General features: G+C 39.2%; 2 protein-coding genes and 1 long non-coding RNA gene across 7 annotated transcripts; 1 reads left to right on the forward strand and 2 right to left on the reverse strand.

The window, feature by feature from the left end:
- Positions 1-13,069: 13,069 nt before the first annotated feature.
- LOC115266369 (caspase-1-like) lies at positions 13,070-19,494 on the reverse strand. Its single transcript, XM_062851582.1, has 5 exons — positions 19,352-19,494; positions 19,284-19,305; positions 18,715-19,019; positions 15,187-15,321; positions 13,070-13,910 (listed from the first exon to the last, which is right to left on the reverse strand). The coding sequence occupies exons 1-5, from the start codon at positions 19,440-19,442 to the stop codon at positions 13,519-13,521; spliced, it is 945 nt and encodes a 314-aa protein (XP_062707566.1). The 5' UTR covers positions 19,443-19,494; the 3' UTR covers positions 13,070-13,518.
- Positions 13,917-14,512, forward strand: LOC134288017 (uncharacterized). Its single transcript, XR_009997696.1, has 2 exons — positions 13,917-14,199; positions 14,260-14,512. It is a non-coding gene; the product is annotated as an uncharacterized LOC134288017 (long non-coding RNA).
- A 7,732-nt stretch (positions 19,495-27,226) lies between the features above and the next one.
- On the reverse strand, positions 27,227-32,425 carry LOC109428244 (caspase). 5 transcript variants are annotated; one of them, XM_062851586.1, is made up of 4 exons: positions 32,283-32,425; positions 31,716-32,020; positions 29,669-29,737; positions 27,227-28,055 (listed from the first exon to the last, which is right to left on the reverse strand). In XM_062851586.1, the coding sequence occupies exons 2-4, from the start codon at positions 32,008-32,010 to the stop codon at positions 27,529-27,531; spliced, it is 891 nt and encodes a 296-aa protein (XP_062707570.1). In that variant the 5' UTR covers positions 32,011-32,020; positions 32,283-32,425; the 3' UTR covers positions 27,227-27,528. The 5 variants fall into 5 exon arrangements, with proteins under 5 accessions (XP_062707570.1, XP_062707571.1, XP_062707569.1 ...); XM_062851587.1 differs by having other exon boundaries at positions 31,716-32,013; positions 32,283-32,423; XM_062851585.1 differs by lacking the exon at positions 32,283-32,425 and adding an exon at positions 32,076-32,098.
- Positions 32,426-72,089: the final 39,664 nt, after the last annotated feature.

Consider the following 72,089-nt stretch of genomic DNA (forward strand, 5'->3'; position numbering starts at 1 on the left):
TACTTTTGAAAGGAAATTTTATAAGATATATTATGTAAAATTATCAAGATGTGGTTTTTCTACGTTCCAGACTTATGACCATGACCAATTTGTGGAAACTGTCCAAATGTGCTTCTTCTTCTTCTTTATGGCTCGACGTTCGCATTGGAACGTAGCCTGCTTCTCTTCAACTTAGTGTTCTAAGAGCACTTCCACAGTTATTAATTGAATGACTTTCTTTGCCTGCCATTGTATGAATTTGTACATTTTGTGGTAAGTACAATGATACACTATGCCAAGGAAGTCGAGAAATTTTTCCCCACCGGAACGAAAATCGAACCCGCCGTCTCACTGTTGAGGAAAATTGGTTGGAAAAGTCAGAAAACTATTTAAGAAGTCCGGAAAAATTCTTATAAAAAAATTTTTGGAGGGGAAATACAGTCATTGCACAATTATGGGTCACACACAATTATTAGTAACTTTTCACTTTAATAGATAAATACTTATTATTTGCAAGCTTTTGTTAGCTATTATTATTTTTCGCACATAAGTTGATTTGTTTTGTGTCACTATACGTATCGCACACGGGATAATACATAAAAAATACATATTTTCAATATTTTTTTGTTCGGCACAAAACTAGCTGTCAAAGTAACGCTTCGATTATGAATAACGGACAGTGCGTGCGCTGCTTTCGTAAGCTCTGTAAAAGCGAGATTTTGTGATTTTCATGTGCGAAATGGTATCGTCACCAGAACAAAGGTATAATTTACGTTCTAAATGTAGAAATTCATGTGACTGCAGCTAATTAAAGCTTATTTCAGGCAAAATTTAAGTGACTCATTATTGTGCCAAGGAACACCGAAAATCACACAATTATGGGTCACTTTTTGTGCAGCATAATATTGACAGTTCTGCGTACATGGGCATTGCATACTTTTAGGCGTTTATCGGTGGTTGTGTCGGAGAATTTGTCCCAATTTTGAAAAATTGATTTCAAATCGTGAAAACACGCTTCGTTAAGAGGTTTGAGACCAGTTTTGGATTCTACTATAGTTGATCTATCGAGAATAAGTGACCATTCATTGAAAAAATAGACAAAACATTATTGTTGAGCCGATTTTTCTTGAGTGACCCATAATAGGCAGCAAATTGACCCATAATTGTTACACAGCCAATTTTGACCCATTATTGTGGTTTTCATTATTCAAAACATTTTAGTAATTTTCACCGCCTAAAGTGAATTTTACAAGCATATTTTTATTTAAAACCATAAAAAGAGGTTTCAAAGAAGAGAATATAAAATGAAAATAATGAAAGTGTTGTTTTTGTATGAACAACGATTCATATTATGAAATGGTTGTTCCTTGAGTGACCCATAATTGTGCAATGAGTGGAATTATCTCCGTTCCTGAGTTTTGACCGATTTTGTGCCAATTAATAATAGAGACGGTCGAAAATAAACCAACATCTGAACAATTTCCACAAAATTGATCATACTTCAGGAACGGAGGAAAAACACATGAAAATTTTACAGAATTTAGCTTATGTAATTGCGTTCCAAAAATATTTTTATAAGAATTTTTCCGGGCTTTCTTAATAGTTTTTCCGACTTTTCCAACCGATTTCCCTCAACAGTGCAAAATTTTCGTGAAAACAATTTTCATTTTGTATTGCTGACAAATTTTGTTTACGATTTCGCAAAAAAAAAATCATTGTGTTTACGATGCTTTGTTCATAAGTTATGATTTTTAAAAGTAAGTGTTGTCTGTGGAAAATGTTTGTTTTCCACTGGAGTTTTCCGAAAAATTAGGCAACCTTTATTTTTTTAAATTTAGTTTTTGTTCATATACAGGTCGGACTCGATTATCCGGGTGACTCCAAAACTAGTTCACCCCGGATAATCGAATCATCCGGATAATCGAGCCATGCATCTTTTCTTTAATTTTTGATGCTCTTCAATCCAAAACTGTTCGTTAAACATAGAAGCTTACATACATGACGTTGTAGTGCCTAAACTTAACGTCAGGTATTATTATAAAGGTCCCATTAGACATGACAAATATTTGGCCAAACAAGCCCAACAAATGACCAACACAACGTAAATCATGGCAACCTCGGATGAATGTCGGACTACCATGGTAAATATTTGTCATTATGACAAACAGTCTAATGGCCCCTTAACCATGTTTTTTAAAAATGAAATTTTAGCTGAAAAATGTGAAGAAATAAAAACTATTTTCAAATAGATCAAATTCAATTTTCAGGTGTTGTATATGATGTTTATCACATTTTTTGACATATTATAACCTTAAATATTGTAAACAAACTTTTCCCCGGATAATCGAGCCATTTTTGCCGGATAATCGAGCCCCGGATAATTGGGCCCCCGGTTAATTGAACCCCCGGATAATCGGGTCCGACCTGTATATATGAACCCTACCTGTGAAAAAAAATCATTAAAATCTGAGAACCTTCGTACCAATTTGTACGATAATAAAAAATCCCCATATATTTTATCAATTTTTCTGAAACCCTATTTAGCTTCAAACTTATATAAACGCTAAGGAACACATCTACATATAATTCTGAAACACCCCTTCAGATCCAGAGATCTCTTAAACTTCTGTTAAATTTTCTGAAACGCCTTGCAATGTTTTGAAACTCCTATAAATCGCCCGCTAAAGCTCTCCTGATGGCATCGAAGATCCCTAAAAATCTGAAATCAATTTGCATCCATTTTAAACGAATTTTTTGCCGTTACAAACTGAAATCTAAATGTAATTTTTTTACTCGGTGTTTGTTGTAAAACCACCGACGAACCGACGTGACAGCTAGAACAAATAAATTCAAATTTGTTGTCCGCGACGCCATTATGAAAAATACCGCCACCTCCATAACGGTTCGCGTTGATTTGAAAGCTTAACACCAAACCCTGTGTGTAGAGGTGTGCGCCGATTTTTCGGCGGCGGTGGCGGCGGTGGCGGCGGCGTGAAACGGCGTGGTCATAATTTTTAATTTTTTGTTAATTCCGTTCATCAATATCAGTGTTTTACTTTTTAGTAACTCGCCATTTTGAAGATCCAATGACATGTTTATAGCTACGGTTTAGTTATTTTTTATTTTCACATGTTTTTTGAAAATTTATTGAAATAATTGTTATGGTGAATCAGCTGCCCAAAATATTATCCAGAATGACCTTCTAAAGGAATTCCCGGAAGAAATTCTAGCTTGAGGAATTCCTGAATAAACTCTTTAAGGAATTCCCGGAGGAACTTCTAGAGTCATTCCTCTAGGAATTCATGGATGACCTTCTAAACGAATTTCCGAAAGAACATCTAAAAGAATTCCCTGACGGAACGTTTGGGGAAACTCCTGGAAGAATTCCGGAAACAAATCTTAGAAGAACTCTTAGAGAAATTTTCGGAGGAACTCTTAAAGGAATTTCCGGAGGAATTCTTAGGGGAATTACCGGTGGAACTCATAGAAGAATTCTCGGAGGAAATTCCGGGCATTCCTTGTGCAACTCCCAGAAATATTTTTAGAGCAACTAGTAAAGTAATTGCCAACTGAACTTTTGGAGGAATTTGCGGAGGAACTCGTAGAGAAATCGCTGAAGAAATTCGAAAGGGAATTCAAGAAGGAACTCGTAGAGAAATTATCAGAGGTATTCATAGATGAGTCCTCGGACGAACTCTTAATGGATTTTCCGGAAGAATTTCTTGATGATTTCCCAGCCGGATTTATGGTTTCTCGATGTTTAGGTGTCCACAAAACTGAATGCAGTAATGTGAGGAAACTCGTTCCACGTTGGGTAGATAGCAGTAGTTTTGGACTATGTATCTTTCAAAGTCGTTCTAGATAGTAAATTGAAGAATTTAGCACTAACATCGCCCACGTGGCCTAGAAATATCAAATACCGTGAGTTCGTTCGTAAACATTGAAATGAAGGCATATTGCTACCGCTTTGGATTGAAAAGCGCCGGTCAAAGAAGAGCAAATTTTGATTCGTCTGAGGTAAAATGCTTCAATTTTCAAGCGCTGGGCTTGATACTACGCATGATTGAAAAAAAAATCGAATCAAACGACCCATCACAATTTGCCAAAAACACAAACACTTCAATTAATTTATTGGGTGATTTTTTTCTGTTTGGTGACAAGCACAGTCCCAAGCACCGTGCATAACGATTCGGACCTCGTTCGGGTTGAGCGCCAGGTGGTCCGGGGTCGGATAGTACGAACTCTCGACTTCCGGCAGAAGCGACTTCAAGAGGAGCTGCTACGGGTGCGGATCGTTTCGCATTTACAATGTACATAGATCTACTTCTGCTCTCATGATATCTTTATGAAAAATAGCAAAGCAAAGCAACAGGATACTCAAAATAACTGGGATAGGTAAAATTTTCACTTTTCAAAAAATGTTCAACTCGCTGTAACTTTTCGAAAAGGGCATCAAATATTCTCAAATTTTTACTGTAAGTTCATCAACTAGTTGTATATCGGTGGTCAAAATTCGGAAAAGATCGAGTCATTCTACACGAAGTTATAAAGGTTCTAAAAAAAGGTATAATTATCCGATAGCCAACTTTGAGCTGTTATATCTCCGGATTCAATGAACCGAATGCAATGAAATTTTGATCATTTATGACTAATATAATGAACTTTGAAAAACAGTTTTCTTAATCTGAAATTATTAATAAGAAAAAAGTTATGACGGTTTCATTTATTCTATGTTTTTTTAGTAAATTTATCTATTTTTCATATGCATCCCATTACGAGAATCGCGCTACAATATTCGTTGGTCAGTCGGTTTCCACGGTAGGGCGATGGAAGTGCGAGTGAAAAATCCGGGTTCAGAATCGCGCTACAATATTCGTTGGTCAGTCGGTTTTCTCGATAGGCAATGGAAGTGCGAGTGAAAAATCCGGGATCAGAATCGCGCTACAATATTCGTTGATCAGTCGATTTTCTCGGTAGAGCCATGCAAGCGCGAGTGTGGAATGCGGAATCAGATTAGCTTGAGAATTTTCGAATGGCAGACAATTTTCAGGTAAGAGTGATGGGGGTGCGAGTGAAAAATCCGGGATCAGAATCGCGCTACAATAATCGTAGATCAGTCGGTTTCCACGGTAGGGCGAAGGAAACGCGAGCACGGAATCCGGGATCAGTGGTCATCGTGATCAAATAAATCATAATCGTGATGAAGACCGCGACGTGTATTTCCATATAACTAGTGGATCATATCACCTAACAGAGGTGGCTCCTAGATCCACACCTTACCCTACCCTACTAACCACCATTCCTTCCCGTGACAACTGTGGGGATGCTGTGGATTCCACGGTTTCTAGTAGCAACGGTTGTCGAACTAACATTCCTTCCCTTTCCTGATGACCGTAAGGACGTGGCCAGCGCCGTTATTGACTTTAAATAGCTGAACTCTCGAATTGTGCACATTGAGAATGGTTAGCTAGTCCCAAGCTTTCACATTCATTGGCTCTCTGTGCAACTTCGATTGTTCTGGTCAATCACGGAGTAGCAACTACGATGTGTACGGTTATCTTTGCTTTGCTTTGCTATTTTTCATATGCATCCCATTACTTTTTCAACTTAATGCCAGCTATATTGTTACTTCCTTTCAAAACATATTCATATTGAAGTCAATTAGAGGGAATATATATGTACTATAATTACTATCTCGAATTTTGAAACGATGATGGAGTTTTGGATAAATTGGTGGTATATTAGAAAAATAATCCAATCGTAAGAATTTTCTTTCGTGTAAAGAATTTTAAGTTTAGTCAAAAGTTTTTGATAGCTCATTATATAAGTCATAAATGATCAAAATTTCATTGCATTCGGTTCATTGAATCCGGAGATATAACAGCTCAAAGTTGGCTATCGGATAATTATACCTTTTTCTAGAACCTTTATAACTTTGTGTAGAATGGCTAAATCTTTACCAAATTTTGACCACTGATACACAACTAGTTGATGAACTTACAGTAAAAAATTGAGAATATTTGATGCCCTTTTCGAAAAGTTACAGTGAGTTGGACATTTCTTGAAAAGTGAAAATTTACCTGTTACGACGCCGTAATAAGTTTGATAAGGGACAGTGAACAGGTCTAACTTTAAACAGCTCTAGTTTCATAGCATAGACCAACATGACAACCTACACGCTGTAGTAGTGGTAGGTTTGGAGTAGAGAAAGAGGAGAAAAAAAAACAGAAATGAGGGTATCGTTGAAATCGAGGGAAGAATACCCGAGCAGAGGAGAATATCAAACTAATAACTATCAAATCACATGATCTGTTTTTATATCTTGTTTTGTTATTATTAACTTATCAAGGCATTAGTTTTCCATAACATGTTTTGTTCGCCAATCTTATTTTGTTATGATCAAGCCATTGATGTACACCCATAAAATAATATTTTAATCATTGGTTTTGTTATGGAACACATTTATTTATTATTATACAGGGGGTGGCCAAAATGTTTGGGATAGGCAACTGTTTTTTCTTCAAAAAAAGTTCAACAAGTTATAACTTTTCATAGAGTGCATCGAAAATTCTCAAATTTTGACTGTTTGTCAACCTATTATATGTGCATCATTGGTACAAATTTTAACTTGATTAGTTAATCTTTTTCGCGAAGCTAGAACCATTCCCGTAAAACACATTTTTAGAGAACTTATTTTTGAACTTTCATGTCTTGGAAACCAGTGAATCGAATTTAATTAAAATTTAGACGTGATTAATTTTTAGTTTCGGTATCCAAAGATTTTCCACTTCTGTTCTCAAAATATCTATAATAAGACATACATATAAGGCGATTTACTCTATTTGTAATTGCCATTTTATTACAACGGTAGCGTGTTAGCACAGACAAACAGACGTAATACTAATCATTCCAATCGTACACCAATTTAATGGTCTATTTAGAAATTTGTTAGTTGGCCAACTGCCCCACCCGAGGCGCTCGTATCGTTTTTGTGGGTGGGGCACAGTAAGCAAACCATGCTTTATATATCTTGTATTATTAGAAATTTTTTCATCTTGTATTTTTCGTTGTGTAATTTTCAATTGATTTTTATAATAACTAGCAATGACTATTGATGTGCTTTAAATGCTTGTTTTGTTATTCATATAGGATCTTATACCATTTGGGCAGGTGTCCCTTTTTTGAGCACTTGATGCTACAACTAAGTCAATTTCAAACCAATTGAGTTTTTGTATAGGGTTAGATACTGTACGTAGCTCATCGTGTGCCTAGGTATAAAATTGATTTAGTTACAGTGCCAAGTGCCAAAAATAGGTACACCTGCCCTAATGGTTCAAGACCCTAGCATTATTACTTACTTTGTTATTAGTTTGATATCATCACTAATTTTGTTTTCGGATTGTTATCAATAACTTCAAAATAACAGCATTTGTTATTAAACTATTTCCCAAATTCATTGTTATTATGTTTTTATCGAACTTACAAAACATGTTATTAAATTGGTCTTCCAAGAACATTTTTTTGTTATGATTTTTGTTATTTTGCTGCTTATGACAGCCAAGTTTATAACATAATTTGTTATGTTAATAACATGAAAATGACTTATTTCATTACTCAGTTATTTTGCCAAAATAACACATTTTGTTATGCTGTTGTAATTCCCTTCTGCTCGGGTAGCGCCATCGCGATAAAAACAGTTAAATTCAGAAGAAAGCTCGTTCAGAAGTGCATTTTAATAGTTTTGTAATTTGTGTATTACGGTGAGCTAGAAGGCCCAAAGATCTGTTGAGCACTTTAACAAATGTTCGTAGGTAAGCAATTGATACTAAGTGATTAATGTGGGAGCAATGATGTTTACCAAAACACTTTCTTAGTCGCGGTCAATTTACTGCAGATACGCACCAGAGCAAAATAGGGGAGAAAGGTCAATTTGGACACAGTAAGTAGATGCAGAAAGAGAAATCCAAAAAGTGACTTACCTGAACATTTATGTGAACATCTTTATCCAATCCTCATCCCTTTGTACAGGTAGGGTAAATGCGCCAAATATCGACTTGGCATAATTTGGAGAAGAAGTAGTGGGGAAGGAAACCACTTCTTGTAAGTATTTAGATTAAGTTAAATTAGAAATGTTGGAATAATTAGTGAAATAAATTTCAGTTTTAAGCGTTGCTGAAAACCAATCGGCTGCTTTGAAAATTGCGGTTTCCCTTCGGGAACATTACCTGTCCCAGTTATTTTGAGTATCCCCTGTAGGATGTTAAGTTTTTCGCACCACGATGGCATAGCGAACGTTCATCTTCTTCGTTGGCCCTATGAACCCCTAGGGATGCTCAGGGTACAAGAGAGAATCAGTGTCAAAAATATATTAATTTCGAAAAAGTCCTGATCCGAAGGGAAATCGAACCGTCACCCTTATCAAGTTTGAGCCTGTAGCTCGAAGCGATCGGACGTACATCTGAGGCTGAGTGTCAGAGCTATTTTTTGTGGGTTTAGTTTCTTCGGAAACAATAGTGCACATCGTGGAAAGGGAAATCATGGCCGCCAAAATGGAATACGCGCGGAAGAATACGGTCAAAGTTCGATTCGGAGATCAAGCCAGATCTCCATCCGACAGCGATATGGTCACCTTTGTCGTAAGGGGCCTGGGGATAAAACCAGAACAAGTGTCACATCTTGACCATGATCCGTATAAAAAGTGCATAGTTATCAAGTTCATCAACGAAACGCTGATGAAAATATGTCTGGAACAGCACATCGGTGAAAAAGTGTTGGATATTCCAGTGGACAGGGTACTAAGGTCATGGTTACGGACGGAAATGAGGAGGTTAAGTACGTACGTTTGTTTTACATCCCTCCGGAGGTTCCGGATAGGGAAGTCGCGGAGTTTATGAAAAAGTTTGGGGTAGTGAAGAAGATCGTCCACGAGAAACGTTCGATGGGATCGGGATTTAATTGCTTCTCCGGGGTGAGGGGCATCTATATGGATGTGAACAAGGAAGTACCCCCTCAAGTCTACATCTGCAACTACAGATGCCGTGTGTACTACTCTGGTATGAAATCTGGTACAAATCTGAACAGTCTAGTTGGTGCAAAGGAGGGCAAGGAAGGAAGGTTAGTTAACAATGCCGCCGGCGCTCAGCGTGGTGGTGATGCCAGCACAATGGGAGCTGCTGACAAGGTCATGGAGAGAGATACATCGAGATCGGAAGCTGTAGATGTGGATGCTGAGTCCGGTGATGCTAGTGGTTGGGTGAACGTGCATACCAAGGTCAACCGAAATGGGTCCTCGATTGTGAACAAAGGTTCATCCGAAGGTGCCTCTCAATCAGGTAAAAGCGAGAAGAGCGAGAATCTAGTGGCAGATGTATTGATAGGTAACACTTTTGCTGACCTATCCGAAGTTGATGATGAGAACGAGATATCTGATGTAGATCAGAAAAAAAGGAAGCTGAGTTCCCTTCTGAGTTTTGAAAAATGAATAGATTTTCAATCAGAATTGCAACAATCAACTTGAACGGGATCGTGTGTAAAGCTAAGCAATCATTAGTGAGGGATTTCGTCAATTTAAATGATATAGATATCGTCTTTTTCAAGAGATGAGTATGACTTCAACATCTTTTTTGCCAGGTCATGATGTTATTTTGAGCTACACAGATAGCTGTAGATCTACAGCCGTAGCTATCAGAAAAAAATTGTATACTCGGACATGTTGGTAGATCCAAGTGGTCGAATAATATCGTTCATTGTGAATGGAGTTAATTTCGTTAATGTTTATGCGCAGTCAGGTTCACAGTATAAAAAGGAACGAAATGATTTTTTCACGGAGAGCATAGCAATTCATCTAAATAAGCATTTCGACAGTTTAGTCATCGGTGGAGATTTTTATTGTGTTTTGAGCGAAAATGATTGTAGAGGAGCGAACAACTTTTGCCAAGGATTGCAACAACTGATTGATAAAATGAAGCTTAAAGATGTAGCAAAACATATAATTAAGAAGCCTGTATTCACCTTTTTTCGTGGAAACAGCGCTTCTAGGTTAGATCGGTTTTATTTCTCTGCGAATTTAGTTGACAAAGTTTGTGATGTCCAAACAGTTCCACTTGCGTTCTCAGACCATCATTCGGTCATAGTTAAAATTGAAGTAGATAAATTACCCCCCGCTGCATTTTTAAAGCCAGCCTATTGGAAGCTAAACTCCGCGATTTTGAAAAACGAGGCTCTGATTTCGAATTATGTTTACAAGATCAATCAATGCAAAACTAGAGAAAAATATCAAAGGAATTTTAGCTTGTGGTGGAATACAGATTTTAAAACTACAACTAGGAACATTTTCAGAAGTTTCACTATAAATCGTAATATGAAAGTGATGAATGAGAAGAGCATGTACTACAGAGCAATGCAAGAATTTTCTGTTAGGTTGAACGCAGGTGAAAACGTTCACGAAGAAATGGATTTTATGAAGAAAAGATTGTTCGAGATTGAAAAAGCGAAGTTGTCAGAATTTTCACATATATTTCAACCGAATACATTGATTGAAAATGAGAAAGTAGGAATTTTTCAAATCGCCCAAAACAATGATCGAAAACAAGTTACGTCACGAATAAAGATAGGAAACGATAAAGTATCAGATAGCCACAAAATCAAGAGCGAGTTCATAACACATTATACAGCCATTTTTCAAGACAAAGAGCAATGTTCGACCTCAGATGAATTTCCATCGCTTAATCACATAGGAAAACGATTGAATCATGAACAGAAACGGTACTTAGTTCAGCCCATAACTGAAGAGGAATTATTGGAAGCTTTAGGCACTGCAGCGAAGAAAAAATCACCTGGAGTCGATGGACTATCATATGAGATCTATTTGAAAAACTATGAAGTTCTTAACCGCGATCTTTTGAAATTATTCAACGATTATCTTATTAATGGGGTGGTGCCACCTTCTAGTTTCAAAGATGGGGTAGTAATTTTTATTCCAAAATGCAACAACCCGTCGGTCAATGATTTCAGACCAATATCGTTATTAAATACGGATTATAAACTTTTTGCAAAGATTCTGGCCAACAGAATTCAGTACATTTTACCAGAGTTGACTGGACCATTTCAAGCAGCATGACACAAAGAGAAATCTTGTGTAGACAACCTGAAAGTATTGAGAAATCTGGTTGCATCGTCAAACAAAAAAAGATCATTTAAAATTGCTTTCTTGAGTTTGGATCTTCAGAAAGCTTTCGATAATGTAAACAGAGATTATCTGTGGGCAGTTCTGGAAAAATATGGATTTCCTGAAATCTTTATTCAAACTTTGAAAAATCTCTATAATGAAGCTTTTTCAAGTTTGCTTGTGGCAGGAACTTTAACTAATAAAATCAAAATAAATCGCTCAGTACGACAAGGATGTCCACTAAGCATGGTCCTTTTCGTACTGTATCTTGAACCTTTGCTAGCAATGCTCTCCGTGGAAATACCCGGTATTTTATTTGATGGTAATTTTATTAAGATGGTAGTATATGCGGATGATATTTGTTTAATTATAAAGAATCAAATTGAATTTGAAAAAGTATTTGAAGTTATGAGATTATTTTCAAAAGATGCTAGAATTAGTTTAAATTTAAAAAAAATCTAATATTTTGTGTTTTAACGATCTTCAATTAGAATGTGGAGAGATTAATAAGGTTAATGAGTTGAAAGTTTTGGGTATAACCTTCAGAACATCATGGGATGAAACTATTTTGAATATGTACGAGATACAGCTTAAAAAATCAAACAATCGGTTTTCGTTGCGAAATTTAGAAATTTAAATATAATACAAAAACTATGGATTTTAAACAACTATATTTTGTCCAAACTATGGTATGTTGGGCAGATTATACCTGCCCCCACTAAGTTTATTGCGGAGATTACAAAGGTAGTAAGAAATTATGTGTGGATGGGGCATTTATTTAAAATAAATAGAAATCAATTGTATTTGGATGCAGAGAAAGGAGGGTTAGGATTGATTCATGTAGGTTATAAAATAAGAGCACTTTTTGTTCGTAATATTTTGTACACATCAACTAAAAATGGTTCATTGCCCTCACAAGATTTTCTATATAAGAATAGATAAAATCTTAAACTAGGAAGAACCTGTGGCATTTATATTAAAGATGCAGAACATCTTGTGAGGCTTACCTATATAAATTCCACCAAGCAAATGTACACTTACTTTATTGAAAATATGCACATCCAACCAGCTATTGAACTAAAAAATCTTGACAAAATATGCCAAAATGTATGGCCTAATCTAAACAAAAAGTTTCTGGATTCAAACCTTGTATCCTTGTATTACTATGTAAATAGTATAATACCAACTCGAAGCCAGTTGTTCAAGCATAAAATTCGAGGTACAGACAATAATCTTTGTAATATATGTGATCAAGTAGATGATGTGGACCATCGTTTAAAAAAAATGTAAAAAATCATATGAAGTGTGGGATTTTACTAAAATCATAATAACAAACAAAATGAGAATAGATGTTGTAGATCCTGTTGAGATTTTGGATAAAATACTTGGAAAAAAATTCTAGATTGAGTTTAAATAAGGGCGAAAGTAACATGAAAGAGTTCTCTTCATCGACTCTCTCTTCTTCAAATTAAAGTGACAAGATGCAAGTATTGTTGAACTTTTTGGTCATAAATCGCTAGGTTGCGATGCAATCTAGCGTCTTAGTGTAAAAAAGTTCGATTGAGTTTGCATCTTGTCACTTTAATTTGCAGAAGAGAGAGTCGATGAAGAGAACTCTCTCATGTTAGTTTCGCCCTTATTTAAACTCAATCTAGAAATAATGAAAAATTGGCACTTTGGATACTAGCACAAGTTATCAACTACAATTAGAAAAATTAGCCAAACAGTAATGTTAATGACTTCCGGTCAGTGATTAGGTTAGAATTGTATAAAAATAAGGAATTCTTTGATAAGGAATTTGGAAACTATGTGAGTTTTATTTGGTAAGTTTTGTAACGTTTTTGTTTGAGAAAAAAAAATCATGCTCTTGTTGAATACACACGCGTTTCGGAATATACAAGTTTGGAATATACTTCGTGTGAATTGGGCTTTAGGATATTTTAGTACATATATTTTATTGATAAAATTTTAAAAGAGTAGTTGAACACTCTTAAACTCATATTAAATAAAACAAAAGAAATTCATGTTGTTAGCACTCTGCGAACTGTGAAACTATAAATGAACTAGACTAGACGAACAATGTTCAAAGTGATTCAAATATAGGGTATGTGTGTCATCAGTAATCTCACGCTCCCATGTTCATCGTATTCGAAAACAAACGATTACGGCACCGATTGATTCCGTTCATTTTGTTTTCATCGGTGCTCATTTCTAACAAAAAATACAACAATAAGAAACAAAACATTTTCAGGATGAAAATGGGAACCACATGCTTAATAAGGGAACCAATACCCTATTTTAAAATGTACGATGGACTCTTTGGTATTGGTTATTCCAACTTAGCATTAAAACTTTTACATCCACTTAATTACCTACACATGATTGAATAGCAATAGTCTGGTTAACATGGATACCACACAGGGAGTTTGTTTCTTCATGTGCAAATGTGGTTTGACTGGATTATATGATTCATTACTGTAGGCCACTTTTTGAGTCACAAAAGTCAACAAAGTTAACATATCAAATCGTTGTCCATTTTCGTTCAACTCGTTGCACAGCTCGCGGATGAACCAGGAACCAGCTATGCGGTTGCGGAAGGATATGAAGCCGGGAAACGTAGCGAACACGAACAGGAAATCGGCATTCGTTGGAATACTGTATCTGTCTACGCCATCTTTTTCGACTTTAACGCGGGAAGCCAAATCGTTTCCTCGGCATGCTTGAATGATGAAGATTTTTGGTTTTCCAACAAGCGTCTGGCATCGGTCTCCGGCAGTCTTCAAAATATCCTTTGCATTTCGTTGCTTTGATCTAAAAACTAAGGAGTAGAAAAATGCACGCTCCTTGTTTGGCGAATCAACTTAGCTGCGATTTGTTCCTCTCATTTTGGCAAAATACTGCATCATTGATCTAAATCATTGATCAACTCTTCGCACACGGCGGGCAATGTTTCAGGCATAACAACCGTGTGCGGTAGGCCTAGCAACGCTAGTAACAAATTTAATTTGCGTCTGGTCGAAAGTCAACTAAGTCCTGGTCCTTCCTTCAGACAAGTATACATTTAATTTATAAACTTGAACTTCCAAGGTCTAATCAATTCCCTTTTCTTTCAGCATTGATCGAGAATGGGCGAAAATGAAATATGTTGACCGGTCTTATTCTAGCCTTTCCTACACATTGTGGATCTGACTGGTTGGCTGGGTCCCGGATCGCCTCAATGAAAATAATCCCACGGAAATGCATTAAACCAAATCGATCCAAAGTAATGAGAACAGCTGCCAAATGTTTCTTATTTTTCATCTGTTTTATTTTGTAAGGAGCAGCAAAACAATACCAACCAAATAAAAAGTTCTTTCTATATTTTAATTTCTTCATTTACAATATTCGATATTTGTCCCTTTAACATTCTATTTCCCAATAATAGAACTACAAAACCCAGACATCCAGCTGGACAATTTACTAAAACCAGAAAAATGATAGTAACGATTTGGTTACAACGTTTCAAGAATTGTTTCCCTAACATCTTACTATAATAACCAACAAAATGGTAGTAAAGTTGAATTTCCCAGTAGAAATTCAGTACGTTTTTAAACTGATTTTGGGCTCTTTCCTAGGTTCTACTGCTTGTCTCTCCTCAAGTACTATTCTTTTGGATATGATTATGTACAAATTACACAAATTAGTTTGTGATTCGGAAATTGTGTCATAGAGATTTAGTCAGTTAGAGAAATATCCAATTGCGAACCCTAAATGTAACCAAGGTCATTAAATTGAAATCTGTGCGCATCAAACATTTTCAGAGACGCTTACTGCAGAGCGTACTAATCCTCGATTTGGTCTGAGAATCCTGATGCTTCGCTCAAACGTCAAAAATGCTTGACACCGTTGCGTTGAAATGATTTGAATCAATGATGCAGTATTTCACATCAAATGATCACAGGAGCAATAAAATGCGAATGATCGAATTTGTAGCGAAGCATTGAGTTTTTCAACGCATACTTTTTTAAAACTCAGCTTTGCAATGATGATTTTTGAAGACTGGTCTCCGGTGAAGAATGTCCAAAGGCTCGATATCTGATAGGGTTTGTCATAGGCGTAGATTACTTCACCTTCCTCGCCATGCGAAAGAACAGCAACCAGCAGGCAGTCACTGTCGGAATGATCCATTTCGGAAACTGCAGAAACATGTAAAAGAGGATTATTTATATCTGTCCATTATAGTTGTCTAAAACATAGAGTTTTACGATAAGTGTGGAATTAGCATTAGTTAGGATACACATAAATAGAAACTAAAAAAAATGTTTTACGACAACGGCTCTAGCTTCGCGAAAGATTAACCAACCGATCACAAATTTGTACCAATGATGCACATATATATATAATATATAATAAGTTGACAAACAGTCAAATTTGAGGCACTCTATGCAAAGGTGAGAAAAAAATGCTTGTCCCGAACATTTTAGCCACCCCCAGTACAGGGTGGGACAGAAAAAAATGCGGAAATTTCAAGGCGCTATATGGCGCTGAATATGGGATATATATGACTATTTTTCATGACAGTGTATATCAGTCAATGTCTATATTCTATATACAGAGGATACTCAAAATAACTGGGACAGGTAAAATTTTCGCTTTTCAAAAAATGTTCAAATCGCTGTAACTTTTCGAAAAGTGCATCAAATATTCTCAATTTTTTACTGAAAGATCAGCAACTAGTTGTGTATCAGTAGTCCAATTTTGGAAAGGATCGGACCATTATCCACGGAGTTATAAAGATTCTAGAAAAAGGTAAAATTATCCGATAGTCAACTTTGAGCTGTTATATCTCCGGATTCAATGAACCGAATGCAATGAAATTTTGACCAATCATGACTTGTATAATGAGCTATGAAAAACCTTTGACTTAACTTAAAATTCTTAACACGGAAGAAAATTATAACGATTAGATTATTTTTCTAATAAAACACCAAATTATCCAAAACTTCAACATCGTTTCAAAATCCAAGATGCAAATTATAGTTCAATTAATTTCCCTCTTAATGACTTATATATAAATGCATGTTGAAGGAAAGTTACAACATAGCCGCTAATAAATTGAGAAAGTAATGGGATGCATATTAGAAATTGATGAATTTACTAAAAAATCGTGAAATAAATGAAATCGTAATAACTTTCGCTCTTGTTAAAAATGTCAAGTTAAGTTGAACGTTTTTAAGAGTTCATCATATAAGTCATGAATGATCAAAATTTCATTGCAATCAGTTCATTGAATCCGGAGATATAACAGCTCAAAGTTGGCTATCGAATAATTATATCCTTTTCAAGAATCTTTATATCTTCGTGAAGAATAGCCCGATCTTTTCCAAATTTGGACCACTGATACACAACTAGTTGATGAACTTACAGTAAAAATTTGAGAATATTTGATGCCCTTTTCAAAAAGTTACAGCGAGTTGAACATTTTTCGAAAAGTGAAAATTTTACCTGTCCCAGTTATTTTGAGTATCCCCTGTATATCATTTAAATGATATATATAAATGAATTTCTATCTGTCTGTCTGTCTGACCCTTATGGAATCGGAAACTACTGAATCGACCGGCGTGAAATTTTGTATGCGGAGATTTTTGGGTCCGGGAAAGGTTTTTAGCTCGGTGTGAGGCTCTTCCGGTCTCTGGAACGGGGGGCTCCCATACAGATGACTTTGCGGGCACACAGTAAGCAGGCAGTACAACGTTTGCCGGGATAGCTAGTAAAAAATAAAAATTAATATATTCGATTTTTAACATGTGATAACGTGAGCCCAAAAAGTAAAACAGTAAACAATTTAGGTTTAATTCGATAAAAAACCAAGCCAGAATGAAATAATCACATTATATATGATAATTAGCCTGGGACACGGTTTATATGGGAAAATATAAAATATGGTAAAACTCCAACTTCTGTATATTTTTTTAGTTCCATTTTGGTCCCATATCAACTGTCCAAAATTGCAGATCGATCGGAAAAACTATAATTTTGCGCCCGTCATTCTTAGTTTTTTATACGATTTACTATGGGTTTTCCAAAGTAAAATCGCTTGGGGTCACCTTTGATCCCTAAAAATAAATCGATGAATGATTTCTATAGAAAACTCCACGAGGAACCAGACCTCCGAAGACCGCAAAGCGATGCGACGTTTTTTAAAAAAAAGTTATTAAGCCTAACCCGATCGGTAAAATTACGAGATTTTATTATTTATTGTTATTCCTTACGTGTTAAACGGCGTTGCCATGCTATTTGTTTTTCAGCCAATAACTTTTTCCATATGCCTTATATCGCTTTGCGGTCTTCGGAGGGTTGATTCTTCGTAAAATTTTCAACCGAAATCATTCATCGATTTATTTTTAGGAGTTAAGGGGCAACCTGAAGCGATTTTTCTTTGAAAAAGTGATTTTCCCCATACTCAATCGTATGAAAACTTTAAATGGCTGGCACTAAAATATAGTTTCTCCGATTGAGCTGAAATTTTGTACAGTTGATATGGGGCCAAAATAAAACTCAAAAAGTGTACAAGAGTAAAATGTGTCCCACGCTAATGATGATATTGTAGACAAAATTGAATCAGATATGAAATTTAGCGACCTGTGTAATTTTCAGTGGTTTGAAAATTTTGATTGTCTTCAGCTTCAGGCGCAGTCTTGTAAACATTTTATATTATTTTTTGTGAAATTAGCCTGTTAGAGATCATGGAATGTTGAAACATAGATTGGTTAACGTCAAATGGACGAACCTGAGCTTTGAAGTTGAAAAAACTCATTTTTTCCTGCCGCATATTGTATTATGCCTGCAACATTTGATGTTTATTGGGCAAGTACATTAAACAGAACATTCGGAATAGTAAGAGGTCGTCACTCATTGCTATTTTAAAGGCTAAAATCTCAGTCCCAGCATATGTTTTATTGTTAAATTTCACCGATGTATCAATGCATATTGAGAGGTTTGTGTTTCACATTTCAGCTATTTCCTTTGGCAGTTTTTAAAGCCGCAGCATGGTTAGCAAAAACAGATGTTGTCCAAAATGCATTTGCACATTCTATTCTGTTCTATTTAACAGGTAAATTTTGACCAAGGTGTATCGAACTAACAAAAACGCTTCCCGTTCTCGAAAAATGGATAGGGACAAACAGATTGAATATAAAGCCAAAACTTGTCAAATATTTGTCGTTTAGACAAACAGTGTACTCGCAGTCTTACATTCAGGCCATTTCAGACGACTATTCAAAATATGCAAACCGTTTCCTAACACAGACATAAATGTAGACGTCTTATATACATATTATACCTATTAAAACCCGAATGGTGGTGCCCCATTTGGAATCAAAATCCTAGACAAACATATCCAGGTTTGGATAACAATAAAACTATCTTCAAAAAATAGTGAGTGGAAGAACATAAACTATTTAGACGTATAAATGATAATTTCTTAAACCATAACAGGATTAAAATTTTAGTATTTGACTTACACCACAACTCTTTATTTTCATAATCACAACAGTTGAGTAACCCAAACAGAAGTAAAATAGACATACCTCTCTTTATCTCTTTAAGGATACAATCCATGCAGTAATCCTTGCGCAGGGTCACGTCAAATCGCAACCGTTGGAGCGATTTCACCAGCATGTCGCAATCCACATCATTTCCATCTCTGTTGGTTAACTCCAGGTTCTCATCGAACGTTGTGTGTGCAAATATGATTGCTTGGCCGCGGTGCTTATGATTCATTGGGTAATACGCGGAATAGCGTTCAATAGTATACGCAGGCGCCAAGGTAGGACTCATCTGCGGCGGCGAGTTGACTTCTTTCCGACCGAACAATTTTTTCATGATCTGAAAACTGAACAGAAACAAGTTATAGATATAACTCCAGTGTCTAACGTTTAAGAAATCTCAAAACCAGCAGACAAATGACCTCTACTGACTCTGACTAAACAGTGGACAATACGCGCAACTCCGTGTCCTTTCGTGACAAAATTTAGCATCTAACAAGTACCAAGTTCATTGACGATCGTAAATACACCTATATATTATGAGTCATGTCACACCGCAAAGATCTGTGCATCTTATACGAAATTGTTCCTCCGTTACGATGTAGTTTTACCTGCAAAACTCAAATAAAATCACTAAACTAAAGGGGTAGATTCGGTTTCAGTCTTATCAGATGTTTATCCGGCGGATAGCAGTCACTGAAGTGAAGAATGCGACTTGTGCGAACATAAATGTAAATGAAACTACTTTGAATAGTGATTTCTGCTTTCATGTACGTACACGTTGCATTACACGAACGCTACTTGAGTTATACTGATGGAAAATCGCAAGCAACAATCAGCTGTTGCCGGCTAAATCAAACGGGCGTATTTTCCTCCAGTAGATTTATATAAGTATTAGTGACACCGCGCTGCGAGAACTCATCTAGCCTATCTCGTTAGGATAGGAGCCGTCAGAACAGAAAAATACAAAAGTGGGCGCACATGAAGGCGAGATCTACACGGAGAAACAAAAGTACCCAAATATAGGTATTTTTAACCCAACTCTCGAGTTTCGTTCGGGAAGCCATAGGCCAATTCGGATTACCCCCAATTGTAGAGGCGCTTGGTGAGATAAGGAGAAAATCGTTTGTTTACATAGAAAAGTCAATTTTTTGTCGTCAAATTTTACTCATTTTTTGCTGTAGAAGTTGCTACTTTCCATTTGCAATGGCTTCCATTATCATCATTCTTGATGCCCACGCCGACAGATACCGGATTGGCCAGCTAACAAAAAATCCGAAAGATCGCCCTCCGGAGGCATATCTAGAGCTCCTCAAATTAATCGCATAAATTGCTCGTAAGTACCTACCGGATCTAAGCGCATCTGAAAGAGAATTAAATTTTCTTTCCAAAAAGTGCTCGTTTGTTTCTCTACGATGCGGCATATCTCGCGCTTAGTATCATACGGGCGCATCTACAATGATCGATTTCTCTTCATCGATTTTCTCTTTCGTTAATAACTTGGCCAGGAAATCGTTTTATACCCCGGACAGACATGTGATACGAGTGTGATTCCTGTACAACGGTACGCAGTGTCAAGAAAATTTTAACAAGACTGACTTGAACTGAGAGAGTTTTCAGTATGGCACTCATTTCAAGCGCAATTGTACAGTAATTCTTGTATCACATGTGTGTCATGAGTATTAAATTGTTTCTGTTGTTCTAGATGATAGTTCTACTGCTCCTCCATCGTACTACACCAAGAGATTATCGAAACTTTCCGAAATAATCCAAAGAGAAAATCGATGAATAGAAATCGATCAGATACGCCCGTATGATACTAAGCGCGAAATATGAAAAAGTGAAAGAAGTGCACTTTGCCTATGCTGCGCCATGGCACTTTTTGACGGAGTCTCGTTTTTCGTAGGGTTCTCATTCCTGCCACAAGATGCGGAGGGATCGTTTGCTTCCGTTAGATTTGCCTATAGGTAAATCCAACGGAAGCTAACGATCCTTCCGCATCTGGTGGCAGGAATGAGAACCCTATGAAAAAAGGGGCTCCGCTAAAATTTTCCAGCATAGGAAAAGTGCACTTTTTTCACTTTTTCGTATCGAATCCCGCATCGTAGAGAAACAAACGAGCACTTTTCGGAAAGAAAATTTGATTCTCTTTCAGATGCGCTTAGATCCGGTAGGTACTTACGAACAATTTATGTGATTAATTTGAGGAGCTCTTGCTATGCCTCCGGCGGGCGATCTCCCGGATTTTTTGTTAGCTGACCAATCCGATGTCTGTTGGCGTGGGCACCGAGAATGATGATATTAGAAGCCATTGCCAATGGAAAATAGCAACTATCGGTGCAAAATATGACTAAATTTTGAAGACAAAAAAGTTGATTTTTTATGTAAACAAACGATTTTCTCCCTATCTCACTCAGCGCCTCTAGAATGGGGGACCATTCGGATTCACCTATTGTATATTGCTTTCACAACAGAACGCGCTGCAAGCTTCCAGGTGGCATCTCAGAATCATCGCGACGAATCAAACACCACCTCTGCTGGAGGGCCGATTTATTCACCTACAGTTCGCCGTAAAGTGCAGCGAGATCGTGGTTCATCCTTCTCCGCCACACACCGTTCTCCTGCACGCCACCGAAGATCGTCCTTAGCACCTCCTCGAGCATCGTCCATGTCTCGTGTCCGTAGAGAACCACCGGTCTTATTAACGTCTTGTACATGGTACATTTGGTGCTGGGGTGAATCTTTTTTAACCGCAGTTTCTACTGGAGCCCATAGTAGGCATGACTTCCACTGATGATGCGCCTTCGTACTTCACGGCTCACGTTATTGTCAGCCGTTAGCAAGGAACCGAGGTAGACGAATTATTCTACCACCTCCAAAGTATCCCCGTCTATCGTAACATTGCTGCCAAGGCTTGTCCTGTCTCGCTCAGTCCCACCTACCAGCATGTACTTTATCTTGCCGCATTCACCACTAGTCCGACCTTTGCTGCTTCACGTTTCAGGCGGGTGTACAGTTCTGTCACCGTTCCAAATGTTTTAGCAATAATATCCATGTCATCCGCAAAATAGAAAAATTGGCTGGATTTCGTGAAGATCGTACTCCGGCTGTTGAGCCTGGCTCGTCGCATCACACCTTTCAGGGCGATGTTGGATAATAGGCAGGAAAGTCCATCACCTTGTCGTATTCCTCGTCGAGATTCGAATGAACTGGATAGTTCACCCGAAATCCTTACGCTGTTCTGCACACCGTCCATCGTTGCTCTTATCAGTCTAGTCAGCTTCCCGGGAAAGCTGTTCTCGTCCATAATTTTCCATAGCTCTGTGCGGTCGATACTGTCGTATGCCGCTTTGAAGTCGATGAACAGGTGATGCGTTGGGACCTGGTATTCACGGCATTTCTGGAGGTTTTGCCGTACTGTGAAGATCTGGTCTGTTGTCGACCGGCCGTCGATGAAACCGGCTTGGTAACTTCCCAAGAAATCATTTACTTAAGGTGGAAGACGACGGAAGATGATCTGGGATAGCACTTTGTAGGCGGCATCAGGGGCGGCATTCAAAATGGTGATCGATCGAAAGTTCTCACACATTAACTTGTCGCCTTTCTTGTGGATGGGACAGATTATCCCTTCATTCCACTCCCCCGGTAGCTGTTCGGTTTCCCAGATCTTGACTATTAACTGGTGCAGACAGGTGGCCAACTTTTCCGGACCCATCATGATGAGTTCTGCTGCTATACCGTTCTTACAGGCCACTTTGTTGTGTCTGAGCTGATGGATGGCATCCTTAACTTCTCTCAGCGTGGGAGTTGGTTCGTTCCCGTCCTCTGCTGCACCAACATAGTCATTTCCTCCGTTGCCTTGGTCCTCCGTGCCTACATTCTCTTCGCCATTCAGGTGCTCGTCGAAGTGCTGCTTCCACCTTTCGATCACCTCACGTTTGTCCGTCAGGAGGCTCCCGTTCTTATCCCTGCAGATTTCGGCTTGCGGCACGTAGCCTTTGCGGGATGCGTTGAGCTTCTGGTAGAACTTACGTGTTTCTTGTGAACGACACAGCAGAACCATTTCCTCGCACTCCGCTTTTTCCAGGCGGCACTTTTTCTCTCGGAAGAGACGGGTCTGCTGCTTCCGCTTCTGTCTGTATCGCTCCACATTCTGTCGGGTTCCATGCTGCAGCATTACCGCCCGCGTTGCATCCTTCTCCTCCAGAACCGCTCTGCACTCTTCGTCGAACCAATCGTTTCGTCGACTTCGTTCTACGTACCCGATAGTGCTCTCGGCTACGTTGTTGATGGATGCTTTGACTGTACTCCAGCAGTCCTCTAGAGGGGCCACATCGAGCACACCCTCGTCCGGCAACCCTGCCTCGTGATTCTGCGCGTATGCGGCGGCGACACCCGGTTGCTTCAGTCGCTCTAGGTCAATGTAATGTACATGGTTAATAACGGAGAGTTTTGGGCGCAGTTTGACCATCACCAGGTAGTGATCGGAGTCGATATTAGCGCCACGATAGGTCCTGACGTCGATAATGTCAGAGAAGTGCCGTCCATCAATCAGAACGTGGTCAATTTGCGATACCGCACTGAACGAAATCCCCCGCCGTATAAAGAATGATTCTTCATTTGGTACGGTTCAAATCTGCAGAATCTGAATTTTGAATGATTTCAGTGCAGAATGATTTTACTGCGTGTTATCGAAAATAAATCATCCTGTTATAATATTAAAATAGACACAGATAATGAATGATTTGTTGCTTGGGGTTTGTTGTGACTGATAATCATCACAAAAACATCTGAAAGCATTTCCATCTATGTCCTATAAGGACTGTATCGGAAATTAACTATAAACATTCAAAATGCTCTATCTCGACGCACGGTTGGTCTTTTCATTCCGGTTCTTCTATGAAATCTTCACAATATAGTTAAGTTTAGAACAGCTTGAAGAAATTTGGCAAATGTTTAGTATTATTGAAAATATGGGTCTATGAGTATACCACACAAAATAACAATCTGTACAAACAGTTTTTATTTTAATTTTTTTTAACGTTTCAAACATTTGTAACGAAAAAAATTTGTACGGAGAAAAATCTGGAAAATAATGATTATAACTAGCAGTTATGTACACATAGCATATCACTCAAAACCGACTTTAAAAATTCTTATTTTGGATAGATAAACCTCCAACATTAAGAATATGGTCTATCCCAAAAAACACCTACGTTTTGGTCGAACTTTGACGCTCTGTTTTAAATATCTTTAGAGGTTATAAAATTCCGTTCTCTGATAAAACTACCTCTTCAATAGATTTAAATGCATACCCAATCGAAAAAAATGCAAATTTTCAACTTTATGTATTTTTTATTTGCGTAATCGTTCTTTGAAGACGCATAAAAAAAGTTGCTCGAAAAATGGCTTTTTTTCATTTTTAAGAATTGCCCTAAACTGCGGAGGGATTTTTTCTTGATAAAAATAATTTTCCTATATCATGAGCATTCTGGAAAAGAATATCTTTGCGCAAAAATAAGAGAAAAAATTGAATATTTTCTCATAGTTTTCGCAATTTTAAATTTTTGGGAGGTGTCCAAAATTTTAAATACATTTGTGCAATCTTTGAGATAAAAGTCCAAGTTAAATGATTATTTTTTGAAAATCAGAACTGCCATTCTTTATTTAAGAGATTTATATAGTATCTCCAAAAATAAAATTATGTTTATTTCGAACAGATTATTTTTCAGGCAATTGTTGTTTATAGTTAATTTCCGATACAGTCCTTATATCGAAAATCATTCAATTTTAGACCAACAGCTGTCTTTCTTTAACCGTTATGTGTCCGACAATTTTTTTGCTTTTTTCTACACCGTGCTTTTCAAATGGGCGCTGGGTACCCGGGTACCCTGTCGGCCACATAAGGGTTAAAAAAAAAACAATATGGCGATGTTGGAGTTTGTCAAAAGTATTTTGTTTCCGGAGAGATCCGTTGGTGGAGGAAATTCAACAAATTGTAGTAAGAATCGACAATTTTAGGCATATCAAATCATTTACCAAATATGATTGGGCGAGTAATAAATATTTATTTACAGGAGGTATGCGTCCAAAATGACATCCAGCGATATGGCCAGATCCACCGAGGGATCCACGCACGTATATTCTCGCGTTTATTAATGTATAGTAAATGAATAAAGTGAAGAAGTCTATTTGAAATTGGTGTTTTCAGTTCACTTTTCAATAGTTAAATATTTGTACTATATAAAAACAGAACCCATACCAAAATGAGCCGGAAAAGGAATGAATATCATTCACATATTGGTTTCTTAAGTAGCAATGATAATCACCCTTTTTTAGGATGGTAAACATTCAAATTGTTTTTATTTTGATAGAAGCTGAATTGAATGAAAAATCATCCAAGTCTTGTCTGATAATAGGCATGGGGCTCGGATGAGGCAAAAATCATTCAATTCATGGCGGGAGTTTTCGTTCAGTGCGTTTGTTGTGGTGATCTCCAGGTGTAACCATGAGCCATTTTAGAGACGTTTCGGATCAGCTGATCGCTCATTTCATGAATGAAAATTTGACAGGAGGTTGCGCCCAAGCCCGTGAGTGTTAATATCAATATCAACACTGTTGTCGTTTCGTAAAATAGACTATACTGAAGGCTGTGCTGGAAGCAGTGTTGGTAAAAACTCAAATTCTCAAATCTCATGGTTGAGTTGATTCACGCGCGATTCCTGACTCGCCAAACTCACCACCGAAAAAAATCATGCATGAGTTCCCAACAAACAATTTTGCTGTATAAGAGTGGAACAAACCACTCTTAAGCAAACTTTAGCTTAAGAAACTGTTATTCAGCTAGTTCTGTTACTTGGGTGACTCGTGATTTCACTCATTCCTTGGTAGTCTTATTATTTACAACGAAGTTTTTAGGATTATATGACAAAAAAGGATCAAACCTTGCATACAACAACAAAGATAGTCGTTTAAATTGATTTGGATTCGTTTTACAAACAAATGAGATTTCGGAGCTTGACTCGTGAGAGCGAGATTTTGCATGAAAATCTCGCGCGTTAGAAAATGATTCAGAATTGCACGCGAGTTTGCTCACGCAGGAGCGGTTCATGAGTGAGCTTTGAGTGTGAGTTTACCAACACTGGCTGGAAGAAGGTGCTACGAATGACCATCATTGGCCTTAAGTGACCTTTAATTTGATCTAGCTTCTTTTGCATCATCCATTATTGTAGCTAAAGTAAGATATTTAGCAAGCAAATATGATAATGCAAATATGATATTCAATAGTATTTTTGTTATTTTCCTCACTATATGATCTGAGAGCTCTACTTGAGTGTACTGGCTTTCCTTTGGTGCTAACATAATCTAAATCGGTTGACCAATGACTAAGAAATTGATAAACATACACAGTCAAGAATCTTAAAAACTTAAGTTGTAGTACTTAAGTTGCATTACTTAAGTACTTTTCGATAGACATCTCGGTAATCAAATGCCCAATCGAAAAATACGAAGCATTCTACTAGGATATTGCAGCTTTCATTTTAACTTAAGACAACTCAAATGCGTTGAGTAATGACTGAGAAATTGATAAAGTTACACTTTGTCACAAATCTATAAGAACCTGACTTGAATTATATAACAGCCCCCTATAATCACTATTGTTCCTCATTGTAATCGACGAGATCGTCATTGTAATCGACGATTGACCGTGTACAGAATCTTAAGACGTAGAAGTAATCTGTAAGCAGACGCGCCAACTTGGTCAAATTATTGGGGGAGCAAAGCCTGGTTTTTCTGATTTTTTGTATGGGAAATTCGAAAAATCATTAAAAATCGTCAAATATTGAGGGGGGGCAAAATCATGCTTGCCACCCCCCCCCCCCCTAAGTTGGCGCCTATGTCTGTAAGTAAGCCCTGGATTGACATCTGCAAGGATATCTCAGTAGATTGAGTAAGGTACGCCGGGGCAAGACGAAACACGAAGTTTTGAAATAGATTTCAATACAATTTGTAAATTTATCCTTCGCTAAAGATTGTTTGTATCATCGACTATGTGTTATGGCGATCGAACTGTTTATCAACATTAGAAAGCATCATGTTAACTCTCTGTTTCATCTTGCCCCATCCGTTTCAACTTGCCCCGGTGTACCTTAGATATTTTACGTTGCTTCTATGTACTCTATGTAGGTTCATCCGACCGGTACAAGAAGACGTGGAGCGCAGCGAGCTAGGTGGGTCGACCAAGTGGAGGACGATCTGTGGACCCTACGCAGAGTGCGGAACTGGAGACAAACAGCCATGGACCGAGTGGAATGGAGGCGGCTGCTATGTACAGCAGAGGCCACCCCGGCCTTAGCCTGATCGGTAACGGTAACGGTATGTACTCTCAGGGGTGCTCAGGATACATGATTGAGTGAGTTACAATGATATATCAAAATTATTAAAAGAAAATCCTGGTATGAACGGAAACCGAACGGTCACCCTTAACATGCTCTTGTTGAATACCCACACGTTTCGAAATACACATGTTCGGATTATACATACTTCATTCAAATTGAGCTTTGGGATGATTCCGTACAAAACATTTATTGACGAAATTTAAAAAAACAGCAGTTTAACACTATTAAACTTATAATAAATAAAACAATAATAATTAATCTTGCTAGCGTTCTGCGAGCTATAAAACTAAAAATCTTGGTGACTGATGCGTTTATCTTTGGAATGTTAACTAGAAGAACAATATTCAACGCAATTCAAAAATAATTTTAAATGTACGATGTTTTTCTTGTTATCGGTTACCCGGTTTTATATGGTCATGCGAATTCGTTTGTTTGTCGTGTTTGTGCAAGTAATAAGTTACACATTATTGAACAGCAATAGTCTTGTTAACATGGATACCACAAAGGGAGTTTCCTTCTTCATATGGTGATCTGGATTGACTGAAGTATATGATTCATAACCGTAGGCCACTTTTTGAACCACAAAAGTCAACAAAGTTAACATATCAAATCGTTGTCCATTTTCGTTCAGCTCGTTGCACAGCTCGCGGATGAACAAGGAACCGTTTATGGTGTTGCGGAAGGACATGAAGTCCGGAATCATAGCGAACAGGAAATCGGCATTCGTTGGAATACTGTATCTGTCTACGCCATCTTTTTCGACTTTAACGCCGAAATCCAAATCGTTGGCATTGCCTCGGCTTGCTTGAATGATGAAGATTTTTGGTTTTCCAGCAAGCGTCCGGCATTGGTCTCCGGTGAAGAATGTCCAAAGGCTCGATATCTGATAGGGTTTGTCATATGCGTAGATTTCTTCACCTTCCTCACCATGCGAAAGAACAGCAACCAGCAGGCAGTCACTCTTGGAATGATCCATTTCGGAAACTGCAGAAACATATAAAAGAGGATAATTTGTATCGGCTGCATTAAATAAAACAAAACTGTCTTCGGCAAAGTTGTCGCAAAATGAGTCTTTTATTTATTAGGGAAAAATGGGAATATTTGTGTTTGAGATTTTACTGACATCCTAGAACGTCCTGAACACTATGAAGTTTGGAGAAACGAAATAATTGACATACCAGTTGCTCTAAAAGCTGAATTTGGATATGGGTTACGTTCATGTGTGTTCATTTTACCTTCGTCAAGGTGCTCGATCAAAAGGTGTTTTATATTCTGGGATGTTCTGGGTGTTCCAAACTACCCTGTAGTAAAGGCGTTCAAAACTACAAAAATAGTTTTATGTGTTTTCGCCATAAATAATAGAATTGCATAATTTACTGGGATCCGTGAAGGTCTTGAATCTACAATGTCGTTTATAGACGCTATAGGGATATTCCAGGTCAGCCAAACTACCTTGGAGTTCAAAACTTCAGGTCTATACTCGTAACAGTAGCCATATCTGTTATACTGAGTAACGTCCCATAACCAACCGCTGTTACTGGACCAAACTGAAGTCTACTTGTTATTAAAAACTTTTGAAGGGTCGTCCAAACTGTCCTGAAGTTTAACTCTTGAGGGTAACAGTACACTCAGTAGCAAAAAAAAAGCCAAACTGAATTTATCTCCCGAAATCCGTCATGTTCAATCTGCTGCAACTTTGGCAATAATCAATATTTTTGGCTGAAAATTTTACCACTTCATCATCAATATACAGTGGGGACCCGATTTTGTCTGCCCCCGATTTTGTCTACCCCCGATTTTGTCAGCTTTTTCACCCGATTTTGTCAGCCTTTTTTTGAAGTAAAACATAAATTTGTATTTAATTCAGAATTTCAATTTTATTTTTATTATTAATGCAGTTGATGTTTTAGGCGTCATAGCAAAATTACGCAATGAACAAAACTCGTGTAATTTTTGAAAACGATCAAACTTGTTTTGCTACCAGGGTTACCTCTTGGTATTTCTTTACGAAAATCCCTTGGTATTGCTTCTGAAATTCCTTTACACAATTTTGTTGGAAATTCTTCTGGAATTCATGCTAGACTTTAACAATTCATTTCTGCCATGGTTTCTCCTTAAAATGCTCCTGATATTTCCCCAGTACTTTTTTCAGAAATTTCTCCATGTATTTCTCAAGGAGATTTCTTCAAAGATTACAATAGGGATTCTTTCAATGATTTTTCAGAAAATGCTAAAGAAATGCCTCTAGAGATTTCTACGGAGATTGCAGTAAGGATTCTTTCAGAAATTACTTAAGGGATTTAACCGGAGCTCCTGTAAACGTTTTTGTAGAAACTACTTACGGGATCCCTTCGGGAATGTCTTGAGGGTTGCATTCCGTATATCCTCGGGTTGTTTCTCTAAAAATTTCCCCGAACATTTCTTCAAAGATTGCTTCAGAGATTCTTTAGAGATTAGGCTCTGGAAATTAAAGTGGAAAGGCAGCGGAAACGTAGCCAATTCGGATAGTTTGAGTGTCTATACTTGACAATCAGATGTTGGTTCATTTTCATACGTTGACAGCTAAAGTTACATGTTATGATTTAAATTGCGCTAACCAGTGTCAACTGTCTTCTGTAGACCACAATTTCTATAAGCTAGGAGAAGGCTGTGTTCCAGTAGGGATCCTATGACAAGAAGAAAAAGAAATAAAAGATTTAATAGTTCTGCTGTAAAAAAGCACTGAATGTTAACTTTGCTAAATATCATTTTTTTTTCTGTGCCCTTAACACCCTGTCGATTTTTTTTTACCACAAAAGGTTCGTTCAAATATCACGTAAAGCAAAATTTTGGCAACTTTAGACCCTATCCGCTATCCCTCCACCGCGTAACTATTTTTGAAAGAGAAATTATAAAATTTTGTATGAAGCGTAACACAGCGCTGGACTCCCCCCCCCCTCATTGGCGTTACGAAATATTTGAACGAACCCAAAGCAGACCCTCCACACCTATCTCCGTCTCTGACGTGCCCAGAACAATTTTCCATGAATAAAAAAATTATTTTAAAAAATGTCCCGATTTTGTCAGGTACCCGATTTTGTCAGCCCAAAATGCTACCAGGGGCTGACAAAATCGGCTCCTTACTGTATTGATAATGTACGGTCAAAATTGATAGAAATTATATGTTTTGAGTTATAACAATTTATATGAAAAAGTCCATTTTTGGACACACTTTTTCAAAAATCCGTATTTCAGTGATAAATTTAAGTAGCTCGATGAAAATTTCACTGCAGTATCAGTAAATATAGGAAATGCTGTGGTCAAAATTTGAAATGTTTTCATCCAGCGGTTTGGGCCACAGAAATTGTCAAAGTTGAGGTACCAATGTGGGTGCTACAGTTTTCACTCCATATTGACCATGCTGAAACACAGGTGCAGAAAAAAAGCCGAGGTCAAATCGTTCCATTAATGTACAGTTTAACTAAGTTTTAACAAACAATCCATCTTGTATCACATATTTTTATAAATTTTCGTGTGGTCTGTTAATTATCTATGACATTCTACACGGAACACATAGTGCGTTACACGTTACACGTAATGCGTTACAAACGTACATATGTTAGTGAATATACAAGTAGTTTGTATAAATTACAAATTTTGGTTACTGTAAAAACATTATTATAAGCAAATAAGTTGAGGGGTATAATTTAGAACCACAAAGTATGATATAGTAAGGCATATTACGGCGCATGTTTTTGGTTTTGGTTCAAAAGTTACAAGCGTTTTTCTTGAAAAATCATAGTTTTTTTTTAAAAGGGTTTATGATGGGTTAGGGCAAACATAAAAAATATCTTTTGAACGCATTCAAAAGTTGAAATGTTGTTATAAATTATATCAAAAAATTAGAGGGGTGTTAATTTTGTAACTCAAGTAAAAATACTTGAAAAGTGCCTATTTTTTCTAGAAAATCATCAATATCTTTTGAACGGAATGACATACCCAAGTAACAAAATTAATTTTATAATGCTTTTGAAGTGATGATGATTAACCTGGGCTTGTTAGGGGAATATCTGTAAAAAAAAAGAAAAAAAAAAGTCGAATCAAATACAAGACACTGAAGACGACCTTACAGTTGAGGTCGAAATACGTATCTGTCAAAGGATGCAAATTCTTAGTGAAATTCAAAGGAACAGTGCTTTTGAAGTATTTTTCAACACCTATTTTGAAGTATTTTAAAACCATGCATAAATCAAATTGCTCTGCAAAACAACATCAACTCAACCATAAGCCCGCCATAAGACCAAAGAGGCCCATCCTAAGATGCTCTTGGAGAGTTGTTTTTAAATTTCTCTTAAAACTTGTTGTACTTCCCAAGTTGTGAAAATCATCTGAAAAAGTAAGAAAATTGATAAAAAACTGTTTTTTATGAACTGGGAAGAAAATCATCACGATCGCAATAAAACAGATCTAGAGTGCCATGCTGCAATGAACCCAAACACCACAGCTTGGCAAGCTTGGCAAGACAAAGTTTGCCGGGACATCTTATAAATGATAGTTCCCTAAACCATAAAAGGATTAAAATTTTAGTATATGGCGTATGCTACAACTCTTCGTTTTCATAATCACAGCAGTTGAGTAAACCAAACAGAAGTAAAATAGACAAACCTCTCTTCATCTCTTTAAGGATAAAATCCATGCGGGAATCCTTGTGCAGGGTCACGTCAAATCGCAACCGTTTGAGCGATTTCTCCAGCATGTCGCAATCCACATCATTTCCATCTCTGTTGATTAATTTCACGTTCTTATCGAAAGTTGTGTGTGCAAATATGATTGCTTGGCCGCGGTGCTTATGATTCATTGGGTAATAAGCGGAGTTGCGTTCAATAGTATACGCTGGCGCCACGGTGGGACTCATCTGCGGCGGTAAGTTGACTTTTTTTCGACCGAACAATTTTTTCATGATCTGAAAACTGAACAGAAACAAGTTATAGATATTACTCCAGTATCTAACATTATAGAATTCACAAAATCATCAGACAAAGATCCTCTACTGACTCTGACTAAACAGCAACCAAAACGCGCAACTCCGTGTCCTTTCGTGACAGAATTTAGCATCTAACAAGTACCAAGTTCATTGGCCGTCGTAAATGCACCTATATATTATGAGTCATGTCACACGGAAAGATCGGTGCATCTTATACGAAATAGTTCATCAGTTACGATAAGTTTTACCTGGCAAACTTAAATAAAATCACTAAACTAAAAAGGTAGATTCGGTTTCAGTCTTATCAGATGTTTATCCGGTAGATAGCAGTCACTACTGAAGAAAAGTGCGACTCGTGCGGACATAAAAGTAGGTAAATGAAACTACTTTGAATTGTGGTTTCTACTTTCGTGTACGCACACGTTGCCTTACACGAACGCTACTTGAGTTATTGCTTATCCAGAGAAATCTTCCAACCTGGCGGAGTAAAGAAGACAAAGAAGACCTATTCCGCAAACGTCAAACTGCTGCACACTTCAAAAAGTATGCACACAACCTTGAAACAAAAATAAATAGTTGAAAATCTAAATTATGTTTAATGGCGTACAGCTGCATACTAAAGTGCTAAAACTACACCTAATATAGTTTAGAAATAAGTTTCATGTTGTGGCAGCAATTGCGATTACATAAACCATAAATGAAACAATTTTCATTATTTTTGAATTTTATGGCAACCAAGCGAGTGAGAGCTTTTTAGCGTGAACCGAGCACTTTTGACGTTTGCGGAACGACTGCGGCGGTCGAAACCACCGCAACCCCGTTGGATTTTTTCTATTTTACCGCAGTATACTGATGGAAAAACGTATAAACAACAATCAGCTGTTGCCAGCTAAATCAAACGGGCGTATTTTCCACCAGTAGATTTGTATTAGTATTAGTGACACCGCGCTGCGAGAACTCATCTAGATCTAGCCTATCTCGTTAGGATAGGAGCCGTCAGAACAGAAAAATACAAAAGTGGGCGCACAGGAAGGCGAGATCTACACGGAGAAACAAAAGTACCCAAATATAGGTATTTTTCACCCAACACTCGAGTTTCGTTCGGGAAGCCATGTGGTAAAGTACAGTAGACGTTGCAAGGCTTTTTAACTGCAAGTCCGGTAAGTGCAACAAATTTGCAGTTATCGCACCGCTATCCGTCAAAACGGTGCGCCAGGTTAGCCCGAATGAACAGTCGAATAGATTTTACGTCCATTTTACGTCAATTTATGGGTTGTTGACGCCAATCTGACGTTGCAGTTATCGAATTTTGTTCGCTAAGTGAAACGTAAACATGTTGCAGTTATCGAACGTCTACTGTAATGCATTTTAGAATATATTTAATCAATATAAGAAAATGAAAACACCATTCGCACACTGCTCACATGCTAATTGTGATTTCCATGCCAATAATATGTGATAGCAGCCAACGGAAAAGAGAAAAGGTAATCTTTAAAAAGGTTTTTTTTTTCTGAATAAAGTCGTATAATAAAGTCGTCGATCGGTGGTTCAAACGGGGAGTAAGTTGGTCGGGAGTCGAACCAGAAGTGGTGATGACCGCTAGAGTAAAGTTGTTCACTCTTCTTGATTTTATTTGTTTACCATTAGAGTCAAGCTTTTATAATTATATTGTTAGAGCAACTTTTGCTAGTTTGTACCTTGCATTTACAGTCATGACTCGCTGGTTGGGGGCTTAATAGTTGGGTGGCTTTTTAGTTGGGGCTCCGTTAGTTGAGCGGTCAGCCAACTAAAAAGTACCTGGATGTCATAATTCAATGTCAAACTGAAAATGACAACCAATCTGTATTTCCGAGGGGCGAGCTAATGAGTTTTTGGTTTCGTAAAACTTTACTGATAATCGAGAATAATTTCTATTTCATATTTATTAAAAAAAAAAACAATATGTACAATTACTTCGAAACAAATGCAAAACATCGGCAATCTTTATTTTGTCGATCAGTGAAAGCGTTTTGTGGTTGCATTTTGGTCCGGGTGGTTTCATAAACATCTATATTTTCACTTCACCGACTAAAACCGGGGGAAAATAATTATTTCTCGCATTGGCCATATATGTATCTTGCAAAACGTATCAATTTTACTCTAAATGTAAAACAAATTGAAAAATTTTACTTTTTGCTTCCAACCTAAACATGATTTAACAAAAACAATGCGCACGCCCCTTGTGCTGCTGTCACTTCACCCAACTAGCGAATCGAATTCGTTGGTTGGGTGGAGGTTGTGGCTCAACGAGCGGGTTCCGACTGTATTCAGTTTTTGCAGTGTTGAATTATTGAATTATCATACATCAGCTTTTAACACACCCTAATGTAAAGAAAACTGTAATGCATCATTGATAATGCCAATCTAAAGGATAATTGCATGACAAGTGTGGAATTACTGCATTTCACACTAAATTTTAAACCTGGGCTATACGATAGGGAAAGCTAGAAATATGCAGCTTTTTAGCAAGACATTGGAAGTACAAGTCCAGATGCTACAAACTGGGTCGTGCTTTTTACGCTGTGACATTATTGTGTAGCAATATTGCATAAATGCATAATCAAATATGGCTGATAGTTTTTCGTCAATTGTTAATTTTTGAAATACCTGGATCTGTACCTCCAACGTTCGCTTAATAACAATTTATTTATATAAAAAAAAATGTCATCACATGTCTTCAAATTGAATTTATCCAAGCCGGAAGTAGCGAATTCGTCCCAATCGAAAATCTGGCATATGTATGTATGCTCATTCGCGTTGCCCTTATGGGAGAGATTGGAAATGTTTGAACAGCAAATTGAAAATGTACTACTCAAACAACGAACACTTTCGTCATCACCTTTGTCAACTGCATTCACCCGTCGTCATCATCATCAGGCTAGGTCGCAATTTAATTACTACTAGACAGTGCTCATGTTTCATGAAGCTGTATGACCTATTGGTATCCTTCGAGTGCATGATAGTTTGATTATTAATTACACAAGTTTACAAAATAAAACGAAAGTCGTGAACTTCTGTCAACGACCAAAATTTTTGAAGCACAATTTAGTGCTGATTTCGAAACCGACCTTCAAAAATTTTTAAGTAGAATAGTTTTTGAGTTTTAGCTTCATATCGAGTTTTGCAACTTTTCAAAATATGTAATTTACTAAAATTCAAATATATTACGTTTTGTTCAACCAATTTTAAATCTTTTTCCATAAATTAAAAGCTGAATACAATACCATTCGATCATCTGATAACAAGTTTTGCGTCAGATTGATGAAATTCAAGATATTGGCGAATTTTAGGGACGATCTTCTTAAATTTTAGCAAAATTCCCAAAAATTTTTCAAGAAATGTATTTTTTTTTCAATAAGAAAAAACCAATTTAAAAAATCTTTCTCGACGTTTATTTGACATACCATATGTAGGCGACTTACAGTAAAAATTTCAGCTCAATCGGAGCATTGATTACGAAGAATGAGATGTTTGAAGTGAGCGACTTTGCTGAAAAATAGAACAAATATCGATTTCAAATCATCACCCTTGTATGGAAAGTCGAAAAAATTTCCGCTCTACTGTATTTTTTTTCTTTCACGTTTTTGAACTCAGGGCATGATTCTACACCAAAAATGATCATCCGCTTACCGAGTTCAAAAATGCTGTAAACTAGTGTTATGTGAGAGACGGGTGGAATTATCTACTTTATTGACTTCGGAAGAATTCGTTGATTTGTCATCAGCATGACTTAACCTTTCATAGACTGCCAATGTGTGATTTCCCAAAAACGAAAGTTAGTGTGCACTGAGCATACTTTTTTATTCATTTAATCAAAAAAATAACTGTCAGGTGTTGTAGTAATGTAATCCTTTACATCTGGAACGTCCCATCCAAATGGTATGAATATAAACATGTAGGTAGCAATGGCAGTTAATAACTGAAACGAGAAGTGATATGAATACTAATGAAATAGTTCAAGAACAACTAAGACATACCATTTTAATAAGCTTAGTGTTGATATCGAACAAGCTATGGGCAACAAATTTGATAGGTTGGTTGGAAATATGGCTCGAAAAACGATAAATAATGTGATACAAATTTGTCACTCCATGTTTTGGAATCTCGTGCAGTAAGAGTCCTATATTCCGTGGCTATGGATATAACGTGACGTTTGAAGAACGATTACATTATGTACGCAGTTTTATCATTGGGTACATATACTTACAACTTCCATACAACTTTCGGTCGAATAAAGTATAGCAGAAATTAATAGCGGAGATGGGCATAAACACAAAATTATCTCTGAAATAAAAACAAAATATTAAACAGCGTATTTTCTCATAACCAATATGTGATTTCGTACCGCAGTAACCATCGGAAGCCTTCTCCATTATAGTAAGATATAACCAATACAAATCGCTAGAAAATTGTACAAAATAGCTGACCACAATAAAACAAATGCTCCAACCTGAAGCGTGATTGTGATAAAAATGGATGTACCAAATCTCGGTGTAACAATTTTTCAAATGAATCAGAGAATTCGTGACTTTGTCCACCACTTCTCTGAACTCCTTCGAACAAGGATCAATAATTTTAACCTTCTTCATAGTTTCATGAACCTTCTGAATTTGTATTTGAACAGAAGTTAGCTGGGCTTTCATTATGTCGACGTTGAAAATGTAGTACAAAACTCGCATTCGTATAAAAGACAGCATTGGAAAGTTCATCAGCCAGATGTTTCTCCATTGCTTACTGTAGGTTATAATCTTAAGAAACACTCGAATTTCAATGATCAAGATAATAACAGACAACGCAACAAATTTTCGGCTAAATCGCCTAAAGAATTGTCTGTACTCTTTCCCTTGGCGTAGGTCAAAAGTCAGCTTGTTCAAGTCGCTTGCTGTCAATCGCTCGAATATCTGGATGTGATCCTTCCTTTGAGCAAAAACTTCCACAAGAGTTACATATATGGCGACCATTTCTCCGACAAACTTCATCATATCGTTGATCAATCCCACGGCGTAATAAGTGAAAAATACTTGTTCATGACAAACCGCCACGACGACTGCTTCCGCCGAGAAAAAGGCAAACGCTATCAAAACCCATTTAAAGGAAAATCGAATTTGCTGAACTGAACTCAACTGCAGCTTGAGGTTGATGAAGTCCACGTCGAACGGAATCAAGCCAATCCATTTAAAAGTCAGTAGAATAAGCCGGTTCGTTTGATTGAACGATGGACAGAGAGCCTTCAGCTTGTTCATTTCGGAATGGGTAGTGGCGTCCAACTGAAAGAGTAACATGTCTCTCCTCTGGGGCACCCTGGTTAAGATGGAGCGCTCAAAATCATTAAACAAATTGCAAGCATCATAATCAGATAAATGAAAAAAAAATGAACGAGCTGATTAAATTGAATGCAAGTAATTTGTGGTTGAGTGCAGCGGGGCCCACAGTGTGGATGCGGTAAACGCATAGCTGATCATGCTGATGGTGTCTGGGTTCGATTCTGGGTTTCCGAGCAAGAGAAAATATCTGTAGAATAGCAAACTCAGGTGCAAAATCCAATACTTACAACTATTCATCGATTGGTTTTCGGCTTAAATGAAAAACTTAATATTACCAGATTGCCCGGATGTTTCGGTCGATTCTAGTGGCCTTCGACCATCTACTGCGGACTCTAAAATTCATTAAACATTCAAAAAATCACTTAAAAACTGTTACTTTCTTCCAACCGTCTTTTCACAATTGGCTTCTTTAGCGATGTTGAGATAATTTCATATTCTGAATCTGCATGCCAAACTGAGCCGAAATCCAAATTTTCATGAATTTTGGGACCCGGGAACCTATTTAAAAATCAATTTGAAGTTTGTATTGGAGCTATTTGATGAATCAACCCTCATCGGATTTTGTACTGGGCGGAGCTGTCAAACAGTTGCCCAGCTGTCAAAAGGTGATTTCAAAAAATCTCTTTGAAATTAATTTTAGGTATCAACATAGAGTTTTAAAGATATGAAAAAAATCATAGTGGCTCAGAAAAAGGTTCTATTTTGTTTAAAAACAAAAAATCGATGAATTTTTCTAAATTTAAAAACCCAATTGGACGGCCATGACTATTAGAAACATAACATATATACAAATTGCATGCATCTTAAGTGGGCTGCAAAACGGTGAGTCGATAAGGAGAGCGTCCAACATAGCTCTGGTCCTCACAAGTTCCTATCTCATGCTTCCACGGGTCAAGCGATGACAAAGACCGCCAGCTAAGAGTTGTGTGCTTAGCTGGTAGTGCAGCCTGGGCACTGTTGTCCTTCTGACTTCAGCTAGATTGAGGAGGTACGACCCGAGCGTCTGTTCACCAAGGAGGTGCGGCTCAAACAGCGTCTGCTCTGGCATCCAGCGGATGAGTTAGAAATGCTGCATCACGCCCAGCTAGATCCAAGGTCCCATCAACGTGGTCGTCCCAGTGTTGGTTGGGACGTTAAACAGAACTGGCACGATGGCCCTCCGGCGAGACAGGAGTGTTGGCGTAGGCCCAATAAGCCACCCGTAAAAATCCCCATTGCGAATAACGTAGGAGAAAATACGACTCGATACAATCGGCAAAGACCCACGCGACAAAATAAGGACTACGATTGGAAACTTGGAACATGTAATTGCAAGTCACTAGGTTTCGCAGGATGTGACAAGATAAACAACGACGAACTACATCCCCGCAACTTCGACATCGTGGCGTTGCAGGAACTTTGTTGGACTGGACAGAAAGTGTGGAAAAGCGGGCATCGAGCGGCTACCTTCTACCAAAGCTGTGGCACCACCAATGAACTGGGAACAGGATTTATAGTGTTGGGCAAGATGCGACAACGTGTGATCGGGTGGCAGCCGATCAACGCAAGGATGTGCATGTTGAGAGTTAAGGGCCGTTTCTTCAACTACAGCATCATCAACGTCCACTGCCCACACGAAGGGAGACCCGATGACGAGAAAGAAGCGTTCTACGCGCAGTTACAGCAAACATACGATGGTTGCTCGCCGCGTGACGTGAAAATCGTTGTCGGCGACATGAACGCGCAGATAGGAAGGGAGGAAATGTACAGACCGGTAATCGGACGAAACAGCCTGCACGCCGTATCGAATGATAACGGCCAGCGATGCGTAAACTTTGCAGCCTCCCGTGGTATGGTAGTCCGAAGCACCTTCTTCCCCCGCAAAGATATCCACAAAGCCACCTGGAGATCACCCGACCATCAAACAGAAAACCAAATCGACCACGTTCTAATCGACGGGAAATTCTTCTCGGATATAACCAACGTCCGCACATACCGCAGTGCGAATATAGATTCGGATCACTACTTAGTCGCTGTATGCATGCGCTCAAAACTTTCGACAGTTATCACTACGCGTCGAAGTCGAACGCCGCGGCTCAACATCGAGCAACTTCGTAACGAAGAAGTGGCTCAAGAGTCAAGACTACGCGCAGCAGTTAGCAGTGGCCCTGCCAACGGAAGAGCAGCTTGGCGCAGCTACACTTGAAGATGGCTGGAGGGACATCCGATCCGCCATAGGTAGTACCTCGGCTACAGCACTGGGCTTCGCGACTCCGAATCACAGAAACGACTGGTACAACGGCGAATGTGAACAGTTGATACACGAGAAGAATGCAGCATGGGCGAGAATGTTGCAACACCGTTCGAGGGCGAAGGAGGCACGTTATAGACAGGCGTAAGACAGCCTAAACACAGTCTTCAGGAGGAAGAAACGCCAGAAGGAAGAACGAGATCGCGAAGCGATGGAAGAGCTGTACCGCGCTAAGGACACACGGAAGTTCTACGAGAAGCTGAACCGCTCGTGCAGAGGCTTTGTGGCACAAGGCAATCACGGGAATATTCTCACGAGCGAGCGTGAGGTGGTCGAGAGGTGGCGGCAGCACTAGGGTGAGCTCCTCAATGGCGACGTTGCATGCACCGAAGGTGGCGCGATAATAGATCTAGGAGTACGTGTGCGGGACGAAAGATTTCCAGTCCCTAACCACCAAGAGATTGAAGAGAAGGTTAGCCGGTTGAAAAACAACAAAGCCGCTGGAGCAGATCAACTATCAAGCGTTACTAAAACACGGTGGAGAAGCACTGGTGAGAGCACTACACTGGGTCATTACCAAGATTTGGGAGGAGGAAGTATTACCGCAGAAGTGGATTGAAGGTATCATGTGTCCCATCTACAAAAAGGGCGATACGTTGGATTGCGGGAACTATCGCACGATCACACTACTGAGCGCTGCCTACAAGGTACTCTCTCAAATTTTATGCCGCCGTCTATCACTGATTGCAAGAGAGTTTGTGGGGCAATATCAGGCTGGATTCATGGGTGAACGCGCTATAACGGACCAGATGTTCGCCATCCGCCAGGTGCTGCGGAAATGCCGCGAACACAACGTGCCCAAACATCACTTGTTCATCGATTTCAAATCGGCGTATGATACAATCGATCGAGAACAGCTATAGCAGATTATGCACGAATACGTGCATAATCTGCGTGCGTAGTTCGAGTATCAGGGACGCTCTCGAGTCTCTTGGAATCTCGCAGAGGGTTACGGCAAGGTGATGGTCTTTTGTACTTGCTGTTCAACATTGCGTTAGAAGGTGTAATAAGGAGAGCGGGGATAAACACGAGTGGGACGATTTTCACGAAGCCAGGCGAATCGGATTAGTCATTAACGTATCGGAGACAAAGTACATGATGGCAAAGGGCTCCAGGGAGGAATCTCCGCACCCGTCATTCCGAATTCATATCGACGGTGATGAAATCGAGGCGGTTGAAGAATTCGTGTACTTGGGCTCACTGGTAACCGCCAACAACGACACCAGCAGAGAAATTCAGAGGCGCATTGTGGCAGGAAAACGTGCTTACTTTGGACTCCGCAGAACTCTACGATCGAATGAAGTTCGCCGTCACACGAAGTTAACTATCTACAAAACGCTGATTAGATCGGTAGTCCTCTATGGGCACAAAACATGGAGCCTACGTGCAGAGGACTAACGCGCCCTTGGAGTTTTCGAACGAAAGGTGTTGCGTACCATCTACGCCGGAGTGCAGATGGAAGACGGAACTTGGAGAAGGCGAATGAACCACGAGTTGCATCAGCTGCTGAGAGAACCAACCATCGTCCATACCGCGAAAATCTGGAGGCTACGATGGGCGGGTCACGTCATCAGGATGTCGGATAGCAACCCGATTAAAATGGTTCTCGGCAGCCATGCAATCGGTACAAGAAGAGGTGGTGCGCAGCGAGTTAGGTGGGTCGATCAAGTGAAGGACGATTTGCGGACGCTTCACAGCGTGCGGAATGGAGATGCACAGCTATGGACCGAGTAAAATGGAGGCGATTCTTACGTACAGCAGATCCAGCCAACACACGATCGCATATGCTGTTGAATAGAACGCTACACGCGGTTAAATGGAAGCATGTACGCATATCATCCTATTCTACATCATATACGACTTCGTGTTGGCTGGGGAGGACACTCTGGCCTTAGTCTGACCGGTAAGGGAAGTATCATTAATGGAAGTCGTGCCTACTATGGGCTACAGAAGAAACTGAGGTCAAAATAGATTCACTACCACACCAAATGCGCCGTTAACGCTTATAAGAACGGTGGACCTCTATGGACGCGAGACATGGACTATGCTTGAGGAGGACCTACTAGCACAAGGCGTTTTCAAACGATGTGCGGTGGTGTGCGGTAGGATGTGGTGGAGAAAGAGGAACCGGGAGCTCGCTGCACTCTACAACGAACTCAGCATCTAGAAATTGGCCAAACATGAAGGATCCGGCTGGACATGTTGCTAAAATGCCCAACAATAACCCTGCTAAGTTGGTTTTCTCTACTGATCTGGTTTACTTATGTCCAACAAAACAATGACAAATTATGCAATTTAGATCTTCAGCTTTAATTCGAACTTCTTTTGTTAGTCGATTCAGCTCGGGAAAGTAAACCTATAGGGTATTGGTTCCCTTATTAAGCATGTGGCTCGCATTTTCATCCTATGGAAAACAAAGGAATGAAACGCTGTTAGAAATGAGCACCCATGAAAACAAAAAGAACGGAATTAATCGGTGCCGTAATCGCTTGTTTTCGAATAGGATGAATATGGGAGCGTGAGATTACTGATGGAACACATACCCTATATGACTTTTAGCTGAGCATGTGCAAAAATAAATAATAGCAGTTAATGATTGACATTGTCAGATTAGCACAGTTCCATTGACATACAAAAGGTTTAACTGGTTGTAAGTGCTTGGCACTACTGAAGTAACCATGGCTCTGTTGCGACTAATCATTAAAATTTTCCAAATATTTTGCTTGATTCCTTTCAATTACAGAAAAAATTCAACTTCTAACTTTTTGTCAAAATTTTCGTTTTGCGACAGTTTTTGTTGGTCTGTGCATATCATGATGACCGTAGCTCTAACAATTATTGGAATAATACTCCATTCACAAGTGTTCCATGCTCATTCGTTTGTGGGACACGTCAATGATATTATGAAGTTTAGTATTGGGCTGTTTACTGTATTGGTGGCATTGGTGAGCCGAATAATTTACAATAAGCCATTATCGAAAGTTTGGACATATTTTGCAAAGCACACGTCGAATGGGTTGATCCGCTGCAGTCCTGCAATAAGGAAATATTGCTTCAAGTTTTGGATATATCACATTGTTACAATTCTAATTGAATATCATGTGATACACGGAATAGGGTTTAGTCATCAGTGGGTTTACTTCTGGCTGAGTAACATATATCCATCCACTATATGTAGAGAGATTCATTTGTGTCATATTTTGTATACTGATTATCTGAATGAACAGTTGGAGGAGCTTTTGAGCAAATTATTAAGCATTAAGAAGCTGATGGAAGAATTGATGGAGTCTCGTAAGAAAGATAGTGAATATCAGTCAAAACTTGAAGAATATATTTCAAACTTATTCATATGCAAGAAAGAATACAGTGAAATATGGAGTGTTATGCGAACCGTCAATAAGTTGTTTGCCTGGACGCAAGTTCTAAACATTGCCAATAATTTCATTCAATTCTCCTGTGATTTTTACTGGACATACATGCACTTTTCTCGTCTAAAAAAGACTCCCGGTATTTTCGGTATGCATTTATTCAACGCCTTTTAGGTATGCAATAATAAAAATATGGGATTTTTTTCAGCACTCTTTCTGTGTCTTATCCCAGCACCGATGATTTTGATGATGTTGCTAACGGCCGCAGAAAGGTTTCGCTCACTTGGAGCCAGAATCGGAAGCATTCTTCATGAGATTCCCAAAACCAACAACCGGGAATTGTACGACACTGTGTATAGCTTCTCAATGCAAGTTGAACAGCAACCAATGCAACTTCTTGCGTACAATTTGATGAAAATTGATTATTCGCTGACTATCAGGGTATGCTGAACTTGAAATAGGATATTCCGAGATAATAATTCGTGTATTTCCAGATTGTGGCCGGAGTTACATCGTATATGGTAATATTTATTCAACTGTCGAAGTAATTTGTATATGTTAGTATATTCATGAATATAAAACTACTTTTCTTCATTACGATCAAACAAACCGAAATCCTTCCTCATTGTTTTTTTCTTGCAGTACGTGGTCTGAAATTCTCCGAGATCTCAATTTAAATGTTTAACTATCATGAAATTCAGTTCTTTTAACCTTCAGGAGTTTCCGGAACGCGTGGCGTAGCTGGTCATGTTTATGATAACATACAATACGTGCTTCGGAATATTGGCTTTGTAGTCGTTTGGGGGAATCAAAAACACTGGTTTATGATTTTTCCCGATGTCTCGGCCCGTATGGGGCCTTTTTCATGGGTTCTAAAATATAATTATTACACATGTAATGTTGGTGGCACGACTGGTGTTGTTGTTCGAAGACATTTTCCGGCAATACAGTCAATTAAACCTTGCGTTGATTCTTTTAAATCTTCGCCAACGTTTCGGCCCTTGTTGGGACCTTCTTCAGGGCTCGATCTAAATCAACAAATCAAAAATGTTTTCTTTAAACATAAAACGTCGGGTGCGAAAGGGTCAATTTTGTTCCACTTTGGTATCGGTTCATTAGGCATTAGTTTAGGCGTATTTTTCTAGCCAAGACTCCTTGCGTGGGATTGTATTTTTCGGGTAAAACGTTCACTTTTTTCTCGCTACACAATTACACAATTTTAAACATTTAGTTTAAGTTTAGGTCCGAATGACCGAAATCCTTAAAAAAAACGTAAACAATAGTTGCAATTGTTCCTCCGTAGAATTATTTAGCAAATAAGTGATTTGTTGGAAAGGCCCTTACCACAGATGTTCAGGCGTGGATATGCAGCATGACCATGCTGAGGGTGATGGGTTCGATTTCCGCTCTGTCCAGGAACATTTCTGCATGGAAATTGTATAGACTTCCTTAAACATATAGTATGTGCGTGCCTGCAACACGATACACACATGCAACATGATCATTGACAGGGGAAGCTCTCACTTAATAGTTGTAAAATTTCAAACAATGTTCTTTGATTCTCAAGTCTACCCTCATATTCGGATTTGCATCCAAAAATACTTACTAAGGCGCTTTTAAGCGTATATAAGCTTTAAGAGAGGAGGTAAATTTATCAAGAAACCATTATAGTATTTTTCTAAGTTATTTTTAGGATGTTTATTTTGTTAACTGTACCATAAATGTCACGTAAGTTAACCCGCTGATAACGTTCTGAAAATAAAAAAATAAATTATTAAAACTATTACCTTTACAGTCTTTCCAATGGTTACCTCAGCAATGCACCCATAAGATGGATAGAACATTCCCGCGGCACTTATTTTGAACTTCTTGTGATTAAGATTCGTCTGAAAATGTAGCACCTAGACAAGAATTACCAACTGTTGTAGCAATAGTAAATCGATAGAGTAAAGTAGTCTTACCAAATCACGAAAAGGGTTATTGTGCCCGGATACATCAATTTTATTGATCGTCTCAATTAAATCCAGTTGTTTCCCGAACAAATTTTCACACGAGTTTACCCAGTTCGTGAAAAACACTTTATTTGGGACCCTCAGAATGGTGTTCTCTGTCGACAAATCGTATAATTAGGTTTAGCAGAACGCAAGTAATATAAACGTACCACCGAAAAAAGATCCACGAACAAGTTGGTAAACCAGCGAGTAGATGTCATCCAATATCAACACTTTAATCTTCAGACAGTTCCAAAATATACTAACCGCAAAGATGTTCTTCATCTGATCCAGCGCTTCGGAACATTTCCCATAGCAATCGTTCAAAATTGCCAGTTTTCGATAAGTTTTGTAGTTGTACTGAAAATTGTTCAATTTTTTGCCATACTCTGTGGCTTCGACAACATTTTTAAGTTCGACATTCATGGTCGCCATGTAGCAGGCAAGGGCCCGAACGTGTAATTCAATTAGTGCCAAACGAAAACAGGTAAGAATGATAGACCCGTTGAATACAAGCAACAAATGAATCAACTTCACATTGTCCAGGGTGGTTACGTATAGATTAACCGCATATGCAATTACGTATAAGGCCACAGAAATGAAGAAATTTATAAAGTACCGTAGATATAACTTTCGCAAAAACGCTCTAAGCTGTTGTTTACAGCCGATTTCCATCAATCTGTTCTCGATATCTTGGAAGGCGATCCACAAGTCTCGATTCGGTTCCAACGAGACCAGTATTTCCAAAATGCTGAAGCCATGAGTCAAAAACACAACGATCATCGATAGAGCCCCCAGTATGTGACCGTTGTAGTCATCGGCATACAGGATTCTCCATCGGCTGTTGAGTGTTACGTAAATGGCGCCAACGATGAAAATCAGATGAAGAATACTCTGGGTTACTAGTTGAAATTGTAAAGAACCTTTGCTTCGGTGAATATCGTTAGTTTTGAAAGGTAGTAAACTTGGTTGCAGTGTAAGCTTTGTGAAAAAGGCAATGAACGGTCGGAAGATTGATAAAGCCTCCATGGCAGAGGTTGCAAAGCAAATGTGGTATGTTTTGTGTTTTTGCACTCTTGCATTGTCAATCATGCAAACATCAAACATCAATCACTTGTCAATAATCAATATACTGATATATCGAAGTGGGGATTAGAGTTGAGAAAGTAGCAATTAAAGATAGTAAATGGAAAAAGTAGCAATTAAAGATACTATGGGCAGCACTTATTTCTCAGAATTAATAAAAACTCTCCTAAACTAACTTTAACAATCGTTTAAATGAATCTCTGAAGAAAGAGCTTTTACAAAAATGGAGTAGAGAAATTTCCTGTACGATAACCAAAAAATCTGTAGATCCATTACCAATCCCATATCTTATACCGCGTTACCCTATTCGTCCTCTGCCACCACCATTAGTGCTATGGGCATCATATCCACTAGCACACACACCTCGTTCATTGAGACCGTGCGGTATGCGCTGACGATTCTAAGCCACATAAGCTTGTGGGTACTCTCCCATACAGTAGTATGGAGACAGCTACTCTCGCGAGTAGCTTAAGACTACTCGAGAATATTCCCGAGCTATTTGACAATATATTTGACAATGCCATCATCACCATGTTCGCCCTTTCGCAGGCATTTTCCACGAGGCTTCCGAATTTTGGCTTAGTGCCGAAGGCCGAGTGCCAGCTGTCTCGACCTCATCCTTTTCTCCACTATGTCAATTGCGTGCAATGCTGTTAGTTCCACTTCCTCTCTATCGACTCAACCTATACCACGAGGGTGTTATCATCGGCAAAGCCGACCAGCTCTACGCCCGGTGGAAGTTTGAGCCATACGTCGCGTTCGATTGTAGCGGGCCCAGTATGGTGCCCAAACAGAGAGGTACCTTCGAGGTGATGTTGTAGCTCTTCTCGCCTTCCTCGGTGTCATGGATTAGCACCCTATATTCTAAAAGTAGCTCTGGTCTGCAAAACGGTGAGTCGATAAGGAGAGCGTCCAACATAGCTCTGGTCCTCACAAGTTCCTACCTCGTGCTTCCACGGGTCAAACGATGACAAATACCGCCAGCTAAGAGTTGTGTGCGTAGCTGGTAGTGCAGCCTGGGCACTGTTGTCCTTCTGACTTCAGCTAGATTGAGGAGGTACGACCCGAGCGTCTGTTCACCAAGGAGGTGCGGCTCAAACAGCGTCTGTTCTGGCATCCAGCGGCTGAATATGAAACGCTGTATCGCGTCAGCTATACCTAAGGTGGCAGCCCCGCCAACGCGATGTAGGCAGTGCGACCCCGGTAAGGTAGTCTATCGAAGCCTTTCAACACTACGAAAAATGAAGTAAAAAATAGAATATGCGAACGATACTCTCGGAAACCGACACGGCAACGAAATAAGGACTAAATATGATTGGAAACTCGGTACCTGGAACGTCAGGCCCTCAAATGAACCTGGACGAGTGAGCCTTTTCGCTGGTGAATTGCAGAAAGTTGGTATGTGCGTGAATGCTATACAGGAAGTGCGGTGGCCCAAAACTGGTGAACGTGAATTCAGGGCGGTGGATCCCGTCGCAAACACATCGTTCAAATATAACATCTACCACAGCGGCAGCGATAAGGCAGAACATGGGGTCGGATTCATAGTGATCGGGAAACAGATGAAGCGAGTTATGAGGTGGAAGCCGATCAACGAGCGGATCTGCGTATTAAGGGCAAATTCTTTAACTACAGCCTGATCAATGTCTATGCGCCGACCAACGAGAAAACCGATGACGTGAAGGATGCATTTTATGAATATCTTGACAAGACCTATGGAGAATGCCCAAAACACGACGTTAAGATTGTCATCGGTGACGGCAACGCGCAGGTCGGAAGAGAGGACTATTTCCGTCCAATCATCGGTACGGAGAGCCTTCACTCCGTCACTAATGACAACGGCCTGAGATTAGTCAACTTTGCTGTCGCCAGGGGGATGGCATTAGTAGCACTTACTTTGCACGCAAGGATATCCGCAAGCACACCTGGAGACACCCAAACGGCGATGTTTGCAACCAAATCGACCTCGAAATCGACCATGTGCTAGTAGATGGCCGACATTTCTCGGACGTAATTGATGTTAGAACTTTTAGAGGTCCCAACATCGGCTCAGATCACTATCTCGTAGCTAGTAAGATTCGAGCTCGGTTATCAACCGTGTCGGACTCTATAGGAACCGGCGATCGATGCGTTTCAACATCCAGCGTTTTTCAGCAGACGGTGGTACGGTAGCTGACTATCACCAGAAGCTGGACGAGCGGATAAGTGAGATCTACGAGAGCGATAATCTCAACACTCTGTGGGAGTCTATTCACGGAGCGATGAGTACAGCAGCGCGGGAGGTGATAGGCACTGCTCAAAGACGACCTAGGAAAGGGTGGTTCGACAAGGAGTGCCAGGGAGTTATATAGGGAAGCAAGCGTAGCAGAAAAACGAATCCACCGCAAAAAGAAAAAAGAGCACGAGGAAAATGTGATTGCTCAGGCGCAAAAGAGTATGGAACAGAATGATATGGGGAGATTTTACGAAACTGTCAATGGCGTGCGGCGAAAAACAGCGCCTTCTCCCGTCATGTGCAACGACCGTAATGGAAACTTGCTGGCAGACAAGACAATGGCCAGGTGGAGAGAGCACCTTGAGGTATTGTTGAACGGTGGGAGTGCAAAAGCGACGGACAGAATTCGAATCGACGACGACGGACAAGCTGTGGAATCTCCATCGCTAGACGAGGTCAAGACAGCCATTTGGGGACTGAAGAACAACAAGGCTGCTGGGAAGGACGAACTCCCGGCCAAGCCTCTCAAGCACGGTAGTGAGCAACTTTATCAACTCTTACACCGTATTATAATAAAGATATGGGAGGAGGAAGAACTGCCTGCTAGTTGGTTGGATGATCTCATTTGTCCTCTTTTCAAGAAAAGGCATCGACTGGAGTGCGCGAATTACAGAGGAATAACACTCTTCAATTCAGTGTACAAAATTTTGTCCGGAGCTCTGTTCCACAGACTGAGGCCGATTGAGGAGTCCTTCGTTGGCGAATATCAGGCAGGATTTCGTGAGGGCCGATCAACGATGGATCAGATGTTCACCCTGCGGCAGATTCTCGATAAATTTCGGGAGTACAACTTGCAGACTCATCATCTGTTTAGTGCATTTCAAGGTGGCGGACGATTCATTAAAGAGAAACGAGTTATGGCAGATTATGTTCGAATATGGATTTACGGCGAAGCTGATTAATTTTTCCTAATTTCGGCAAAAGGCGTAGGGGCGCCTAGTGTATGGAGCGTCGGTAGGGGGGGGGGGGAGTGGTGTGAACATCCAACCCCGCTCCCCCCCTTGTGCACGGGCTTGCCAACTATACATATCAATGGTATCTCCTCCGTGATTGTCTTTTACGTGATTAATAATATGTATTTCGATCCAAATAAATCCAAATAAGGATTGAGACACGCTATTTAAGGAGAAACTTCAGAGAATACAAATATGGCTGCCACAATGGCCAACTTGGACCCCTACTTACTTTTTCAAGAGCATTAATCTTAACAATTCGTTCACAAAAGCGTTTGGTTTGGAAAAGCTGCTTTTTTTGCAGGTGAGCAAAACCAGGTTAAACTAGCGCGGCTTGGTTTGATGCTTTGTTCGTCAGATTTGTGCCTCTGAAGTTTGTTTGCAAAATTGCAATGGGATTGCTTGACGTTTCACCTTAGCCTCAAAGTGCACTTTTTGCAACTCATACGGTCGACAGTTTTATTCGAAGAGTGGAGCGGACCTGGTGTGATGGTTAGAGCACGTGACTATCACGCCGAGGACCTGGGATCGAATCCCACTCCCGACAAAACTCGCAAAATGTGAGTTCTTCCTTCGGAAGGGAAGTAAAGCGTGGGTCCCGAGATGAACTAGCCTAGGGCTAAAAATCTCGTTAATACAGATAAAAAAAAAATATTCGAAAGCATGGTTGACTATGAAATCTTTCAGAGGCTGATAGGGCTGGTTGATGTCATCAAAATTATTTATGTTTGTTGTCATTAGTTCGATTTGTTACATTACGTGTAGCGCTAACCTACGATAACAATCTAATCCAATTGGTGGATTGCCCACCTGTTCGCGGAAATGCGGTGTTATAAAAATACCTCACAGTTGATCGTATCAGATGAATCGAATAAAAAGTAGTTTCATTTCATTCCTACGTTTTTACGGTTGGCTGGGATACGACTACAGTCTGCACGAAGATCGGTCAATATTTGGATTCTCGTTCATCATTATTGTGACCCTAGTGATTTTGGCCCTTATTTATTTTACAAGAATTCCGCAGCTCACGAGCCATTTTGGACCTTTGAACGATGTTTGCAAACTTTCAGCGTATTGTTTTACTTACATTTTGATTCTGATTGATGCTTGGTACAACAGCCGTCGCTTTCATTCGTTTTGGATTAATATTGAAGGATTGTATGAGCGAATATCTTGCCTTACACCGGTGAATCTCCTTCAAATGATGTTCAATGATTTTCACAGAACATACACGCTGCTTTTCTTATTAGTCGTACCGCTAAGTTGCATTCTAAACGTAGTTTTCATTTTAGTGGCAGCTTTGGATGATTATTACACAATGATTGCTATTTTTGAATTGGCTTTCATCAAAATTCTGATTCGGATTAGACATTTTCAAATAATTCTCTATGTCCACTTGATTACAATGTTATCTAAAGAACTAGGAATGCAAATCCAGATGTATAAGAACAATATAAACTTACAATCTCATTTGCATGCCGTTAAAGAGATACACTTGCAGCTGTTCTTTTTGACTGAACAACTCCAATTAGTTTTCGGCAAATCTTTATTACTCATGGTTACAGTATGGCATTTTGATATGCTTGCCAACTCTTATTGGTTCGTACATTCCATTACTTTGTATAACAGGATTTTTACTGTTTGTGAGTTATTATCGTGGGAATTGCTCAGCACTGTTTTTACGAAAGTTTTGTATTTACAGTTCAATTACTCCCCTTAGTAAGCAACGCTTTAAGCTTATCGATGGTAATGAAATATTTCGAAGAATTAAGAAAAGTTCATCGGATGACTGTAACGAAAATGGAAAGCCAGAAATTTTATTTAAATCATTACGAGAACTACTTTCATCAACTGGTAGGAATTTTGAATAGCCAAGTGACAATATTAAAAACCTTTTTTTTTCAGTCCTTATGTTGCATTCACCAATTTAACATGCTAGAAAATAAATTCCAAGCAGCTGGCTGTATAGAAGTGTCATACAACACGATAACTTCGGTGAGTAATAGGAACTATGAACGTAAAGTTTTTGAACTTGTTATTTTTTTACAGATACTAGTCTCAGTCATAGCATATCTCACTTTTTTCATCGGAATCTGGAGTCGCTCCTGGCGCAACTGGTAAGGGATCATCAATCTTGGACAAGCCAAAGGATAAGAAAAAAAGGGAAGGCACGTTAGTTTGACAACCACTACTACTAGCGTTGTGATGAGTTAAATACTGCGTAAATCGAGAACTACAGTAAACGTTATAGGTCACATAACAGCTGCAAGTGATTCTTCGAAGAATTCCCGTATTTCCCAGGGTTATTGCTGAGCATTTTTGCAACATGTCTGCACCAGTCTGCTATACACAGCCAACGAGCAAGCGTTGCTGGAATAACTTTGGTACTATTAGTTTAGATTAGCTTAGACTGACTGCACATATCTGCAGTTGCTACTTCGTAATTGTTGTTGGGCTGCAAAACGGTGAGTCAATAAGGAGAGCGTCCCACATAGCTCCTGTTTTTCACAAGTCCCTACCTCATGCTTCCACGGGTCAAGCGATGACAAAGACCGCCAGCTAAGAGTTGTGTGCTGATGTGCAGCCTGGGCACTGTTGTTCTCCTGGCATCAGCTAGATTGAGGAGGTACGACCTGAGCATCTGTTCACCAAGGAGGTGCGGCTCAAAGAGCCCCTGTTTTGGCATCCAGCGGCTGAGTAAGAAATGCTGCATCACGCAAAGCTAGATCCAAGGTGGTAGCCCAATCAACTTGGTCGTCCCAGAACTGGTTGGGATGCTAAACAGAACTGGCACGATGGCCCTCCAGCGAGATAGGAGTGAACCGCGTGATGAAAAATAGTCTACGATTGGAAGCTTGGAACATGGAATTGCAAGTCACTAAGTTTCGCAGGATGTGACAGGATAATCTACGACAAACTACATCCCCGCAACATCGACATCGTGGCATTGCAGGAGCTTTGTTGGACTGGACAGAAAGTGTGGAAAAGCGAGCATCGAGCGGCTACCTTCTACCAAAGCTGTGGCACCACCAATGAACTGGGAACAGGATTTACAGTGTTGGGCAAGATGCGGAAGATGCGACAACGTGTGATCGGGTAGCGGCCGGTTAACACAAGGATGTGCATTTTGAAATTTAAGGGCCGTCTTTTCAACTACAGCATCATCAACGTGCAGTTCCCGCTGATGACAAAAAAGAAGCGTTCTACGCGCAGTTAGAGCCGCGTGACGTGAAAATCGTTGTCGGCGACATGAACGCGCAGGTAGAAAAGGAGGAAATGTGCTGACCGATAATCGGGCGAAACAGTCTGCACGCCGTATCGAATGATAACGGCTAGCGATGCGTAAACTTTGCAACCTCCCGTGGTATGGTAGTCCGAAGCACTTTCTTCCTTCGCAAAGATATCCACAAAACCACCTGGAGATCACCCGAACATCAAACAGAAAACCAAATCGACCTAGCCGCTGTATGCAAATGCGCCAAACTTTCGACGGTTATCACCACGCGTCGAAGTCGAACGCCGCGGCTCAACATCGAGCAGCTGCGTAACGTAGAAGTGGCTCAAGGGTGAGAATGCTGCAACACCGTACTACTGAAGCGATGGAAGAGCTGTACCGTAGGCACACGGAAGTTCTACGAGAAACTGAACTACTCGCGCAGCAGCTTTGTGCCACAAGGCGATATGTGCCGAGACAACTACGGGAATCTGCTTACGAGCAAGCGTGAGGTGGTCGAGAGGTGGCGGCAGCCTTACGATGAGCACCTCAATGGTGACGTTGCAAGCACCGAAGGTGGCGTGATAACAAATGTAGGAGTATGTGCGCAGGACGAAAGATTTCCAACCTCGAACTTCCAAGAGGTTGAGGAGGAGGTTGGCCGGTTGAAAACAACAAAACCACTGAAGCAGATCAACTACCAATCGAGCTTCTGAAATATGGTGGAGAAGCACTGGTGAAAGCACTACATTGGGTAATTACCATGATTCGAGAGGAGGAAGTATTACCGGAGGAATGGATGGAATGCATCGTGTGTCCCATGTTCAAAAAAAGGCGACAAGTTAGATTGCGGGAATTATCGCGCGATCACACTACTGAGAGCTGTCTACAAGATATTCTCAAACTTTATGCCGCCGTTTGTCACCGATTGCAAGAGAGTTCGTGCGGCAATATCAGGCTGGATTAATGGGTGAACGCGCTACAACGGACCAGATATTCGCTATTCGCCAGGTGTTGCAGAAATGCCGCGAATACATCATGTCCACACATAACTTGTTCATCGATTTCAAATCGGCGTAAGATACAATCGATCGAAACCAGCTATGACAAATTATGCACGAATACGGATTCCCGGATAAACTGATACGAATAATCAAGGCGACGATGGATCGAGTGATGTGCGTAGTTCGAGTATCAGGGACATTCTCGAGTCCCTTCGAATCTCGTAGTGGGTTACGGCAAAGTGGTGTTCTTTCGAGCTTGCTGTTCAACATTGCTTTAGAGGGTATAATAAGGAGCGCGGGGATAAACCTGAGTCCGTTCAGCTGCCCTTGTAAGGTAAGGTAAGTACTCCGTGATTGATCCTATAATAGACGTCCTTATATGATAAGCATTCCCTTAAACCGTCTGTTAAGAACGCCTATGTTACCAACATATATGCACACAGCGCGTGTACCGCAATCATCAATTGGCTTGGTGGATCACCTAGGCTATCAAAGAGCGTGGTGACGAAAAGAAAACTTGGAAACTGCTGAAAAACACCGGCTTTAAAGGATTAAATAATAATTATAATACTGGCATAAAATGCAAATAAAGCCAATCTAGAACGGGTAAACAGGTTGTCATTGAGAAACCTCTTAATTAAATTGAAAAAGTTATTATTTAAAAGTCCATCAAATATTAATGGACAAGCAAATGGAACAACACCCTTGCAGCTCTCGTACTGCAATCATTCGTTGTTTGACAATCTATCACGTTTTGAATATTACTTCGAACATTTAATGTCCCATGGCTAGAATTTCTGTCCTTTACAGACGTATACATAAGCTTTTCCAACTCTTTGGCTATCATTGCTTTGCTATTGATGGTAATCAGAAGAATAGGTGTTGGCTAGTTTATTGGCTGGTTAACATTGTAGGCGGAATTATATTGACAACACTTATTTATATTTTTCAACACAGTATTCTTTTCAGTGAAAATGAACTAGGGCATATTGTAGATTTCACCAAGTTTGTGGTAAATTTTGGTGTCTATTTTTGCTTCCTAGCGGAATCTTTTTATCATCGACGCGGATTTATTAGCTTATGGAATGAACTTCAGACGATTGAGAATTGTGTCTGCAGATGGATGACAGCATGGGGCCGTAATGAAAAAGAAGTACTGAATGAATTTTGGAGAATTAATTTATCATTTTTCGCATATCTTATAATATGGGATTTTTCTATGCACTTGTTATTGCAGTGGACACTCGTGCCACTAATTTCACTTTGGTTTTCTTAATCATTTTTGCACTGACTCATCTGCGCCAGTTTCTTATATTGTTTTACACTAAATTAATCGTTCATTACCTAAAAATGGCTGAGAGCCATATGGAATTCATCAAATCTCAAAGTAGTGTTCTAGTTTTACTGAATAGTCTGTCTAACGAAGTTCACATTATGAAAGATGAATTACGTAGTGTAGCTGATGTGTGTACAAAACTCGACCACACAATTTTGACTCTCAACAGGATAGTTGGATTCTCCATGTTTGTTATCAAAGTAAGGGAACAGGCTCACCTTTTGACTGATTCGTATTGGATCATTTTCAGAGTACTCAATGGTCTTTTATTACAGTCGATATGTAAGTAAATATAAATTCTCTTTTTAATTTTTTGCAAAACCGTCCAGCTTAAGAAATAATCCTTCAAATTTGCCTCCTAACAGTTCTTTCATTGAGCTTATCATCAAAATTCATCTGCTTGGTGATCAACTTTCGCGCAGTTGAACACATGTATGAAGTTCGACGTAATATCCAAAGCATTAGCCATGGGATCAGTTTGTCTTTTCAGATAAAAAGTAATTTCCACTGGCAAACGGTGAGGAACTTTCTAAAACGACTGTATTAAAGATGGATATATTTATCGTACAACTTACAGATTGAAAACTGTTATCTTTGCATCCAATGGAATCAAGCCCAGCTGTCAGGATACGGAATGTTTGGTTATACTTATAGTACGATGTTTGAGGTACATATCAATTGTAACTGAGATAATAAAACATATTTAAGATTATTTAGATTTTTAGATCTGCTGCAGTGTCTTAGCTTCAGTCGCATTTCTTACACAGATGGCCGATCGTGCAAACATAAAACCTACAACTTCATTGTAATTACAGAATTTTATAAATATATTTGTTTAAGATCTTGTGAATTTTAATGTTTTGGGATTTTCAGCTTCATCTTAATTCACAGCACGTTGTTTCAACTGCATATCAGGCATGAATTGATGATATATCCACTTTCCTATTTCATGACTTACATTGTTGTCAGCCCTTAGGAAGTATCCGAGGTTGATGAATGTGGAATACCACCATTACCTTTAACACAATGTATGTAACACAATTTCTTGGACGAACCGTGTCTTACTCAATTCCGCCAATAAATAACGAATAGCAATAATGATCAAAACGGTGAGTCGATATGGAGAACGACCATCATCTCCTAATCGGTGAGATCCGGTTGCGCATTGGTAGGACCAATCGACAGGAGCAGAAAATCGGGCACTGGCCCTTAGTCGAGGGGCTAGAGAACTGTGCTGCGGATATTCAGGAATGTAGAAGCATAGAATAATAATTTGGGTGAGCTACGCAACCAGAGAAAGCAGTGGACTACAGATAATACCTGGAAAAATATAGATGAGCCAAGGCCGCAATAGTGAGAGCGAAAACACGAGGAGCCAAAGCCGTTCCTCGTCAGCCCTGTTCGACTCTCGAGAAGGAAGTAAAACGCTCATGTAGACGGGACAAAAGAGCGTGGGCGTACTCCCTAGCCAACGAAGGCGCGAAAGCCGCAATCTGACCCGGCTTACCAGCTAAAACGCTGGTTCGAGCACGCCATCAAAACCTCAGCATGATCCGCCAAGGGTTCGCCGCATTACCCGTGTCAACACGAAGCGCCATCGTTGCAAAAGATAGAAACAGCCATTCGGGGGTGGAAGCTCAGGTAAAATATTATCTCCTGGGCGCCCATTAAAACACCACCCCCGGCGAATACTGGCGCCAATGCAGAACCCGTAGCTTCCGGGAAGGTAAGCCCAGCTCCCTGGGTTAGTGGGTTGGTGTCAGGCCCTGCGAGCCAGCCGTAAAAAAAGACTAGCACAGGAAAATCAACAAGAGAAGAATGCGAACCGATACCAATGGCGACGACCACAGCGACGAAAAGGGACTTGCGATTGGAAGCTCGGTACGTGGAACTGCAGATCTCTCAACTTCATCGGGAGCACCCGCATACTCGCCGATACACTGAAGGACCGCGGGTTCGGAATCGTAGCGCTGCAGGAGGTGTGTTGGACAGGATCTATGGTGCGAACGTTTAGTGGTAATCATACCATCTACCAGAGTTGCGGCAACACACTTGAGCTGGGAACAGCTTTTATAGTGATGGGCGACATGCAGAGGCGCGTGATCGGTTGGTGGCCGATCGACGAAAGAATGTGCAGGTTGAGGATCAAGGGCCGATTCTTCAACACTAGCATAATAAACGTGCACAGCCCTCACTCCGGAAGCACTGATGATGACAAGGACGCATTTTACGCGCAGCTCGAACGCGAGTACGACCGCTGCCCAAACCACAACGTCAAGATCATCATAGGGGATCTAAGCGCTCAGGTAGGAGGAATTCAGATCGACGATTGGAAAGTTCAGGGCCCACCCACTAGCTGGCGAACGAAAATGGCCTACGCCTCATCGATTTCACCGCCTCCAAGAACATGGCCATTCGTAGCACCTTTTTCCAGCACAGCCTCCCGTATCGTTACACCTGGAGATCACCACAACAAACGGAATCGCAAATCGATCACGTTCTGATTGCTGGACGGCACTTCTCCGTCATTATCGACGTCAGGACCTATCGTGGCGCTAATATCGACTCTGATCACTACCTGGTGATGGTTAAACTGCGCCCAAAACTCTCCGTTATTAACAATATACAGTACCGGCGGCCGCCCCGGTACGATCTAGAGCGACTGAAGCAACCGGATGTCGCCACCGCATACGCGCAGAATCTTGAGGCAGCGTCGCCGGACGAGGGTGTGCTCGATGTGGCCCCTCTAGAGGACTGCTGGAGTACAGTCAAAGCAATCATCAACAACGCAGCCGAAAGCACTATCGGGTACGTAGAACGGAGTCGACGAAACGATTGGTTCGACGAGGAGTGCAGAGCGGTTCTGGAGGAGAAGGATGCAGCGCGGGCGGTAATGTTGCAGCATGGAACCTGACAGAATGTGGAGCGATACAGACAGAATCGGAAGCAGCAGACCCGTCTCTTCCGAGAGAAAAAGTGCCGCCTGGAAGAAGCGGAGTGCGAGGAAATGGAACAGATGTGCCGTACACAAGAAACACGTATGTTCTACCAGAAGCTCAACGCATCCCGCAAAGGCTACGTGCCGCAAGCCGAAATCTGCAGGGATAAGAACGGGAGCCTTCTGACGGACAAACGTGAGGTGATCGAAAGGTGGAAGCAGCACTTCGACGAGCACCTGAATGGCGAAGAGAATGTAGGCACGAAGGACCAAGGCAGCGGAGGAAATGACTATGTTGGTGCAGCAGAGGACGGGAACGAACCAACTCCCACGCTGAGGGAAGTTAAGGATGCCATCTACCAGCTCAAAAACAACAAAGCGGCTGGTAAGGACGGTATTGCACCAGAACTCATCAAGATGGGCCCGCAAAAGTTGGCCACCTGTCTGCACCAGTTAGTAGTCAAGATCTGGGAAACCGAACAGCTACCGGAGGAGTGGAAGGAAGGGATAATCTGTTGTTACGGGTATAAATATTTGTTACAATTATAAGACAGAATAATTGTTAAATGTGTTATAAATATTACATTCGTACGTTCTTTGTGTTATATGTTTTATTTTACCTTGTAAATATTCCCCGAGTTTTAATACACATTTATAGGGTTCTGACTGAATAGAGGTACATGAAATGCAATCCCCTGTTGATTGCCAACTTTCAGGCTATTTCGGGCAGCGGTCAAGTACTGGACATGTAAACCTTTCCCTGCCACGGACTTCAAGTTCTTGAGCTCAAGTATCGAACCCTGAAACGGGATGCCCGATTAGGATTAGTTTTCCTAGACAAAACCAAGCTATGAACACAACAACAAATGCTGTGAACTAAAAGGCATACTGCCAACTAAAACACAATTCCAGGATGACTGATGGACCCAAACCAATAAATGAAACCTCGTCATCCCGTGATCGGAAGATGTTATCCATCCGGATAACAGGGCAAATTTATGTTATGTGTCGTGCTGCGTCAATTTGTGATGTTCCTAATTTGTGCATTTGTAAGGTTTTGTGTATCGTGATGTGTTAATCCTTAGTAATAATTAATTTCTTTTATTTTTGTAACACTGTCCCATCCACAAGAAAGACGACAAGTTAATATGTGAGAACTTTCGAGCGATCACCATTTTGAATGCCGCCTACAAAGTGCTATCCCAGATCATCTTCCGTCGTCTTTCACCTAAAGTAAATTAGTTCGTGGGAAGTTACCAAGTCGGTTTCATCGACGGCCGGTCGACAACGGACCAGATCTTCACCGTACGGCAAATCCTCCAGAAATGCCGTGAATACCAGGTCCCAACGCATCACCTGTTCATCGACTTCAAAGCAGCATACGACAGTATCGACCGCATAGAGCTATGGAAAATTATGGACGAGAACAGCATTCCCGGGAAGCTGACTAGACTGATAAGAACAACGATGGACGGTGTGCAGAACAGCGCACAGTGGCTGATTTCGTCATTTTAGCGCGCTTAATTAATAACTTTTTTGCTATGAAGTTTAGCGTCATGGTGTCTTCGGGAAAGTTTTTCACTATAATAAGGAGCTTCTTTTGAGCTTCTGTGAAAAATGATCAATCCCCCTAAAAGTGAGATAGAAAATTTATTTTTTGAAATTTTCAAGATACGAGTTTGGTGTCTTCACAAAAGTTGTAGAAAATGTTGTTCGGAGCAACTGTGCCGAAGACACCAAGTTTGTAACTCCGTTACTTTTCAAGATACGTTACGTTTTCTTTCATCGACCCCTTGAAAAAGGTTTCTGCGCAATAACTTTCTAAAAATTGATTCTACAATTTTCCCATGTTCTACAAAGTTATAGATAATGGTAAAATACACAACTTTGCGGAACATGACATCTCGCTAATTCCAAAATTAAAATAGTTATAACGGTTTTTATAGTTTTTTGGGCCATATTTCAAGCAAATATAACTTAGCTATAGGCAAATATATGCAAATTTCCTTTTACGCATGTGAAAGTACATGTAATTGCCTCTCTTAGAAAGCCAAAATCATCAAACTGTAAGAAACTGTAAGATGGTTTTTGTATATAAACTTACATCCATTTATGTTACTCTTATATGGGATTTATATATATTTTCAACATATTTATTTGACATTTCATGTCAGCTTGCATTTTTATTGTTATTGTAAGTGTGTGTTAATATAATGAAAGGTTTGTGGTGCATTTTGGATCATTCGTGAAGTACGTTACATAAATACTTACCATCTAATTCTTTTGTCTTACTAACTCAAATGCTCCACGTAGTCCACGAAAAGAGCGAATGAAGTGTCATTTCTTAAAAAATTCCAAACAAGCGCGTGACATATTCTGTCAACGCTCTCACTAGTACATATCTATGTCTACATTGGTTATAGTAAATTATAAATCTTATTACACTTCAAAGAAAGCTGCTGTTAAATCGTGATCCGACGAAAGAAGTTTCAATTTATGCGTTTTTTTTCGTTGACTACGTGGAGCATTGTGAGTTAGTAAGAAAATAGAAGTAGTTGGTGAGTTTTTATGTAACGTACTTCATGAATGATCCAGAATACACAACAAACCTTTCATTATATTAACACACACTTACAATAACAATAAAAATGCAAGCTGACATGAACTGTCAACTAAATATGTTGTAAATATATATGAATCCCATATAAGAGTAACATAAATGAATGTAAGTTTCTTTACAAAAACCATCTTACAGTTTCTTACAGTTTGATGATTTTGGCTTTCTAAGAGAGGCAATTACATGTACTTTCACATGCGTAAAAGGAAATTTGCATATATTTGCCTATAGCTAAGTTATATATGCTTGAAATATGGCCCAAAAAACTATAAAAACCGTTATAACTATTTTAATTTTGGAATTAGCGGGATGTCATGTTCCACAAAGTTGTGTGTTTTACCATTATCTATAACTTTGTAGAACATGGGAAAATTGTAGAATCAATTTTAAGAAAGTTATTGCGCAAAAACCTTTTTCAAGGGGTCGATGAAAGAAAACGTAACGTATCTTGAAAAGTAACGGAGTTACAAACTTGGTGTCTTCGGCAAAGTTGCTCCAAACAACAGTTTCTACAACTTTTGTGAAGACACCAAACTCGTATCTTGAAAAATTCAAAAAATAAATTTTCTATCTCACTTTTAGGGGGATTGATCATTTTTCACAGAAGCTCAAAAGAAGCTCCTTATTATAGTGAAAAACTTTCCCGAAGACACCATGACGCTAAACTTCATAGCAAAAAAGTTATTAATTAAGCGCGCTAAAATGACGAAATCAGCCACTGTGCAGCGTAAGGATTTCGGGTGAACTATCCAGTTCATTCGAATCTCGACGGGGACTACGACAAGGTGATGGACTTTCCTTCCTACTATTAAACATCGCCCTGGAAGGTGTTATGCAACGAGCCGGGCTCAACAGCCGGGGTACGATCTTCACAAAATCCAGCCATTTTGTCTGTTTTGCGGATGACATGGATATTATTGCTAGAACATTTGGCACGGTGGCAGAACTGTACACCCGCCTGAAACGTGAAGCAGCAAAGGTCGGACTGGTGGTGAATGCGGCTAAGACAAAGTACATGCTGGTAGGTGGGACTGAGCGAGACAGGACAAGTACGGTCTAAGGACAGGTCAAGTACGGTCTAAGGACGATCTTCGGCGGCGTGCAGGTGAACGGTGTGTGGCGGAGAAGGATGAACCACGAGCTCGCTGCACTTTATGGCGAACCCAGCATCCAGAAAGTGGCCAAAGCCGGAAGGATACGATGGGCAGGGCATGTTGCAGGAATGCCGGACAACAAGTCTGCAAAGTTGTTGTTTGCTAACCAACCAGTTGGTACAAGAAGGCGTGGAGCGCAGAGAGCACGATGGGCGGACCAGGTGGAGCGTGATCTGGCGAATGTTGGGCGTGACCGAAGTTGGAGAGCTGCAGCTGCAAATCGAGTATTATGGCGGCAAATTGTTGATTCAGTATTATCATGAATTTAATGTTAACTAAATAAATGAAATGAACCTGGAATAATTCTTGAAAAAAATCTGGGAGGAATTTCCGAAGGAATTCCTTGAGGAGTTCCTGGAGGAATCTTAAGATTTATTCCTGATGAAATGCAAATTTCGATTTCTGAGGGAATTCCTGGAGGAGTTTCTGAAGAATTCTCAGGGGAAATACTGAAGAAACCGCTGAAATTCCTCAGGAAATCCTTAAATCCTGGATCAGTTCCTGGGAGAGTTTCTGAAGGAATCCCAACAAGAGTTCTTGCAAGAATTTTTAAAATAATCAAACACGTGGGAAGCCCTCAGGCACAAGGGTGTCCCTGAGAAAACCATCGGCCTCATTGAAGCACAGTACATAGTTTTTTCGTGCAGAGTATTGCACAACGGCGTTTTGTCCGATCCCATCCGGGACGTTGCTGGAGTCAGGCAAGGATGTATGCAATCCCCGCAACTGTTCCTCATTGTAACTGACCAGATCCTGGTTGGTGCGATTGATCGTTTACCAAATCGTGGATTGCTATGGCAGCCCGTTACCATGGAGTACCTAAATGACTTCGAATTAGCTGATAACACAGCGTAACAAAAATTTACTTTTTGTCTGTCTCAAGAGCAAACTTACGTGTCTCCGAAGGATTTTGGGCCGCTGAATCCGAATCCGGGCTCAGATTTGCTCTAACACGTCACAATTTTGAGCTATACCTCAATTTATAGGGCAAAATATGCGATTTTGGGCTTTTTTGACAGCAAGCCATCAAACAAGGAAATATTTTTTTAAGCAATCAAAAGGTTTATTGGTCAATTAACATCTAAATTAACGGCTCATGCAAAATATTTTGTTTTACTCAATCAAATTTGATAGTTTTAAGCGATTTATGTTAGGTACGATATTTCCCATACAAGTCACCCTCCAAAAGTTGCATGCAAGTTTTCATACTAACATAAAATGTTAAAATCTATCAAATTTGATTAGGTAAAACAAAATATTTTGCATGAGTCGTTAACTTAGATGTTAATTGACCAATTAACCTTTTGATTGCTTAAAAAAAAAATATTTCCTTGCTTAATGGCTTGCTGTCAAAAAAGCCCAAAATCGTATATTTTGCCCTATAAATTGAGGTATAGCTCAAAATTGTGACGTGTTAGAGCAAATCTGAGCCCGGATTCGGATTTAGCGGCCCAAAATCCTTCGGAGACACATAAGTTTACTCTTGAGACAAAAAAATGTTGCGCTGTGTAACGTTGCTCTCCTAGCTCAACGGCGCTCTGATATGCAGAGAAAGCTCGATGATCTTGTCAATCGCCCCTCGGCGGCAGGTCTCACCATCAACGTCAACTCGTTGGATGTAAACACGGTGAACCCTTCCAGCTCTATGGTAGCTGGGCAAGCCGTGGAGAATGCTGCAAGGTTCCAATATCTCGGTAGCCAAATGGCGGCCGATGGCGTCACCAAGATCGATAAAGGTGCACGGATCAAGAAGGATAGCTGCTTTTGCGAGTTTAAGAAATGTTTGGAAAAACAATCACATTAGTCGCCAAACTATAATCCGAATTATATCAACTAGAACGTGAAATGCTGTACGCCAGTGAAACTTGGTGTGTATCAGTGGAGAACACTCAACGGTTGCAGATCTTCATCAATAGATGCCTGCGGTTATATAATTCGTCCATGGTGGCCTCACAATTGGATCTTCAACGTGGAGCTCCATCGTCGATGTCATCAAAAGACGATAGCGACAGAAATTCGGAACGAAAGCGGAGGTAGATTGGCCATACTCTACGCAGGGGCGGAAACGAAATCTGCAAGGAATCATTAGATTGGAACCCAGCAGGACATCGCAGCAGAGGCAGATCCAGGGCTCATGGCGGCGCAGCCCCGACAAGGAAATTAAGCAAGTCGACAGAAGGAGATCTTTCAATTCGGCCCTCTGCACCACCGTGGATGCTCAGGACTGAAGGTAAATAAGAAATTTGCATAACACCAAAAAGTTTATTTCACTTGTAATCATAGCCAATGTTGCAACGAAACTGTAAGATTTCATACCGAAATATTTGCTAGAAAATCTCATTGACCAGAGGCTCGATATTTCGAAGAACGATTTTCAATTTCGATGAAAAATGTTAAATACGTACAGACTGAAACGACAATCTGAAAATTTTACATGCTTAGTACTTATCAATATTTTTTTATGCAATCGATTCATCACATCTCCATATCGAAAATATGGAAGAAGAGAAAAATGCTGTGAAGAATCAACAGTATATGTTCAAATACTTACCGAAACAATTGGATAGTAGCAAACTTCAAAGCATCCCATTGCAGAAACTTCTATTTTTCGCGTCATAAGTTGATTTACGCAACACTTTATCTACAAAGATATAACGATTTGCTGTAACTGTCTGTTATAAAAATTATTATTATTATTAATATTTATTAAAGACACTTTACCACTTATGTGGCATTCGTGTCTGTGTCTGTTATAAAAAGAAATCCAAATTTAAAATTAAAACTTCACCATTCTTACCAGCTGAAAAGGGTATCCTGCTTTAAGGTGGGAGTGCAGTCTTAAAGCTTCAACTTTGGCTCTAACAAGCTGATTAACCTTCTTCAGCTCTTCACAGGAACTGTGCATCAGAACCAGACTCGCAGAATTGAACAGTAGTGCAAATATTTGAGCTATAAATATGGAATATTCTATAAATGAAATAATCGAAATGCACAGTATTTATGCTTACATATGTACATAGCCGTTCCATAGAGTGTAATAGAATCCACAAACCAGTATGAATTGGCCAACATTTCAAAATGCCATACTGAAACGAACATAACTAGCGACTTGTTGAAAGACGAATGAATTTCATCGTTTAAAAATGACAATTTCGAGTGAATTTTCGTAACACAGTGTAAACGATGTATGCTTCCGAGAAGGTTCTGCTTTGAACAAATTTCAATTTGACTTCCAATTTCCACCAGGAAAATCGTCTCCAAATGTACGTACAAAATCACTTGGAAATGGCGAAGTTCAATCAAAAGTTTTACTAAGGCTAACTCAAAGTTATAAACACATTTATAATAGTGATCTTCAATAACATTTGTTATTACAAACACGTGTACAATGATCGAAAGAATACCGAGAAACACAACAGAAACCATCAATACCAAGTATGTTCTTCTGAAACGTTTAAAAATCGCACGCAATAGCATTTCCTCAGTTAATCGAGACATATGATCGTACAAGTTTTCAATTTGTTCCCATATTTTCGGGAATTTAGTACGACTGATCCACGATTCAATCAAAGCCACCAAATAGACTATGTTATAAGCCGAAAACTTTGCAAAATCGTTCCAAGGCCCGAAGAGATTCAGCAAACGAGGGATTCTTGAGCTTAAAATCCATGCCGAAACTATTAGCGACAGGAAAAGTTTGAGCCAGAACCTAAATGATGAGTGACCATAGCTAAAGCTGTAATCATGACCTAGCCAAGTGAATACGCGTAGAAATGGGAAGAAGAGACTTTGCAAACGGTTCATTTGAAAATGATAAGAATGATGGGTTTCTTGTATCGTACTCCAGCTAATACCCTTACATGAATTGTTAATATTGGGACAAATTTATGGTTTCAACAGTCATGTACAGGATATCACATCATCATTTGTAATTTTAAGAATAAATTAGTGATTTCTGCGGCTTGTAAAAGCTAGGTAATGCGTGCCATTAGTAAACTTCATGCTCCTGTCTGTTATTGTTTTGCTCACCATTACTAACTCCTATACGCTGATTTATCTGTCAGTTATTACAGGTATTCTTTTAGAGATTCCTTCAAAACAATTTCTTCAGAAACTTTCTCAGTGATTCTTTTAAGAACTCCTCCAGGGCTTTGGTTTTCAAACATTTCAGCAGGACTTCCTCTCATATCTTGGCAACTTCTACAAGAAATTCTTCCTGATGTATCTCCAGGAAATCTAGGGTGTCTGTTAGAAATCTCTCCAAGGATTTCCTAAAAAACTCTTCCTTTAGAAAAATTCTCAAGTTTTTTTTCGGGAGTTTTTCTTTGAATTATTTCCAAACGTACTCTGAAAGTTTCTCTTGAAATTATTTTTGGGGTATCTCAGGAATTTCTTCAGGTATTCCTCCAAGGCTCATTCCGGGAATTTCTCTAGAAATAGCCCCAGAAATTGCTGCAGGGATTTTACTCCAGAAATCCTTCCTGATTTTTTTTTTTTCAAGAATCAGGAATGCCTTAGGAAAACGCTCAGGGGATTCCTTTGGAAATTTCATATCTCCTCCTGTAGTTTAAAGTGTAATTTATAGAAGAACTGCTGAAAAAAAAACTCCGAAAGATTTTTTGAAAGAATCCCAGTAGATATTTCTGACCGAAACTTCTGTACGAATTCTAGCAGGAATTTCCCTGAATTTTTAAGGGAAATTTTATGAAAAAAAACTATGGAAAAAAATTAGAATAGATCTTTTGCTGACATTCCTAAAAAAATCATTAAAGTGCCGAAAGAATCTCTGGAGGTATTTTTGAAGCAATCTAAAGGGATCACTGATGGAGTTTTTGAAAAAATCCGCATTCTAAATTCTGAAAGAATCTCTGGAGTTATTTTTGAAAGGCATTCCATAGAAGCTCATATTCCAATTTAGAAGGAATTTCTGAACAAAATCCTGGAGGAACATCTGAGAAATTTCTTGGAAAACGTTTGGTGGGACTCCAAGAGAATTTTTAGAGAAACTTGAACAGTTCCTGGAGAAATCCTTCAATAGAGTATCTGGAGATTGTTTGTTTTTTTTTTTAATAAAGCCAATGAGTGTAGAAATTGCCAGGAATAAATTTCTAATCCGTGGGAAAACTCCTACAGGTATCCTTGGATGAAATGATGGTAGAGGAAACTGGATAAATATACCGAGGAATGCTGCTGGAATTGCTGAAAGATTTTCTGTATGAATTTCTTCAAGAATCTCTAGAAAAATTCCTGCTAGAATCACTGAAGAAAAATATGCAAAAACTCATGGAAGAAGTTTTGCAGGATATCTAGATGAATCTGCAAATAGTCCTGATGAGATACCTGGTGAAATTCCAGAGGAAATCTTCATGAGAAGTTTGTGAAGAAATACCTCAATGAATTCCTAAAGGAACCACCGGATTGTTTTCTGAAAAACAAAATCTCTGAAACAATATTTGAAAGTACTTTTGATCTCGGCGATGAACCAGTAATATAAGACGTCTGTAAATTTTGAAGGAATCCCTGAAGAAAACACTGATTCATCCTGGAAGCTTTTTTAAACGACATCCTAGAAGAATTTCTGAAGAAGTTTCAAAAGGATTTTTTGGTGGAATTTCTGAAGAAATGCCTAAGGGCATATCCCTATTAACAAAAGTAGCTGCATAACAGCTTAAGAAGAAAATGCGTTTGAAAAAAGTTCTCTTAAGCTCTTATACAGCAAACAAATTAGTTGGGATCTGACTCTGAAGGAAGCCCTGGAGAAATTTCTTAAAGATTCCCTGGAAGAATTTTGAAATAAAAAACTCTTGAAGATGCACAGTGTCTAGCCCCTACACTCAGCCAAATAACCTTAAGTTTTCCATAAGGCCCAACTTATGAAACGTCCTTTAAATAATTCATAATGATTCGGATGAATTTCATAAGGTCACTCTATGATGTAAAATCGTCTCACAGCTTGACTTTTATTCATGTTCAGCAACATGGCATTCTCAAGCGTCGGTAGCCGTGTGGATAGAACACGGGCTCGGTGATCCCGACGTTCATGGATCGAATCCAGTCTGCATCATTTTAAGATTTTTTTGTTCTTTTCATAAGTCTTTCTTATGAAATGATTGTACGTCATATCCCGGAAAACCATTCCCCGGAAACCCGTTTCCCGGAAAGCCATTTCCCGGAATGTACCATTTCCCGGAAAACCATTTCCCGGAATGTACCTTTTCCCGGAAAACCATTTCCCGGAATGACCATTTCCCGGAAAACATATTCAATATAAAAAAAACACATTTCTATTATTTTGTAAATATTTCTTTGCATAAAAATAATAAAATTATGTACTACCGTAATCCGGGGTAACATTGATCAGAATTTTCGATCTTTCTTGAATAATTCTCTTGTTAAAGCAAATGTTACATGTTTTATATTTTTAAAAGAAGTACTGACCCTCTGAGTTTGTGTTAAGCTACTCGAAAAAGTATTGTAAAACTTTTAAACATGTTTAAAAGGGTTTTAAAATCTAATTTTTGATTGTGTTGATTTGGGGTAACATTGATCATGTCAGTGATCAATGTTCATTTGTGTTGAAAATACCCTTACTTACTAAATTCGGGGTCGCTGATTTCGAATATGTTGTCTAAATTCTTTCAAATAATGTACTTTTTAAGTTATTTTAGTATTAAAATCCTCTAAACAACGAATAACGCCTAAAGGTAGGCAATGGCTTAAGGAATTGATAGTCGACTTTTAATAAATCGTAAATTTTACTGAAAAATAGCATTTTCATAAAAGTTTCGTTTATTAAATCCAACTCTAGGATATCATATTGAAGTAATACACACGGTGCTCCATTTACCGTTATTATAAAATAAAATATTGTGCATCCCAGCTTAATCACTCAGATGCAGACGATCTTAACCAGCCGTCGTTTATCGCGAAAAGATTGTGCCCCGTTTGATTTGTATACGGCGGCTGATTAACCATGACAGCTCCCACCCGGCGGCTGCAAAAACAGTTTTAGCCAAGGTGCACACCGTGTGTAAATCATACGGGCGCGGTCTGGCGCGATCTGATGCTGCGCGTTTCGAACGCAGCTTGTTGAGAATCTAAGATAAGCGCGACAATATAATGCTTTCAGTCAATAAGGGCGGACGTGTAGAAGCTGAGAAGTAGGCTCAGTGCGAAAATGATGATGCTGGGAGATTAGGCTCAATTGACATGAGGCGATTAATCACTGAACCTGAACTGTTAGACCAATTAGATTAAAAGATCTGCCTATTATTGAAAGAAAGAAAAATCTCATAAGAGTGAGTTAGTTGCTGGTTTACTAAATAATACTGTAGCACTGATGATGATTAACCTGGGCTTGTTAGGGGAATATCCGTAAGTAAAAAGAAAATCGCGTTAAGTACTGTTCCTTTGAATTCCACTAAGAATTTGCATCCTTTGACAGATACGTATTTCGACCTCAACTGTAAGGTCATCTTCAGTGTCTTGTACTTGACGTGACTTGACTTGTACTTGAGTCGAGTCAAGTACAAGACACTGAAGACGACCTTACAGTTGATGTCGAAATACGTATCTGTCAAAGGATGCAAATTCTTAGTGGAATTCAAAGGAACAGTACTGTAGCACTGCAACTTATAAGTTAACAACTTATTCTTTAAAGAAGAAAAAATTTTAAATGTAGATATCAGTTTGGTCACCAGCAAGTGTTATTTGAAAGAAGACCACATTTAAAAAGAAGGACAAACCTCCTACGGAGTTAGCAGTGGACCACCAATAGACAACATAACTGTGCAACTCGGAAAAAAACCTCGATTTAGAGAAGGATACATTTTTGATGGTAGGGTCAGCAGCCTGGCCACCAAAAAACTCTAAAGAACAGCCCATTCTTAATAGAAGTAAAAATGTTCATTTGATTAGCAGTTTGGTCGCTGGCCAAAATTTTCAACAGTGTAACTTGAAAGAACAGCCTATTATCAAAAGAAGGTGAAATCTTCTATAGAGTGCCGGATTTCATCGCCGCAAACTTAACAACACATATACAGGGTGCGGCAGGAAAAAATGCGAAAAGTTCAAGGCACTATTACACGCTAAAAATGGGATATGTATGACTATTTTTTCATGACAGTGTATCAGTCAATGTCTATATTCTAGCACTGAAAAATAAAAATGAACATATTTGATGTTTAACATGTGATAATGTAGGCCTAATAAGCGGATATCAATAAACTGCGCGCCCAATGGTCATTAAACAAAATTACTATAACAGTAACAAAATTAGCTCAAATTCGATGAACAACCAGACCACACTGATCCAGAGCCATGTAGTTTCACATACCAGATGAAATAAGTACATATATTTGATGATATTGTAGAGAAAATCAAAAATTTTGTTTTATCAGATGCGAAATTTAGCGACCTGTGCGATTTTCTGCGGTTTGAAAATTCCGGTTGTCTTCATCTTCAGGCGCCGCCCTGTAAAGGTTAGTGACCAAAATGGGAAATTTTTTAATTATTTTTTCAGAAAACTAGCCTATTATAGATCATGGAACGTTGAAACATAGATTGGTTAATGTCAAATGGACGAAAATGAGGTTTGAAGTTGAAAAACGCTTTCGCATTTTTTCCTGCCGCATACTGTACAGTCTTTGACGAAGAAGACAAATGATGGAACACTTAGCAATTCGGCATTTTGCTGGAAAGAACAGCCTTATTTGAAAGAAGGAAGAATCTTTGATGGAGTTACCAATATAAGCGCTTAAAAGTACAATCTATGTGACAACGATTGCTTATTGATTATTACGCCTAATGCCCATTCGTCCTGATAACGTTGGCCTAATGGACTTTGGCCTTACGTTTGAAATTCTTGAGAACAGATTACGAATCAAACAAGGCCAATTTTTATTCAGGAAGGTATTAGATTTACAATCAATTAGTATAATCGGAGAGCTAAGGTTAAGCAGAGTTAAAGTTAAGCAGAGATAATAATTTGTCATTCTTTCATTGTCAAATGTTAATTTCTTGATTTAGTTTAGGCTGACCAAGTCATGCAGAAATTACACTGTTGATTCTTCTATCGTTTGCAAAATATTAAATTCCAAAAAAAAGTATTCCGCGAAAAGTCATTCTACGAAATGATATTCAACGAAATTGTTCATTCCGGTAAATGTTACAATGCGAAGAAAAATTCCGCGAAATGGTGTTCGGCGAAATGGTATACATCCAAAATATCCTATGAAATTATTTGCAGCTGGCTTCCAAGCTTAATGTCAACAACTATTTTAGCAATTTAACTTGAAGGAACAGCCTATGCTTGGGAGAAGGGAAAATATGTGATGAAAACTTAGCAGTTTGATTTCGTCGGTGGTTTGATGCCGACAACTATTTTAACAAAAAACTCAAATGAAAAGCCTTCGAAATAAGGAGAAATTTACTATTTGTGAGAATTACAATAATTGTAATAATTACGGTTCCTCATATACCGTCAAGGCGCCATTCACCGTGGGGGCTCCATTCACCGTGTGACCTCGAATATTTTTTCATTATTTCCATATTATGATTGAATGATATGACAATTTCCCTTCAATTTCACCAATACACCACTAATCTATTGTTACCATGTCAAAACGCTCATTAGAAACATTTAAAAGTATCATTTTGACACTAAAGCGTGTTTACATGAAGCGGGTTTCTGTTCGTTCACTGTATTCATGGTGAAAAAAACGAAAACTGCGCTAAGGTAATTTAATTTAATTAATGTAGTAACGTTTTTATTCCACCAAGAAGCAATTAAATTCACATATCAGGTATGTATTTTGCATTACCGAAGTAAGTTTAACAAGACAGTACGATTATTCGTACTTTTTAATTGAAACAAAAAGGCACGGTAAATGGGTACCCTAAAAATCAATGGTCTCCATTCACCGTGCCCCATATTGTCCCATATATCTAGAAAAAATCGAAAATTTGAACATTCGTTTTTCTAATAAAATCTTGCAAGTTATTACTTGAAATGAATGTAAACAAAGAAAATTCCCTTGGCTGGGTTGTTTTGATCATTTTTTAAACAAAGTAGAATAAAATTTCTCATACACGGTGAATGGGTCCCTACTACCACGGTGAATGGTGACCTACCACGGAATTAGGCGACCCTACTACCCTTTACTAATTGTACTGAAAAATTTTCTACTTCTGTGGATATTGCTTTAATTTTAACCTATAATGAAGGCAATTAAAAGCGGCACCAACAATGTTTATAAGACTGGTGTCAAATGACAGCCCTTATGTGCCTCGAATCCTCTTAGATCCACGGTGAATGGTGCCTTGACGGTATTCTGCAGTAAATGATTTTGTGTCCTTCTTATCGATTACTGTTCTTTGAATATCAATACTGTCAAACATTATACAATTATAATTCACTGCCATTATGTACAGAACACAAACGGAAAATTAATCTTAATTTTTTTTTT

The sequence above is a fragment of the Aedes albopictus genome, chromosome 2 (genome assembly GCF_035046485.1).
Source record: "Aedes albopictus strain Foshan chromosome 2, AalbF5, whole genome shotgun sequence".
NCBI classification, from domain to species: Eukaryota; Metazoa; Arthropoda; class Insecta; order Diptera; family Culicidae; genus Aedes; species Aedes albopictus.

Bases quoted from the DNA above. Each gene is read 5' to 3' on its own strand.
- LOC109428244 (XM_062851585.1), bottom strand. The intron at 29,738-31,715 runs GTTTGTCTATTT...TTCTTGTCATAG, and splicing joins CCTTAAAGAGATGAAGAGAG to GATCCCTACTGGAACACAGC. The intron at 28,056-29,668 runs GTTAGCGCAATT...ATGTTTCTGCAG, and splicing joins ACAGAAGACAGTTGACACTG to TTTCCGAAATGGATCATTCC.
- LOC115266369 (XM_062851582.1), bottom strand. From the start codon at position 19,442: ATGAAAGCAGAAATCACTATTCAAAGTAGTTTCATTTACATTTATGTT. The intron at 19,020-19,283 runs GTAAAACTACAT...GTTTCTGTTCAG, and splicing joins ATTTTATTTGAGTTTTGCAG to TTTTCAGATCATGAAAAAAT. The intron at 13,911-15,186 runs AGTCTTCAAAAA...CTGCCGGAGACC, and splicing joins GACATTCTTCACCGGAGACC to GATGCCAGACGCTTGTTGGA.